The sequence below is a fragment of the Opisthocomus hoazin genome, chromosome 10 (assembly GCF_030867145.1).
Source record: "Opisthocomus hoazin isolate bOpiHoa1 chromosome 10, bOpiHoa1.hap1, whole genome shotgun sequence".
In the NCBI taxonomy this organism is placed as follows: domain Eukaryota; kingdom Metazoa; phylum Chordata; class Aves; order Opisthocomiformes; family Opisthocomidae; genus Opisthocomus; species Opisthocomus hoazin.
Genome location: NC_134423.1, coordinates 20,426,160 through 20,488,076, shown reverse-complemented (window position 1 = coordinate 20,488,076; position 61,917 = coordinate 20,426,160). Strand labels below are relative to the sequence as shown.

The following is a 61,917-nucleotide window of genomic DNA, read 5'->3' as shown; positions in this document are numbered from 1 at the left end:
CAAGTCTCCTTCTTCAGCTACCGGTTGTCAGCAGACAAGTGACACTGTTTGTGTCTGTTCAAGGTGTTATATTTTAAAATGGAAAAGTGATGGAATGACTAAATTTTTTCCTCTATTTCATTGCTTTTTCAGTTGAAAGTCACTAGTTTTGCTCTTGCACAGGAACAGTGATTTTTTTGTAAGGCAAATGGGATAGCAGTGTATATGTAGCTGTTCTGGATACATGGACAAATGGAGCATTCACTACTCTTCACTTTCCATTTCTTTATCAGGCTCCATCTTCTTTGTATTCAACAAAATGGTAACTATTACTTCCATCTGACTTCAATCATATTTGCCATTGATTTAATCCTTATTTTAGGTAGTGTTAAGTGTGTCCTCAAAGGAGAGCCCTTGAACAGAAATAGAGATTTTATAATCATCTAGTAATTTGGTACATTGACTTTGCAATGTCAGCTGGCCTCATTTAAGGTTGGGCAAGTGGCTTAAAGCCAAGTGGGTGCCAATGAGCGAAAGACAGTAGGGAACTCTTAGAGCTGTTAGCTAGTTAATACTTTTTGATGTTTAAGGATTATTTAAGTGGTATAAGTGTCAAGAAAATGTAACTATTTTGAGGGATAACTAACTGCATTGTAGCTTGCTTTTCGGCTTAGCTTTAAACAGCTCTTTGAGTGTTCCTTCACAAACAAACTCACTCTCCCTTCAGTTGCTAGACATTTAGAGTCGGCTGATTAGGGTAGAGTCTGTGGAGAACGTTGTGCACAGAAGAAACAGATCAAGTTGAAACTCCTAAGCATGCATCAGCAGCAGGCAGTAGTATATGGGACAGATAAAAGCAGTATCAGAGGGGGGGCACAATGAAAGAGGGAGGATTATGTATTAATTAATTGATCAGAGTTGCAAGCGGGAATTATTTTATGTAATTTAATTCAGGTTATTTAACATTTTAAAAAGGATAAACACCCCTGTTGACCATATTTTTTTCTGTAATCTTGAAAGATCTGAATCGTTCTTTGTGCTTGTCCAAAGGCCGTGCTTCTACTAGGTACTGCCTTCACCAGTGGCTTAAACGTGTGTTTGACAGTCCTGAGGGTCCATAGGGGGTCCCTCCTCTGGGGGCTGCCAGTAATGAGGTAGAAAAACAAGTTCTACAAAGCAGTCTCCTCATGTGAAATATCTGTATGGGCCCACTCTCCAAATAGGAAAAGGGTAGGGGTTCAGAAACTGAAGAACGTTGAAAATCCCGTTTGTTGAAGTCCAGCACACACCAGCGTTAGCGCTGGGGAAGGTGGAAAAGCTGTGCAAACTGACAGTGCCAGCTGGTGTAAGGGGGACAGGAGGACTGGTCCCTGAGGAGTGCAGGTGTCCCCAGGTGTGTCCCCAGCTCCTGCGCCTCGGGGTTTGGCAGTCCCCTGGGCCACAGGGAGGGGGCAGAGGGCTCCCCAGCCCCTGGGTGGACTGGCTTCTCTGTAGACCAGCAGGAGCTGGGGGGGTTTCCCACCTCTCTGTGGGAAGGGGAGCTGGGGGTACATTAGGGGCGCTTGGCCCGTCCATGTGTTGTGGAAGGGAGGGCCAAAACGCAAGCAGGTTGCTCAGTTTCTTTCTTTGATAACTTCAGCAGCCAGAGTCATGATTTGGGGGAAGAGAGGGTGATATGATTGCTTTTGATATAGCACCAGTAAAAGTGCTACCGAAAGTCCAGTGTTGTGCAGGCTTTTAGGAGTAAAAATATGTGATTAAGTTTTAGTCTCTTAAGCTGTGGTCGAGGCTTGCATAACACTGGGAGGGGAAAAAAAAAGGATTTTGATGAGAATTAGGGAGATTTAAGCCTTCAGTGAGGGGTAAACGCACTTGGATCCCTGCAGATCAAGTAGAGCAGGTGTCCTGTGTGATTGATCCCATGTTGTGGGCATAGGATGCTGCACAGTTTCTCTGGCTGTAAATACACAACGCGCAGAACAAAGCCTCGACACACGGTTGCGTTGCTGCAGCAGGCATCTGTGCGATCGTTTATCTGGGGAGGGTGTTCTGAGCCAGTTAGTGCTGTTGAAGTCTTACTCGGGATGGGGGAGGGAGGACAAGAAAGACAGAGGAGGCAACCTGGAAAGACGTCGGAAGGACGCGGGATCAATGGAGGACGCGACAGGCAGCCGCAGGTGCGAAGGTCTGCGCGCTCAGTGGGCGCTCGCTGCGAAATGGCTGTGCTGTGCTGCGGGGAGTCTGGGAGATGCCTGCCAGCAGACAGGCTGCTGCGGTTCGCAGTGTGCCCTCTGGAAGTGTAAAATGGTTTGTTTATCCAAAGTTGAAAAAACAACAACACTTCTCTCAGGCTGGAAAGATAATGTTTAATTGCAAAGAGAGCGTTTGGGGAAGACAGTATTTGCTTTACTTCAGGTCCACTATAGCTGTGCAAAAGAGGGTGTCAGCTGCAGAGCAGGGTTCATGTTTTTCAGCACAAAGTAAAGCAGCGTAGGTTGAGTGCAGCCTTAGGCAAGGCAGACTGGTTTGGAAATACTTGTGGCTGTGCAAAAAGAAATCTGTAAGCGAGCTGCAAAAGTCAAATGATTTACAAAGCAAATCTGTTCTTAAAGCAACCCTTCTCTGTCTGTACTCAGAGCTTTCTGGAGAAGGGACAGGGTCTAGAAAATGCCAAGCACGTTTAGGTGCCATAGCAAACAAAACAGGAAAAAATACATGCAGCACATTCTCCATGCAGGCATCGTACAGGTGAGAACAATGTCTGACTGAAAACAGTCATTTACAGAAAAAAGTCAATAGATTTAAAATGTATAAGGCTCAGAAGTCCCATTCTCTCGAGTTCCATACAAACTGACTATCAGGAACACAGAACTTTTTCACAAGTGCCACCTGATGAAAGTGGTGATGGACTGCTTTTGATCATGACTTAACTGGAAACAAAATTAAAAACAATATTGAGATAAACTAAAGCCAATTAAAATGATCCTTTCCAAAAGGATAATGATACATACATGGTCATTAGCAAGTTGAGAGCAATGACTTGTTTGCCAGTGAGGACTTCAGACTTGAGTTTACCAGAGACTTACTGTATTGAAGAGTGCTGATACTTAGAAGACATGTATTTAACTCCGTAACTACTACTTGTACAAGAGACTTCCAAGAGTAGTTCCTTTTCAGTTGCTTATATTTACATCTATATGCAAGAACACTATTAATATTCCATTATCCTCAACTCCCTGTGTAAATTAGTGCTGTCAGCTCTCTGCTTGCCAAGAATATACAGCCATAATGCCATACATCCTGTCCGTAACTGAGAAACGCTATTTACATTAGGGGGCGACGAGAGGAATTTGTTAGGACGGCAGATCAAGAACACTTCTAACAGTTTTGTACTAAATGAGGGATCCCCCTGCAAGAGGAACATTCCTAACAGACCACGTCTGTCTCGTGTCAGGACATGAACAGAGGCCAAAGAGGTTTTGGAAGCTCATGTATCAAAAGATAATTTTAAAATATTCTCAGGAGGGATCGGTAGTATGTAACAAAGGAGACTTTCTCAGCAGAAATACAAGCATAGAAAGGTGCTGTTTTTCCTTTTTTCACTTACTATGCCAAGTAGATTTTTAAAATCTTTATTTCAATCATTTCATAGGCTGAAATATTCCTAGGGAAAAACTTTTAAAAGGAAACTTTTTTCAACACTGTTTTGTAGACTAAAGAAATCCCACTTTTTAATCCCAATTTGCCCGTCACCTCCGTAACAGCTGTTTGTGGCATTGTTCTCCCTTTTTTATTATTCTTTGAAAACCGAAATACTGAGTGATTATGTGTGAGACTTCTAGAAACGGATGTAAGACTCCCACGAAAATGCTGAAACAGGCAATAAACAGAATGCTGCAAATAGGAGTCGTGGTATGAGGAGGACAGGGCAAAGCTAGTAGCGCTCCTCCAGGCTGTGAGCTAAGCTATGCCCCTGTGCAGCTCTAGTACAAAACACCTCTACATTTATGGATGTGTATCTCTGTATGGGTTGTACAGTTATCAGTATTTATTATAAAACACGTTGAGTGACAACTAATTTTACTGGTACAGAACTATGTGTATGCTGGGCCAAAAAGGCATACAGGCTTGAGAAGGTAGCAGTTGAAATAGCCAGGAGATTATTTGGAACAAGCAGGCAAACTGTGTGTAAGAAAGTCAATAATTCTTCCTGTTCCTAGCATCCACACGCCCATGGGCACAGGAATTCAGTGTCAGCTGCTCGGTGCCATAATACTGGGTGAGGGAGTACAGGATTCCAGCACCTGAGATGCTCTGTGCAAAGCACAATTGAACAGAGGTCTGGTAACACGGTTTAGTAACCTGGACATGCAAATTACGTAGAAGTGAGAGCTGTAAAATTTAATGACAGCAATTTCAAGTAAACGTTAACTCTTCCAGCAATGATTCTTATCGCAAATACCAAGTTATTTATCTAATTATGGTTAATATGTGAACAGAATTACACCTCATATCAGACCTCTAGGCATGCCTTTCTACCTTCATCTGGGATGTAGGTTATGAGGCTTTTTCATAGTATCTTTGAGCTTTCTCCAAAATCTCAGGCATTACCAACACCTGGTGTGACATTCATGAGGACAGGCAGGCAAAAGAGAGTCCCAGCAGCTCATGAGGAGTTTACTTCCAAAACCCACGATTGTCCACATCAGCTATTCCTCACTGTCTCTGGCCAGAAACACACTCCTTACAGAGATGTGGAGCCTCTGTACTGCTCGGCTTTTCTTAACCTTCATTTGTGGTTTTCTTAAAAGAAGTGCATGGACTCCTGTGGGTCAGCAACCAGAAGCTGCCGATCTAAATTCACTGCAGAGGACTGAATGGTTTTCCTTGTGTAATAGATGTTGATATACAATTTGGTGACCCCTTTAGAAATACTTTGGTACTTGTGGTTAGTGAAATGATCAAACTCTGTTCAAATGTTTGAAATTATTTTTTTGCTTTTAAAAATATTGCTTAAAACCTGTTTTTGTGATACAGAGAAACTGGGATTGAAGAAGCCAGGGGAGGCTGAGAGGAATCTGTCGCAGATTCTACCTCGTAAGTAAATTAGTATCTTCTAGGATGAGTGACAGAGAATGCAAGACGTTTAGTAGTGTGTGTGGCATGGACCTGTGTAATTTTGAAAGTTCATAGCAGAAATACAACTATTCATATTTAATTTTTGTTTATATTTAAGAATAAACCAAATGTGCATCTAGAAGCTTCGAATGCTCTATCATTGAACTTGCAGCTTAACCTGCCCTGTAGCATTATGAGTTTATAAATAATCGGACATCTGCAGTTGGAGGAGAATTTAGGTGCAAGCTGACAGCTTTTCAGACAATATAAGAAGCGTGTCCTAGCACCCCAAAGCAGGCTAGGTATTAGGGTTATCCCCAGATTTGGTCTGCGAGCTGTCTCAGCGCAGGTTAAGGGGTGATTTGGGTCCACAGAGCTCAGGAGCCTTTGTTTCCTCATCGCTGTGGGGCTTGTCTTAATGCTGGAGGTACTGAAATGGTTGGGAAAAGACCGTACATCTTCTAGGCAGGAGTACTTTTTGACTACACTGATCTTTGAAGGAACAGGGAGACTATAAACGTGGGAAAAATGCAAGGCAGATTTTACTTGAAGAGATCATGACTTCAGTTCGTTGAGCATTCCTAGCATGAGATTTGAAGGGTAGGTTACAGCCTGCCTTCCGCAGCAGAGAGAGAGCAGTGACCGCGGTGACTTGCTCTGGAACGCAGATGGTCCCCAAACACTGGGCGTGATGCCCCTCAACTACATTAAGGGTCAAGCAGCCGTTTGCCGGGGCGGTCGGTGTCATTAGAGACGTCAAGGTGAAGAGCTGCCAACCTGCAATAGCTCCTTTAGCTCTGCAGATATTCCTAAACTGGTGAGCGTGGCGTTACGCCTCCGGCGCTCGGCCGGGGCCGTCAGCCTGCAGGCGACCCGGGCGGGGGTCCGCAGGCGGCCGGTAGCGCCGGGCAGGCGGCCGGCCTGACCGGGGCGGGAGGTACCGAGCGCTCGGGGGCAGGCCCAAGGCCTGAGGCCCGGCCGCCGGGTCCGCTGGGCCGGGGGGAGCGGCCGCGGGACCAGCAGCGCGCCGCCGTCGCCACGGCAACCGCAAAGCCTCCCGGCGCGTCCCCTCCCCCCGCCGCCAGCCCCGTTCTCGCGAGACTTGGGCGGCCCGGCGCGGCAAGGCCGAGGCGCTCCGGGCCCTTTTCAAACCCGGCGGTAGCGGGGCCGTGGCCCGGCCACGAAATGGCGGAGAGCGACAAGGCGGAGGCTGCGGCCGCCGCCCCGCAGCGCGCGGCCGAGGAGCCCGCCGCCGCCAGCCAGCCGCCGCCACAACAGCGGCAGCCGCCGCAGCAACAACAACAACAGCCGCCGCAGGATGAGGAGGCGGCGGCGGCAGCGACCGCGGCAGCAAGAACCGAGAGCGGCGGGGGCAGCGCTAATGGCGTCAAAATGTGTGTGCGGGGCCGGGCCGGGGCGGGCGGAAGGGGGGGCAGCGCGGCCGGGCAAGCGCGGGGGTGCGGCGGGCCCGCCTAGGCCGCGGCGGGGGGACGGCGGCCGGCCCCCTCCTCCCCCACGGCCCGCACGGCTCTTCCCCCGCCGGGGCCGCTCCGCCGTGCCCCGGGGCTGAGGTGGTGGGGGGCGGCTCCCGCCCCGCTGACTCCCGTGGCCTGGGCGTGGGGGACGGTGAGATTTCCCGGTGAGCTCGCCGGGGGCCGGGCGCGGAGCCGCAGGTGTCGGCGGTGGGAAGCCGCGCTGGTGCGAGCCTCCGGGCTGCGGTGGCGGGCCCCGGTCGGGCCGGTTCCCTCGGGAGCCGTTTCTGGAAGTGTTCTGGAGCGTTTCTGGTGCAGCTTACCTCTCCGCTGCTTCCCGTCGTGGTGTGCTTTGTAAAGACTTTGAACTAAGCTTTGTTTACGGGAGAATGGCGAGAGAGCCGTGTAGGGATTTACTTCTTAGAAACAAACAAACAGAAAACCCCGCATGCACGCACAAACTTTTCTTGTAAGTAGTAACGTGATCATCACCTATGGAGTATCTACACTGTGCCGTGTGTAGCAGGTCTAAAAGGAGCGCGGTGTGAGGGAGCCAGAAGTACCAGGTCTCTAGAACATTACTGTGCACAACCCTTCATGTGCTTGGTGGTCCTTGAGGTCAGACTTCGAGGGTCGGCATTCTGTACGTGAACTGGGTTTTGGCCTCATCACACTGGCATTTCAATCTCTTTTCTAATCTCATTCACAGTTTGGAGGGAAAATGCAGTTGTAGTAGACCTGCTGTTGCAGTACCTCAAGGCTGCTGAGATCTGTGAAGTTTTAACATGTTCTAAGCAGCCCAGGTCTGATACCGTTGGGTTTAAAAATGCACATGGGATCAAGTTCAATATAAAGCTGGAGGAATAAAGGTGGACTTTGTGCCTTTACACTTGACTCCCTGTGAAACTCAAGTAGTTTACAAGTTACATATTTCACATTACCGTAAAACAGCCTTTTTTTTTTTTTCTTTCCTCATGAGCCTGGCCTGTAGCTTCCAAACTATGCAAGTTATAATTAAATTTTCACAGGAAGTTTGTGACCCTTGTGCATCTTTGAGGCATATAACACTTTATTGCCTTTTAGGGTTGCTACTGTTAAATTAATTAATTAATTTCTCTCGCTCTGTCAGCAGTTTTCTTCTTTTCCCTCCAAAACTAATCACAAGCAAATGAAAGCATGGTAGAAATCACAGCTTTAAGTTTTAAAATAATGCAAAGTTATTGGTAACAGAGTTTCAAATCTTACTCTTTCCCATACAGTTTCCAGTCTTCCTCAAAACATGTGTACAAAGGATTAAGCTGACAGTGTGCAGGTGAAATGTACTACTTTAAGTATTTCAGTAACCAGGTTTGCTTAGCGCTCAGATTAAATTGAAGAGAAATCCTGGCCTCAACTGACACGCTTCCCTAAATTTATTGTATTGAGCAGTGGAACTGTTCAGCGCAACAAAGCTAAACTGATCTGCGTGCTTTGGACTTGATGCATTTCTGTCTCTCCTGATCTTATTATTTGTGTGGACACTTGTGAGCAGAGGGATAGAAGTTTGTTTAAAAAAAATCAGCTTTTAAGGCTTTTTTGTTGATTTATCCTGTACTTGTTATTTTTTAGGCTTCTAGTTTTGTATTTATGTGTGGAAACCTTGTCTTTTGTTTCCATAACTTTACAGAAGTTCAAAGGCATTATTTTTCAGAAGGTAAAAATTGCTCTTTTTAATCAATGGGGACGTGCTTTTTTCCAAGAAATTAATGTAGACATCTCTTTTTTGACCCTAAAAATCTGCTAGTGATTTCACAGCCAAATATTAATTAAGTGTATAAAACGATTAGTTCATACAAAAGGCAAAGAGTAGAAATTACTATTGTTTTCCCCCCAGAAAATGTCAGTTCATAGTTTCTGTAACTGTCTTTTCTGTGGTCTGTAGGTAACTAACATGACATTACTTTGAATGCATTATTTGATTGAAATTATTTGTAATAGTGAAAGAGGAAGGCAAGAGCTACATCCACAGAAATCTCTGCCTCCGGTGTGTTCACTGGCCCGTTGGTTTTGACAGATGAGTTTTGCAAGAAGGATTATTGTTTTAATTAATCTTCTATTTCCAGGAGATTGGCTGTGATCCCCAGACTAAGTGAAGTGTCTTCTTGTTTCCCAGATTTAAGAGTTTATGCTAGACCCGTATCCTCTGTGGTCTCTACTGGTTTGTACAGCCAGCTCTTGTAGAGTCTGTGGATTCTATATTTGGAGACCTGGCTCTTCCTATGCACTACATTGAGTACCCAGGGGCTGTTTCATAATCCTTTAAATAGGAAAGAGCTTAAAAGGCTAAGGAGAATCCATTGCTCTAATCCTAAAACTTAAGAAAGAATTCAGATTTTACTGGGGCTCTCACTGGGCAAGAGTTTTGCATTTGTAAATGGGACTGCGTTGGAAGGAACAGATCTGACTGGAAAACCTGATATGCTGCTGTCTCCCTCTGGCTCCGTCCAGTTCTCTGCGTTGTTTCCCCCATTTCACTTCACTGCATAGCCACACAAGAACTATATTGCCACAACAGGCAGGATGATGTGGAGGAGGGACAATGCAGAGGGAAGCTGGAGGATGCTTAAACCGGATGACATGCTGTTGACTTTGAATGTTCTAAATTTTACAGACACTTAGCCCACAGGAGTGTCCGTGTGTTTCTTAGTTGCTAATCCTCATCTAATCCACTTGTAAACGCGAGGATGGTGAAGTTCATATCATACGAGTAATTCAACATTTGGGAGAAAGTCATGGGAGAAATATGGTTGTATTTTAATTTATTCCCCCCTGAGAAGTGCCCAAGCTTGAGTAGATGATACGTCTAGCTTCACGAAAGGCTACTTGCATGTGCTTTTGAGCGGAAGGCTGCCACTTACGCACTGTTTTGGTAATAACTATGCAGAGAGCAGAAAATACTCATTTCAATTAATCAAAATCAGTGATCTAGCCATATGATGTGGTTGTAAAACTGAAATGCATGTTTTGGATAATTTTACACCAGCAACCTTTCAAAGTGTCAAAACGATGTAAAAAATCAGCCTTCTGAAGCATGGGAAGAATTGTAAAGGTAGTGACGTAATTTAAGAAGGAGGGCTCACAGTCAGTCACTTCTGACAGTCCTGTAGGACATTTAGTTGCGGTTGGTCTAACTCGGGTGGCTAATGCTGGGTTTTTAAAATGAATGTTTGTGTAAAAGTACTTTTTGAGTTTCTCATTAGCTGCAGTGAGATTTGAGCTAGACATTCATGTGTATCTCCAAATAGCATCCATTTAGTGAGTCACATTTGTGTGGCTTTATCAGTGGATTCTTTCTGTTCAGTGATTCACCTTTTTGTGAAGTAACAGTTCAGGCACCTTCATCCTCTGTCAGCATGCTAAATCACGCTATCAAGACTGCTAAAGAGTATTGGATATTTCATCTAATTCTGTTCGAAGTGTATGGCTTTATCAAAGTTGAGATTTGGGCTGCTTTAAAGGAGAGGAAGCAAATTTTCCTGCATTTTCATCTAAAAATAAAAAGATTTTAAAAAGAGAACAGCTGCGATTGCTAAATATTTGAAAGACCGAGGGCCAGAAGTCTATTTTGTTATTGTCTAGTGGATAATACCTGGTGACTTAATTAGTCTTAGATGCAGAGCATGTCTCAATACACCTATTTCCTCTGCATTTAGCAAGTTTTCAAATTCTCATAGTGTTAAACAATGAAAGTGAAAGAGCATTTCTTGTTTCTAATTGAATTTTATTTTATGTCTAAAAGCATACTAGCACAAATTGTGAACAAAAATTATTTGTGATAAAAAAATGTAATTTGATTTACAACCTATTTTGAGTTGATTTTTATATATTGTGGTCACATTGAATTAAGTATACCAAGCTGTTCCATAAGTTAGACTGTTTCAACTCTCACTTCTGTGGTGAATATCATGTAACTTAGCCAAGTCTGATGTGAAAATTACTGAAGCACCGAAGCATGGATGCTGTAGCTTATTTTTCAGCTGAGTTGTCGTATTTTGATACTTGTAGTAGTTTCGTAGTACCATCTTGCTGAATCTTGACAGAGATAATGGAAATGGAACATAACTGCAGTAGCAAGATGTGCTTGCTTTACTTACAGTAGCGAATAAATCTATTATAATGTCATCTTTTGTTCTAGATAAAGCAGCATATTTTGGAGTTAATGTGGTAACATGGGTTTATTTTTCCCAATTTGAAAAACAGCATTTGACATCCTGGGAGCTCTAATAGCATAGGAGGTATAATAGTCTAATGATCCAACACAAGACTAATTTTTTTTTTTTTTTAATGTAGGGATAATGATGAGACAGCAAAAGAAGAGAAAGCACCTGTGAAAGAGAAGCATGTTGCAAAACTGAAGGCAATCCCTTCTCTTGGAAACAAGAATAGATTCCACCCCTATTCAAAGGACAAGAATGCAGGCGCTGGAGAGAAGAAGGCTATTAATCGTAATAGAGTTTTTATTAGCAACATCCCATATGACATGAAATGGCAAGCTATTAAAGATCTTATGAGGGAGAAAGGTAACTTATTCCTTATAATACACTTCACGTAGAAAGGGGTAGAACTTAAATACAATGTATATGTCCTTTGAGCCACACAGATTTGATCTGAATTTTTTTTTCTTTTTTTTTGGCCTTTACTTGGTACTGCTATCTCCCTTCCCCCTCTTTCATCTGAGACAATTGCATTGCAGGGTAGGATGGGTAAATGAAGTGCTTACAATCTTCTGCCATTCTAGTGTGACAGTAGAGAGTATATGCATGACCTCATGACTTCTGAAAGAGATTGTGTTTTGTCTGGTTGTAGTCTTTGTAGTTTTTTTTTTAAGGGCTATTGTATTTAAGCAACACATTTAGTGTGTTAACATGAATAATAAAGGATGTCTTTCAAAAGTTGTTTTGTATTTCTTTGGTGGAATCTGGCTGTGGAATTAACTTTGTCTGCATTGTCACTACTGCCATGACTGTTTGTCTGGAGATTTGTATTAAAAGCTTGTTACTATTGTTGCAGTTCTGATAGATAGAGTAATCTTACTACCCCAGACATTTTATTTTAAGTTTGGGGTACAATAATGCTAATGTATGAACTCAGTAAAAAGTTAGTTCTGTGTTTTCCTTGAAAAAAATGGATTCTTCAAAAGTAATGCAAAGCATACTTGGCTTTTAGGCTGTGAAAAATGCCCAAACCCCCCTTCTGTAACTGCAGGTTTATCTGTTGTAAGGTGACGTGACTATTTGATTGGTTTATTTACTGAAACTTCCTACTTTAGAAAGTGAGTGGCTTGCTGTGAAATATTTGATGTGTAAATTTGGTTATTAATGAAGGCAAACTTATGATTGAAGAATTCAGGTAGAAAGTCACCTTAAAACAGGTGTTGTGAGTAGGATGATAAATGTTAACACTTTCCAGTGAACGTTGACGTTTCATTGTTAGGTTAAGGGACTCTGTATATCTGAATTTGTTCACCAACTATATCATGCTGGCCAAAATATGATCTGTAGTATGAATTAGGTTAAATATGGTTGTTTGTTCTTAGCTTTTGAGAATGTGGCTGCTTCATATTTCTGAAAATTAGCTAAATTATATAGCCATTGACAGGAGGTACGTTGGTCTGGTTTTGATTGTTGGTGAATAATAGGTGCTTCTCTGTAGAGTTGTGCACAGGGGCACAGTAAAGAAAGATACTGGTGTTTAAATGCATTGTCTCTTGGTATTTTCCCTTTGTATGTCTTATGTAGTTGGTGAGGTTACATACGTGGAGCTGTTTAAGGATGCTGAAGGAAAATCAAGGGTAAGTGCCGTGGGCAACAATCTGCTAGAGGTTTAAAAGTTCCTCAGCAGTTTTATTTTTGTATAATACCTGTACCAGTTATTGGAAAGTAAGTTTCATTTTTGCACTGATTTTTCGTTAAGATAGCCTTGAGGATTTTGCATTAGAAGTAGTCTGACACTTTCATGCAACTCAAACTAGCTGGCTGTAAAGGACAAAATACTTCTGTAAAGGTTAACAAATGGCATTTAGTTAATTCTTCTTTTTAGTCAACATCTTTGTTTTGGTACAAACCTGTTTCATGTGAAGGACATTCAGTAAACCACTGATTTTATTTAAATTTTGTTAGTGTAGTTTTTTCTTGGGACTTACGAGTATAAAATGTTAGCTAGGAATTTACTGTTTGAAGTGCCTGATTTGGCAGCTTTGCAGGGTTGGTACTCTAAATACTGGATTAATGTATTTGCTTTCTTAAAACTAAATGGATGGAGATGGTTGGTAGCCAACAGAGTGCCAGCAATGAGGCACTAAGAGTGAAGATTGTTAAAGCTCTGTTGTCGTCTTAAAAATAGTCATAAGTTTGGCCAATAGTAGCTCCGAACCTGCAGCGAGAACATGAGAAATGCAGGTTTGAATCTGAACTGAGGTTGTATCAATTGTTGGAAATTACTTTCTTTAAGACTTGTTAAAACTAAAACATACTGTCAGCTTTGCTTTTCTTAAAGCAATTCTCAACTCTTTGCTTTATTAGAAGGATCCTGGTGCAGTCAATAAGGTTATTTTCTTCCAAAGTAATTTCTCAGTTATGCTAGTAATACTGGAGAGGTATGCAGACTCCTTGTTCATTGTACTGGTATACCTGATGTAGGCAGATTTGAATTTTGTAGTCAATGGGCAGCTTTTAATGACACGATGAGTGTCTTGGTTGGTTTTTGGTTATGTTTTTGGGTTGTGTTTTTTTTTTTCTTTCCACCCTTTTCCCCCCACCTCCTCTCCCCAGTTGTCCTTACATGGATCTGTGTGGCATTTTTCCAATTCTGGTTTGGCTCAAAGAGAATGAAAAATAATGTATTCTCTTGTATATGAAAGGTATGTATGTTGAGAAAGTAGGAGAAATTCAGACTGGCTACCAGTAAAGAGCATGTATTATGGATTTTGAAGCTGAAAATAACTTGAATAGTTATTTAACAGGGAGCTGGGATCTTTAACTGGAATCTTAAATGCTCTATCATATGCGCTGACGGACTTTTTTTTTTCTTCTCTTTTCATGTGATGACAAATCATCATGGATGTAGGGTTGTGGGTAAGTTTCTTTTTCTATATGTGTAAAAACACACTACTAATATTTTGGTGATTTTAACACTTTAAACTTAATACTCTAAATGTTTTGTTCCCTTTAAGTGTGGTTGAATTCAAAGATGAAGAATTTGTTAAGAAAGCATTAGACACTATGAACAAATACGATCTTAGTGGAAGACCCCTGAATATTAAAGAGGTATGGTTATTGCTGCTGTTTTTAATTTAGAATAGTGAAGATACTGTAACTACTGATATGACAATACAGTGTTTTGAGCATCTTAGCTGTGTAATTTCCAGTTTAATTTTTTAAGGACTTTTTCTTGAAGGGCTGAATTTCCTGTTTCCTTGCGGAAGGTATTGATACTATGCCAAGTGAATTGCCAATAAGTGTGTCCTAAAGTCAAAATAATCTAATACATTTTTCTTTAAAACAATTTTAACTTCGTATTCTTATCTTAGTGTCATCAGATCTCTTCCAGCCTAACTGATTCTATGTTTACATTGCTTACCTGCTTCAAAATGTGACGCAGGATGAGCTGAGTATCAGACTGCTACATATGTGCAAAAATGGGGCTGGAAGTAGAAAATTTTTGCTGACTGGAAAGTGAAATTCATGTCAACATTTCTACTGTAGTTTTGTAGCATATGACAGTGTCTGATGCAGTTTTTTGTCCTGTTACAACTTTAATAATGGTACTAAAAAAAACCAACAAACAAACCACACTATTAAATTAATTCAGTTCTTGGAAGAAGGTGCTAGACTGACAGTCCTTTAGATTATGAAATCTTTTCTACTTGTCCATAGGCTAGGTACAGCATGTGAAGTGGCAGTGCACACTTCCTCAACAAGTGCTTTGCCAATATGCCTCAACCCTCATCTGAAAGGACCCACCTCTAGAGGTGAGGGAATTAGGTCTCCATGCTAATTCAGTTCTTGATCCCTCTGACATGGACAAGGATATTAGTTGATAATTTTGATGGGTTTATGTACAATTTCAAATAGTACCTTTTTGTTTCTTACCAGTCCTCTTGTTGATGATTAAGTTGGCTTTATTTTTGTCCGTTTCAGGATCCTGAAGGTGAACATGCTCGTAGGGCATTACAGCGTGGAGGAGGACAGTTTCCAGGAGGACATGGACCTGATGTGGCACCTGGAATAATGAATTTACCACCTTCTATTCTCAATAATCCAAACATTCCTCCTGAGGTTATCAGTAACTTGCAGGCAGGCAGGCTTGGGTCCACTATTTTTGTTGCTAATGTAAGTTTAAAACTGTACTTTATAACTGCAATATTTGATCTTTGTTAAACAGCTTCTATTCCTGCATAGTTCAGTTTTAATATACAGAGGAAATTGGAAATCAGTTCACATTTAGTATACTCAACTAAAAATGCTGGATATGTATTGATATTTGGGACATGAAAGATGCGTTAAACTCTTGAGGTTGACATGCGCTTTTAATTTATTGCAAGTCATCTGTTGATTTGTAAAACACTTCCGTTTATCTTGCTTGTTACTTAAACTTATATTTGTTGGAACTTCATAAGTTCTTTATTGGCACAAAAGGCTACTGTGTCTGCAAGGGGACTTGTGGGAGTACAGTTGCTTATGCAAGAACCCATCCATTTCTCAGTGTTAGTATGTTAATTAAAGTATGTATATGTAGTATAAAATTGTTGCTTTTAGTTGACGTTTTTGCACTTGATTGCAGTGTGTGTATCTTACAAAATCCTGGCTATTTACTTATAACAAACATTTTGTTAAGCTGAAGAGTTACAGCAATGCAGAAAATCTCTTCCAAATGTAATGACAGAACAGAAATGTGCACTGAGATCACTAAGATCACTAATATATTTCTGTGTGTAAGCTTGACTTTAAAGTTGGCTGGAAAAAACTGAAGGAGGTATTCAGCATTGCTGGAACTGTAAAGCGTGCAGACATCAAAGAAGATAAAGATGGCAAGAGTCGAGGAATGGGAACAGTTACCTTTGAGCAAGCAATTGAAGCTGTTCAAGCAATATGTATCCTTGGTTTTGAAAAACAGTTGATCAAATACGGATTAGTTTTTAATGGCTTCTGATACCGTGCTTTTGCAAATGGTGATTTGCCTCATAGCTAGTATATAGGGACTAGAGTGTAATACTGTGCAGATTACATTTTTAATAGTGACCAGGTTTACTGCCAGAGTCTAAAAAGGTGTTCCTCATAATGTTGAACAAGGTTAAAATATGTGGGAATGTGACATGTGAAACTGGCTCTTATATACCTAACAGCTTATATAGTCTCTTCTGGCCTTTAAATTGTCGTTCTAAAGATTAGATAAGGAAAGATAAGGCTCCTGAAAATAGTACAGAAATAAAACAAGTTATTACAGTAATGCTTCTGAAATAGTTGAAGTGTGTTCTGTGGTTAGATTCCTTGACTTGTCTTGCTTCAGCTATGTTCAATGGACAATTTCTATTTGATAGACCCATGCATGTAAAAATGGTGAGTTGCTTACATTTCTACCTTACATATCTCTGCCAAAACACTGAAGGGATCATAGCGTAACATCTTTGTGTTTTTTATCAGGATGACAAATCAGTTCCTCATGAAGATTTCCGTGTTGCAGACAGTAAAGCTTCACAATTACCTCGTGAGTGCACACTCTGTTTTCTACTCCTTGCACTTAGATATAGAGTTTTGGAACAGTTTAGCAGTGCTTTGGCTTACTGTGGTCTCTTTATGATAAAGCAGAAAATCTTTCTTGTGGTGATACTTATTTTTTTTTCAAGGTGGTCTTGGTGGCATTGGTATGGGACTTGGACCAGGTGGACAGCCCATCAGTGCAACACAGTTGAGCATGGGTGGTGGAATGGGGAGCATGGGTCCAGGAGGTAAATCTGTGTTCTTCATTTTTACGTTTTACAGAGCTTTAAGTTTAGAATTGCCATTTCTGTGTGTTTGGAAGAATGACATACTCTTGACAAAGCAAGCCTTGTGTAGTGTGCTCTTGAGTTGTTAACTCTCTGTTTCTAAAATCCATTAGGATCTTACCTGTCTTGTCAACGGTGTTTGTCTTTTTGGTTTAAAGGTATGGGAATAGACGGTCCAGGATTTGGCGGAATGAATAGAATGGGAGGCGGTAGGTGCAGTGAAGTTCTTTGCATTAAGTATTTTTTCAATATTGTATAGAAAACACTCTTCCTTATGTCACAGGACTTGCTCGGTTTTGTGGAATGGAAGGCATGCCTAATATGGGAGGATTTGGAGTCAACCGAATGGGAGGTAGGTAAACACTGTTCCCGTATGCTTATTAGCTTACTAATAGTTATTTATTAAAAGCTATTCCTTTAGGGATGGGTGATGTAGAGGAGTTCAAAGAAAATAGTCAGTGGTGTGAGAGGAGGCATAGGAACTGGTGTGGGAGCGAAATATTTGATAGCTGCCTCTGACTTGTGCATGAAACTCACTTCTATATAAACAAGCAGCTGTGAAACAAGTGTTATATGAACATCAGCCTAGATGTATACAACATAATATTTCTGGTTTTTTGCTTTGTTCTCTACAGAAGTGTTCCGTGGTGGGATGGGAGGAAACATGGACAGAGATTTTGGTCGTGGTGACATGGCATTGAACCGTGGTTTTGGAGAATCTTTTGGAAGGATGGGTATGGTAACTATTTCATTTCCTGTGGCAAATTGCACCATAGTAATGGAAGAGTTTTACTAGAAGAAGAGGAGACCTGGTTTCCTTTGGTCATCTTCCTCTGTCCCCTCTCTCCTAGTCATTACTATAAGGATGTAATCTGAGTGTGTATTATAACCGTTGCTTAGGATGGAGTTTAAAGCATGGGGTGTGTTTTTTCCACCTGTAAAATATAAACAAAATAACGATTTGAGGAAAGCATTTAGCTTCATACTGTTAACTTTGTGAGATATTAAGTCTTTTGGGTATTAAAGTATATGTTTGTAGTAATCCTGAACTAGCTGCCCGTGTACCACCTTTGTAACTTCCAGAAGCCTGCTTTTCAAACGCATGCTGGAAAATTGTTTTTACTGCGATTCAGGTGGCAGTGGATAGGAGCGGGGAATTTTGGTGCCCTCAGTTTTCTTCCTGCCTTCTGACGTGGAGCAGCTTGCAGTGGGATTTATTGGCCCTTCTGTAACTGAGCCAGCTTTGTTTTGTCTGTAGATGATGTCTTGTTGACAGAGTTCATTTTGTTACTTTTGGGTTCCCTCAGGTGAGATTCTATTCTGTCTTAAGGGACCTGGATGTGCTTAACAGTAGAGCCTTCTTGCACTTTGTTATTATACTGTTACCTGGATGAATGCATTACAGGAGACAGGTTTTCTTCCCCTTCCTCCATGCTTTTCTGCCTTTCCTCTGCCTTTCCTCCTCCCTTAATTCCCCACTGTGAAAGAGGAGAGCTGTTAAGAGCATAAGGTTCATCTGCTCTGAAAGCTGAATATTTTTTTCTTTTCTTTTTTTTTTTCCAAATATGGGCAAGTCATAAGAAAGGGTAACCTTTGTGTTCTTCGAGCACTGGTAATTGTGTAGAAGTGACAAGAACATCATAAGCTTGTCAGTTGAGTTAGCCTTACTGTTTTGGAATTAATGTCTTAGAAATCAAGTGTATGCTTTCACTCTGTATACCTGCAACATAGGGTAAACATCTGTTTCCTGAGTGAAAATCTAAAGCCACTTCAGTTATAAGTGTTCATGCAAGTAATAGTCTTCCGAGTCTTCTGGTAACACACATTGGTTTTGAAACGCATGAATGTGGCCACTGTGAGAAACTGATATGGGAGTCACTCGTTCAGTAAATCCAGCCAGCTTCAACTTATAACCTGTCAGCAATCTTACATTTTAATACTGTTCTGAGAACCAAGATAGGAGTTTCCAAACTTGTCCTGAAATAACAAAAGGAAATTTTAGGGATTTGCAAATATAATAGTTAATAGAGACTGTGTTTAATCAGGGAAGACCCTACTGTACTCCTGTTACATAATTTAGGTTAGTGGTATCTTAATAGGAAATGCTGTGAGTGTATTTGGCTTTAGTACCCTGCTAGTTTCAAGGAGGGCAACTAAAGACAGTCTTTGATTGGCCTATGGCATCAATTAGTGAAAATGAGGATGTTTGATTTGCAGCAGAATCGTTGGAGTTGCCATTTAAATTGCCAAAATTTTGAAGAGTCGAAAAAATCAAAGGTTGTGTCATAGAGCATCTCCGAGCCTATATTTTTTTGGTGGTGAAAAGCCAGTGGGGAAAAAAGTACGGATAAAGGATGTCTCTAAGGTCAGAAAAAGCTGAAATCTTGCTTATTAGGATTATTTGAGCTTTCAGGTTGTTTTGGGTTTTTTGTTTGTTTTTCAAGTCCATCTTAGACTGTTGGGGAGACTTTTTTTACCTTTTAAAAGAGAGTGGGTGTAACTGGGATGCACTCACAAACAACTAAGGTTTTCTAACTCTGGAAAAGTGGGGATGTGTTTTTTTTTCTTCACAAATCATTTTAACGGCAAAAAACAGTGATGTTGACAGCAATCTCAAAATTTGACTTGGTATTTTTATTGCAAGGCCCTGTCTGGCCTAATGAAAAAGTATTAAGATCTTCCTCGTATGCAAACTGTTGGCTGAAGTACTGGGAGTAATCCCGCTGGTGTTGAGAATTGGTAGGTTTTTTAAACAGGCTAGTGAATCTTTTTTGGGGTCATGTTGTCCGAGAGGAGACAAATACTTCCCACAAGAGACTGGCAGGGAACAATTGTTGCGGTTTTGAACAGTGTGGAGAAAACAAATCTAAGACTCAGCAGTGACCTTTTTCAGATACTGAAACAATGGTGTCTAGCCTAAAGATGACAGTTAAAACTGAACTGTTTCTTTTAAGTATGAAAATAAAGCAAGAAAAATGCAGCTGACAGCTCCACTCTGTTCTGCAGTGACAGGAATGTAGTTCGTTTGAGTTCTGCAATTCTAGAGGCGCCCTTCCGATTACTTTCCCAAATACTAGCACTTCAATGAAAAGAATTCTTTTTACCCCGCTCTAGAATCAGTCTCTGATACCATTCTGGAGAGTCCATGGTTCTGCCAAATCGGTTTTATTAAGTATCAATTCCCTTCCTGTCTCCCTCTTTCCCACTAAATTCCATCAATTCGGTCTACATATGCAGTAAGGACAGACACTGGGAGAGCTGCTCCTAGCTTTTGCATTGGTTTCTTAAAAATGGGAGAAACTAGGGCATTTCTGTACTATGAAGTTCAAATAAGATGAGCCCTTCAGTTTTGAGGCGGTTCTTACCAATGTGGGAAATGGCTCTTTCAGTTTTAAGATGTTTGTGCTGCTGGCAGACTGTCAGAGGGGAGAAAAGCTAGAAAGAAGTTGGAGTACCTTAAATCGTGTAATGGAGAAGGAGGAGCTAATGTTACTTACTAGATGTTTCCTAATTAGTTTGAATAATAAAGCCACAGGCTAAAATGTTCTGTAGAAAAAAAAATGCCAGGTCGCTTTGAGAGCAGTGCACTTCATCCGCGTGTGCTTTGTTGCTGTCACTGACTGGTGGTTTCGGTGTGTGTCACTTTGTAATTTTTTTCCGTTTAGGTGGTGCAATGATTGGTGTTTTTGCAGGAGGCATGGGAGCGCCTAGCATGGGCCCCGTAAGATCCGGAATGAGTAGGTTGACCTGTTTCAACAGAATGTAAATGCATAGGCAATGTGATGATACAGTGTACATGTAATTGTATCAAAGGATTTTGTTGTAGTGTAGTGTCTTGCCAGTGCTGGAAGAAGTAGAATTGTGTTGCATGTGACTGCAAGTCTCATAGTTTTTAAAACTTTTGTTGAGGTAAAACTTCAGAGGAAAACCTGCTAATAAGTCTTTCCCTTAATCTTAGTTTTGAAATGGTTTTAACTTTTGGTTTGGAGGGAGAAGTGATTCAGGTAAACTTGTGTTCCAGAAAAAAGACAAATAGACACAGTTATTTGTGTGAGCTTCATGAAGCTGAACTTCAGTAATCTCTCATCGTTGAAATAAAAAATCAGCCTTGAATTTCAGATTATCACTCAGTTTAATTGTGCAAAGCTCCAATACTGCGTTTGCATTACAGCAGTCTGAGTTCCTCAGGCTAGAGCAGATGAGAAACTAAAGTCGTGCTAGTGGCAATCTTGAGAAGCATAAGGCTTAAAGAGAAGGTCCCTCATGAATAATCTTGATAGTTTTGATTTACATTAATTTTTAATTATGAATCCAGAAAGATTATAAGAAGATATTTGAATGTCATTGATCTTAGTTCTTTATGTAATATACATTATTATATAATTACTTGCAGTAACATCTGTTCTCTGCAAAATGTGCTGTCTCTAGAAGATATTGTCATTAAGTGTGGGTATGGCTGCATTAAATGAAGCTGAATGTGAATGCAGGAAGCAAAATATACAATAGTGTATGTGGTCAAATTGTCTGTATCCGAACATTGCCACAGTTATTTACTTGATTTCCTTTTGGTACTAGGTATCAGATTTTTATTAATTAAACTGGACAACCTTTAAATGTTAATTCTTTGCTTGCGTTCAACATTTTATCCATTAGATGGTGTGACTAATAGCTTGATGCAGTTTGGTTTTTACTTTTATTTTAGCACTGATACTTTGTATCTAATACTTTGCCTTAAGTATTAGCCATGCTACTAGATAAATCACTGTGCATGTATGAAGTTATGTTTTGTATTAAAGCAGTTTTATTAAAGTTATTTTTCTTCTGACACCAAAGAATTTTTTTTTTTCTTTTTACAAAATATTTGTGTGTTTATTATGAAAAATAGATTTTTATTCTATCCTACTTTTCTTTCTCAATGTAGGTGGTGGAATGGGTGGTATGAACAGTATGGCTGGAGGAATGGGAATGGGGATGGATCGGATGAGTTCTGGTTTTGAACGAATGGGACCAGCTATGGGTGGAGGCCTGGAGAGGAACATCGATATCGATCGAGGATTTGTGCCTGGCCCAATGGGAAGTGGCATGAGAGAAAGATTAGGCTCTAAAGGCAACCAGATATTTGTGAGAAATGTAAGCATTTGAATATATAGAAACCATGAGCTTATCTTGTGTGCGTGTTTGATTACATGCTTTTTTTCTCTTTGTAATATTCTGTTATTAATAATGCTTTTTTATTCTAGCTTCCTTTTGACTTGACCTGGCAGAAGCTAAAGGAGAAATTCAGTCAATGTGGTACGTGTATGAATCTTATCTTTGCTCAGCTCCATTGACTTCATGTTTTATATGGTGTTCGTTAGATAAAGAGAGGAAAACAAGGCTGTCGCCTTATCCTGAAGAAGAGCCTGGCTAGCCTAATCTTTCTTACTTCCCCCAGCTTTCTTGAGTCATATAAATAATTTTAGGCATGACATAACGCATGAGACCAAGGTACAGTATGGGCTATGTTGGCTCTCAGTACTCATCTGCTATGAACTTTAACCCGTTCCATTGATAAAATTACTCTTTGTGCTTTTTCTTTCTTGAAGCAGGTACTATGTATACCCTGGCCAACACAGAGTATATAATGTAGCATTTGTGTTGAGACAGATGCATGCAGGGGCCTGGGCTTGTCCAGGTTATGCATTACTTCCAGAAGTGGTGCTGCATCGAATCAGAGTTAGTAATTTTGCCAAGTGGCAGATTGTTTTTTTTATGCAAATAAATGATCCTGATTAACATATTTGCAGGCTGTAATGCTTCCCCTTTATGTTAAGAAATAAAGGCCCTTTTTATGTAAGATAAAGGATTGCTACAAATACCAAATAATTCTTTTTATGTAATTCAGAAAAGTTGTCGTTTCACAGAAGTGAATGAAAATGAAGCTTGGGTGTAGAAATATATGATTGTTTTGTTTTGAAAATGCACTTTCAGAATGGACAGCTTTAACTGAATTACAGGATGGCTTTTCTTATTTTAGAGAGATAGAATAAGACAAATCATTCAAAACATAGTATTGGTACCTAAGACAGTCTTCATCCAGCTATTTGCAGATTTGATACAAATTAGAACCTGCAGTTCAACTATAAAAAATTTTTTGGTGTTCACATTTCTTTTGGTATCTGGAAGATACAGTGAAACAGGTTCACTTTTTTTTTTTTTTTTTTTTTTTGTCTTAACTGCCTGGGCAACTTTCAGATAGTTCAGAATTATTTTTTTCATTATCTCCTCAGCAACGAACAGATGCAGTAATTATGTTGAGTTGTCTAATAAGCACAAATATAAGCAACAGATTGTATTCATGCTGGTATTGTAAAGAAATATAAAGACCATGTCTCCATATGCTCAGTTTGTTTCAGTGAAAGGCCAGTCTTCTATTATATGATATTTTAAAATAAAAAGCTACATATTTTAGGGAAAATGTTCTTGTTCCTAATGGCATTTGGGGGCTAACGAGTGGTGTGCTACAACATCCCATAAGTAAAAACTCATTAGCTCCAGGCATTGAACATTCTCTGAGGTACCAAGACACCTACATAAAAATGTTGCCTCGTGAGTTGAGTGTCCAAGCTCAAGGAAAGACTGCAGGAATTGAATAGTGCATGCTACTTTTCCACCACTCTTAACCTGGTAGCTGTGCCGTTTTAAAGGCTCTTAATTTTGTTCTGCAGCTTCTTTACAAAATTGCTTGATTGTTGTGATTGCTTGTTGTGTTGCTGTGATGAAAATGGTGGACTGGATTGAACTAGAATTCAGTTAATGCCTGTCAGTCACACTTCTGGGAATGTTAGGAAAGGAAACACAAAACTTTCCCTTAGCCGTATAGGGCGCTTTTCAAACTTGAGATCAAATACAGGCATACTTTGTCTTAAGCTGGTGTGAAGGAAAGATTTGAAACAGTGGATCTTAATTTGGATTCTTCATTGCTGTTTTGACCTGTATCACCTCCCCTGATTGAGTGCATCAGTCTGAAGTGCTAATTTCTTATGTCCCTCTAGATTATATTTAAAAATGCTTTTTTATCACTGATGATGAGTTCTTTAAGTTGTTAGTACACCGAAGACTTCAAATAATTGCTGTTTAACTTATTTATTCAGGTCATGTAATGTTTGCAGAAATAAAAATGGAGAATGGAAAATCAAAGGGCTGTGGAACAGTCAGATTTGACTCGCCAGAATCTGCTGAAAAGGCCTGTAGGATAATGAACGGCATAAAAATCAGTGGCAGAGAAATTGATGTACGCTTGGATCGCAATGCATAATTTAAAACTGTGTGTTGAGGAACATTCCTATGTCTGTTTAGCTTCTCTATCCGAGTAAGTCATTTTTAGTAACATTGTATGCTTACAGAAGCTGTAAAAAGGAACTTTTAAATCCCACCAGCCTTTAACAGTATAGTGTTTAATATACTGTGATACTTGTTAACTGAATCTTACTATGTTTGGTTTTTAAAGACAATTTGCCTGATTTTTGTTGTTTTTTTAGAGGCGCTGAGCACCTGCAGGTCCCTGTAGACCGTGGAAGCTTTGGATGCTCAGCGCCTTTGGAAAATTAGGCTAAGTGTCTCTATAGTCATTCAGTTTAAATGAATGGTTATACTGTTTTTAATAAAATAAGCCATTTTCTCTGTTAATCTTCAGATTGCATAGTGGGATTTGTTTAGCGTTTTCTGATTTTTATTTCCCCCTCCCCCCAGCTTGTATCAACATTGTTATGTAAAAATTAGATGTCTTTTTTTCAGCATTTTGGTTTTGTGTGTGCATTGTAGTCATACTGTAATTCTTGACTCTAAAAGAAAGGGCTCCAATTAGGCTGTGGTGTTTTCGTTCTACTTAATATTACTTTAATGACATAGTTCTGTAAATAAGATTTAGAGCCCAATGGGAGTTTGTTTTTTATTTTGACTAAATGAAGAAACTGATCTTTCTCCTTGTTTTTATTTTTTTCATCAGTATAATGACTGATTCAAACTAGTTACCACAGACCCTTGTAGGATTGTTTCCTATGATGCCAAGTTCGTATAAAATTGCTAATACAGTAAATACTAAGTACAGTACAAGACAAATTGCTCCCAATTTTTTATCTATTTTCCAGCCATTCAGGTGAACTGCCAGAAAAATAAAAACAACAGAACAGATAAGAGAAATGGCTGTGTATGTCAGACCACTGCTGTTCACTTCTATGGGTCCTGATGTATTTATGAAGGCAGTTTTTATAAACCAGGGTATTCCCAAACAGAGCATATCAAATACGTTGGATCCTACAATGTTAGACATAGCCATATCTCCATTTCCTGTAAAAGAAGAAATACAAATAAGTCTACTTAATTGTATTGTGTGAAATTGCCAAATTGTTTTGGAGGAACAGACTGTCAGCCATCAGTTTCTCACAGAGCACCCTTTTTGGACTTTTCATTGAAAGAACTGTAGTCATGATTCTACAGAACATGGTTTTGGGTAGCACGAGCATAAAACAAAAAAAAAGTCTCCCTAAATCACCAGCATCTGCATAGTTGCACTTATATTAAGCTAGACAGGCTATTCTAAAACCCAGTCATGTTTAAAATACCAAGACCTACAGTTGTGTTTTGCAGTAAAACTGTAACAATCAACAACAAATCAAACCAATCTAGAATACTTCTCTGAGATACCCTGAGAGGTTTTTAAATGTCTGAGCCACAGCTTCTTCAGGTAAGCTACATATTTATTATTAGTAAACTTAAGCTCTAGAATCTGAAGCAACAATTTTGAAGTTAGTCCTTGAATTTCTGGAAATGTTCACTGGAATTCTTTTTTTCATTTCTTTTAAACAAATCCATTGGAATGAGCCTGAAAACTAAAATCTTTACCTTTTCGAGCCACCAGCACACTTGCAACTGTATCTGGTACACTTGTTCCTGCTGCTAGTAATGTGAGACCCATTACTGACTCTGGAATTCCCAGTGTTTCACCTGCAGTTGATAAATAATGGTAGAAAATGCCAGTATGTTTTTAGTTTGTTTCATCCAAAGAAATTGTTTTGGACTTTGTTTGCTGGAGAAGGGATTAGTAATCATACAGTAATTTTGAAAGAAATCTGTCAGCTAACTTGACCAAATATGAAGTGACTGAACCATGAAGTAGTTAAAACCAAGAACAACAACAAAGAAATACATCCTGTCCTTGTTCGTCAGTCAAAAAAAAAAAAAAAAGGAATTGTAGTATAGTAACCATCCTGCTTAACAAGTTTCACAAAGACCTGAGTGGAATGTCTCCAGTGGTCAAGACAATACCAATTACAAATTTTTTCTTTCAGATACAGTAGAAGTTTAAGTATCTAACAATTTACTCCCCTTTTTTCGTCAACTTCTGGAAAATACGGTAGTCTTCTATGTTTTTGGGCATCTCATCTTTGGTGCTTAAAAGTCTCATGAAGCAGTAACTCTTGTAATCACCCACTCTTTAAAGGGGGGGGGGGGAGCACATGAATTTTCTTGGGGAGAAGGGTCATTAAGATCATTACTACAATCCTATCTCCAGTACGTAGCTTTACCATTTCACTTCTTTTGTTGGATTCGGAAGAATCAAAATGCAGAAATTTTATGACTTGTAAGTGCAAATAATCCTTTAGAAGTGTGAGTTTCTTTAGGTAAATACTAGTTTAAATTATGAAAAGTTTTAAATTGTTTGTAAGTTTTAAATTGTTGTAATTACTAAAACGGCAGCTTATTTTTCCCCACCATTTTTTTTGCCCTGTATGTTCTATAGCGTATTAATTTCTCAATGTACAGGGATTTAGATCTTCAAAATGGTTGTAGCAGTTGTACTATTCACAAGCATCAGTATGCTGAAGTATTTGATATCTGTATTCAAGCTATTACGTCATTAGTTTTTCGTAAACTTTTTTGTTCACTAAAAAGTATCTTTATTTTTTTTGTTGATATCTGAATTCTTACTTGCAATATTTGGACACTAACAAGAGCAGTTTCTTAAAATAAGAGGCAGTACTTTGTAAGCTAGGTCAGCAGTGCTTGCCTAGTACATACCAGTCAGCCCAGGACATTTTTTTGAAGCTATTTGTTGGTTGAGAGGAACTAATGTGATCCTGTTGCAGAATTTGTACTGGTATTTATTATTCTATTGCTCCTAATGTAAGAGATTTGTAGGATGAGGGACCAACAAGATCAGCTTTTATAAATCATCCAGGCTGGAAAGTAATGGTTCATGCCAAGCAAACCAAGGTGAAAGATGAATGAACCAGCCTTATGTACCCAACAGTAGTTTCCAGATCTCTGAAGGCTGTAAGATAGAATCTGAACTCAGGTGAATCTGTTTTTATTAGATAGATTTATCTTCTGTTTAATGTGAAGGAGGTTTTTCTGGCAACTGACCATAAAGAGAATGGTCTTGTTTTTCTAGCCTTTACTTAATTTTGTGTATCAGTAGCAATATCTTGCTATAAGTAGTCAAATTTTCTTTGCTAGCAACAGAAAGGTGTACTAAGTTAGGTTTGTTCTTGACCATCAAAATTTAGTCCCCAGCTATCATACCTCTGTGACATTCTGATAGGCTGTTTTTGCAACTATAGAATCTTTGAGTCACCCTTCATGAAAGAACCTGGACTTGAATATAACGTGTATGTAATTTTTAGCATTTTAACATGCAAATAGAACATTTTGACCTAGTAGTGGGCCAAATACCCACAATATTCCTTGTGATGACTCTTCAAAGTGGACTAGCGCTAATGAACTATTGGAATCTCCAGTGTACCTGCTTTCACATGAGTTAGCACTTTGTCTAGTAGAACAGCAATAACTTTCATTTGAATCTTGTTTGAAAGGCTTCTAGCATTCAGACAGTAAACCCTTGCTCTTTAAATACAAGTGGAAAATTATTTGACCAATGAGTGTACCTGGTGGGTGTTATATCCAGCGATTTACTAGTAATTTCTCAAAGGTTTACAAAATGTGTATAGGTCTATTTCTGCACTGAACAAGGAGTTATTCACTGAACTTCAGTTGTAAACAAGTTGAGGATTCTGAACTAGCAGAACACTTGATTAGGATTAGTGAGCTATAATGTGGAAATGGCAAGCTTTGTAACATTTCTTTCTCATTTAGATTTATTTTCTGCTTGTTCTTAAAATTGAAACTGGATTTTTAAGCCACTGGAGTAGCAGTGAAATGAGGAGACTTGTTTTAAGATAATATTCGTACACACAAGTGCACACCTCTTCTCTCGCTTAAATGCAATTTTTTTACTGCTTCACTTTATGATGCAGATTTGTAAGAGCTTTACATACACCCCCCCCCCCCCCAAGAATGTTTAAGAAACACATGACACTACAGTTGAAATAAAATAGTACAAAAATTTGGGAGTTTTTTTGGCAGTTAATTTAATGCTAAATCTCTTACTATAGTGTTCAAGAAAAATATAGGTATAGACATAATGGGTCTTTTACAGAATGCTGAGCCTTTAATTCTAGTCTTGGTGGATTCCATGTTTGTCAGACTTCAGATTGACAAGTTTATTGCTGTGTATCTAATTGTTTCACTTCATGAAGCAGTTTAATGAAACTGCCTCTTTTTAAATATAGGCTGGTTTTAGTAGCTAAACAAATTCTGGTTCGTGTGATGGTAAGCAGTCCCAAGCAGCTGAACTCTAAAGAGGTTTTCATTAGGTGGAAGAAGGTGGCAAACTAAGCAGTCAAACGTAAAGGTTTTTTGGGTTTGCTTGTTGGGTTTTTTACAGCAAAGTCTGTTTTGCTAAACTGATTGTTAATTGTGGAAAGGAAAACTTCACAGGAGAAAACTGTTTTTTCAGGGATTCTGAATTGGTTGATGCTGTATAGCAACAGCACTTTAGGTACCTACCTGCTATTGTTATCATCCATACAAGAACATAAGTTATTGCAGAAATCCATGCTGCTGAAATTAAAAATGTCACCATGAACCAGTTCCTCCAGAACTGTCTTCTGCAATCTGGTGTAGTCAGGTAGAGTAGAATAATAATAGGAAGGGATAACACCCACAAAATCCTCTTCATATCTGCTTCAGGCATGGTGAAGACACTTGGATGATCTGTTGAAGAAAAAGTAACTGTTTTAAGTTGTAGCATTAAGTCTGAATCCATAGCATACAGCCATGTTAACTTGTCTCTACTTGTGAGAATACTGAAAAAAGGTTAAAAAGTACTTCCTCAAGTTCTACATCACACTGGACAAAACTCTGAAATCAAATGTTCTTTATTACCATGTCACTAGGAGAGAACTAAGGTGGATGAAAAATGAACTTTTCTATAAAGGTTTACACAAAATGTTTACCACAGTAAGCACCAATGGCTCTTTTTTGCCTCAGTGAAGAGGAAGCTGATGATCTGTTGGCACATCGTAGCTATTCCTTTACTTCTGATATAATGCATATTTTGGGTTATGATCCTGCTGTTGTAAGAAAACAGTGTGTACTGGTGCAGTACTGGTGCATCTCTCAACTGATACTGTATTTTACAAGCAGTGTTGCTGGGAAGTTTCAAATGTGCACAGCAAAGACTGATGGAATTCTGCTGCTCTAATATGACACAAATAAGCAACTATCCTAGCATTCCTCTAGCAATTAACTTCATTTAAATACCACCACTCTGATTTTGCTTAATGTTACAGTCTAGGGAAGACTAATGATGTACTTAAATACTGTGCTGGAGGTGTTTTGTCAACAAAATCTTAATAATATCTGAGAATCTACTCTTTATTAGAACTGTTGCAGATAGGCAGACAGAGTGTTAGAGACAACTGTAATAATACTTGTACCTTCAGAGATTTCATCAAGTCCATGCAGGCTTGTTGAAAGTTGAGAGTAGTCCAGTGTATCTTGAAAAATTCCGCTATCTGTTCTTGACTGTTGATGAATTAGAGGTCCACTCTCTTCCCTCCATCCAACCAGTGGCTGCTGCTCGGCAGTCTCTTCCATAGCTTTTGTAAGACACGTACAGCAGGGACTGAACTTTTTCATGAGGTATTGGTTGATTTTAATGTCAAAACAAAGTACCAGGATGTAACATCCATATATCAATAACAAGGATGCGCTTTCGTACCTAGAATGGAAAACAGATTTTACAGAACGTGTAATGTTAAAAAACCCAACTCTTTGTTAAAATGGCTGGTATAAGGAGAGAGAGAGAGAGAAAGAGAGAGAGAAAATTTGCATGAGTAGCAAAAGAAAAACACACAAAAGCATTTATCTACGGTTGTATGGCCAGTGTCATGGAAGCTCATGAGTGTCCCCATGTCTCTCAGCAGGTTGATTAATTCGTGTCCCCTGCAGAATCTTGTTTGTGTATTGTATAGCTGCATGTTTTCCAGGGGATCTTACTGATTGAACATCTTAACTGATGTTTGCAAAATTGAGTCTTCACGTGACGGTTAAAGAGAGGGCTAGTATGTGCTATTTTGAGTTGGAATCTTCAGAGACTTAGTGCTGGACCTGGCTGGCTTGTTGAGGCAACAGGAGTTTGTGTTGACGGAAGAGAGTTAAAACAGCAGAAGCTCATGATCTGCTTCTAGCAGACAAATGTTTTTCTTAACAGTGATGCTATCAAAGGAAAGGCTCAAAAGGAGTAAACTATGAAGACGAATTGCTATGCCAAAACAGTTATGATAGAAATTGTGAAGTCTGTACAGACAAACCTATGCAGATCAAACTTCATAAATATGCAGGATTTGAATGCTTAGGTAATAATCTTTACAAGCATTGTAACTTTCTTGGTTTTTAAAGTCAACAGGATGTTTATTTCTGTTAGTGAATGGTGGTTCAGGCTACTTGAAGTTTGGGTTTGGGGTTGATTGGTTGGTTGGTTTGTTTTTCAAAACACTGTCTCGCTAATCTCCAGTCAACATGAATTCAACACTACTTGTGCTCTTACCAGTAAATTCTGTTGTCAGATATCATCGCAAGGACCGCCGCAGCACTAATTGTATATGCCAGACAGTCTCTAAACAGCGGCCAACAGGATAGCCTGGAAACCTGCAGATCACAGATTCATTTACTTTTCTTAAACTCGTCTGTAATACTTATGACTAAGTGCTGTAAATACTGCATCAATATGTTGTTTCTATATTATGTAAAAATTTAAGATTCTTGGGAATGACAAGTATGATATTTAACAAGTTAGTGTTTTTAAAAACTTTCATAGCAAGTTATCTTAAAACTGATTACATGCTGGTTTTGCTACTAAATAATAAACTTGACAGTTGTCATAGTAAGTCTCTCTTGGCTTTTGTTGGCAAATCAGAAAGGATAACCATTTGGCTCTTAGGAGCAGAACTGTCAAAGTTGATACATACCACGCTGGAAAACAGCCCACAAGCTGCAGAAATACCAAGAAGATTATAGATTGCTGATCCAAGGATGGTGCTGACGCCGATATCTCCCTTTGTCACGAAGACTCCTATAAGGAAAATGACTCTCTGGTATGTTTCAGTTTGGCATGCAAGGAAAAGAATTCTAGATTCTGAGGAATCTAGAAACATGTGTCTCTTACCTAGAAAAGCAGTGACAAGCTCTGGAGCAGAGCTTCCAGCAGCCATAAAAGTTGCTCCAGCAACATCCTGAGAGAGGCCAAGGCCTGAGGATAGAGCAAAAGAATTGCTTATAAAAAGAAATATGGCAGTAGTCTGTACCCTTTTCTTGTGTTAGTATATAATGTTAGAAGCTACTACAGTTTAATAGAATGAACTTTGCGTACTTTCATACAGCTAATGCATTTAGTTTAAATTGGTAAAAGAATATATTGAAAGCATAACCTCATTTATTGGGCTAATTTATTTCTAACTTTATTACAGAAATTATTTTAAATACCAGGAAAGTAGTACTGATAATACAAGACATTTGGGCATGATCTTAAAATGTAAAATAGGCATTTCATTTGTTTCATATGGGTAAATCGTGGGGAGATTCCTTGGACTCTAGTGTGATATTGCTACGCGATACATGTCAAGTCTGTCTATCTTCCAGGGAAATCCATGCTACTGTGTCTTCACATACCAGAAATACTAGTTAAATTCAAATCAGTGCTGCGATCTTAAAATCAAATTTTCACTTCATATGGACAGTGTAAGAACCTGTGCTTGCTTGAATGAAATGAGATTTTTGTCCTGGTAAGTTGACTGTTTCTGAACTGTAACTCACTCTGTGGATCAAGTTCTGCACACTAAGAACAGGGACATACAGCTAACTATGGGAAAAGTCTGACAAATGCTTATTTATCATCAATAAAAAAAATACCGGCTCTACAGCAACGTTTAAGCTTACATTTTCTGTAAGTGTTCTGGTCTGGAGAATGTTTTCCAGTGTTCAGGGAGGAGTTTCCCTAGGGGAATTTTTTTAATTCTTGGCAATGAAAAGCTGAACTCTTGGCCAAGACCATCTCTTTAATTCAGTGGTCTGCTGAAGCCAGGGGAATTACTACAGGTTGATTAGATTTCACAGAACTGTTGTGGCTGTGGTATTGCTTTCCCTCCTCTGTCATACCTTTAGTATGTAAACAGTAGCTCATCCTGATACTTGCTCACTACAAGGTACTTAATTCCCACATTTTAACATAGAGTTTTGGTTTCTTGCTTTGATCATCTGTCGTCCCCATCCCCACCGCCCCTTTTATTTTGCTCTTACTAGTAACCTGGACATATTACTGCTCACCCCACAGCTCCATTGTCAGTTTAATTAACACTGAGGAAGTTTTAAGATTTTCCTCCAGGCATGCAGTCATGGTTTGTCTGAGCCCAGGACACACAGGGAAAGCAAATCTTAAACGAATGTGTGTGCAGAGTGTAATCAGAGTATGATTTTTCAGCATAATATTGACGCATGGTATTGAGTTAAATATTATATTGATAAGTTGAACTGTGCACAGAGACTCTGAACTTTCTTGAGTTTTGTCTCCAGAGCACTCTGAAGCTTTTCTAAACAGAATGTTCTACACCCAGCTGCTCGGTCTGACATGGAAAAGATCAGGCTGTTCACTTACATTCACTGATGATCTCTAGAGAAGGCAGGAAGTAATCATCGCACACAATGGACACAGCCAAAAACATGTAAAGTGTAATTATGAAATAGATAACGATTCCTCCATCCTTTCTCTCCTGCGGTGTAAAAAATCCTTCGGGAAACTCCGATGAAGAAGAAAGGACGCAGCCGCTGCTGTTTTCTGAAAATGGAGTGCAAACGTGTTACCCCTCCGCCTCCCTTCCCCCTTTCCCGGCTGTAGGGCTCCGGGGCTCAGACCCCCCCCGCAGCCAGCCTCCAGGGACAGTTCCGTCTCTCAGGTTTGTTTTCCACTCTGGGACAAGGACAGCGGCAGCAACGCCCGGAGGGCTGCGGCGAAGCCCTCGGAGCGGCGCACCTGGGGACGGAGGGCGGCGGGAGGGGGGTGAGGCAGCTGGCGGAGGCGCTCCCCGCAGCTGCGGGGCAGAGCCGCCCGCCCCACAGCCTGCACAGCGGGGCCCCGGGCTCCCCGGGACGGCTCCTTACCTGCGCCTGCGGCCGGGCGCTGGGCCCGCGCTCCCCGCGGAGGCGGCCGCCAGCCCGCCAGCAGCAGCAGCAGCACCGGCACCGCCGCCCGCCGCATCCCGCCGGCTCTGAGGGAGGGAGAGCGGCCGGGCGGGCGGCAGCGGCGCTGGGGCGGGAAGGTCACGTGCGGGCCGTGCCGCCCCCGCCTGCTGCGCCCCGGCCGGGGCGTCCGCGGGGGGTCCCGGGCTACGGCTGAGGCGCTGGGGGCGGCGGGCAGGGCCCCGGCGGACGGGCCACGCTCCGCCCCCGCCGTCATCCGCCGCGTGTGCCGGGGCAGAACGCCGGGCCGCGGCGAGGGCGCTGCCGGCGCAAGCTGCTGGCCGCGGTACCCGGGTGCGGGGAGGGGCGGCAGGCGGCTTGGGGCCGGCTCTCCCGCGTCTGCTGCGACAATTTGTGCTCGTTCCCACCGATCTACCGCGGTTCCCGCCGGTGCGGTCGCTGGGCTCGCCCCTCGCTGGCGCTGCGTAGGTGAAGGGCTCGGCAGGAGCAAGGCTGAGACCTGCCACGCGATCCCCCCCCTCAGCCCCAGCTCACTGAACGCCTTTGTCTGGTGACCTTTCCACAGTGAAGTCATGTGTGTAATTGAGGATTAAACAGCAAAATACAGTCTTTTAGCAAAATGGCTTTGTAAAGCCGTTCCTCCTGCTCCTCCCCGGTCACCGGTTTCTCAGGAGGAGTTGTGTTCCCAGCGAGTCGCTTACAGACACGTCTCCATACACATTTTCATGCCACATGATGCCCTGAAGTGCCCCTGTTATCACTAGTCATTTGCTGGATGTGAAGCTGATGCTCACATTTGTGAGAAAGGAGTGCACACTGGAAAATATTGTTTTGCTTCATTGCATCTAATCCCTCTGAACTCTTCTTCTTCCCTGCATCCATGGTGTTTGGCTAATATGTGATCAGCCTCTCCCTAGGACACAGGAGATGAGATAACGTGAAAAAGTGGATATTTTTCTCCTGGATTGAATCAAAGCCACCACTAGAATATGAACGCTGGCTTTCAGAGAAAAATTTTCTGGCACAACAAATTCTGCAGCAATTGCTGTTGCCAATTTCTGACCCCTCTGTGGCCCAGAATGCTTTTTACCAGAGCAAGAATGACTTCAGTGCTCAAGATCTTCAGGGGTGACAACTTGCTTTCAGAAACGAGTCTCCACACTTGCTGAAAGGCAGACTGCAGCAGAGTTATGGCAGCTGCTCCTTCTGCTTTACAGGAGAAAATAAATCATTGTGGTCTTGAAAGATTTAAGGATTTTCTTCTGAATCCCACTTTTCACCAGTGTAAAACAGTAGAAACTTTCCTGTCTAAATTACTGGTGGCTCTTTCCTTACACAGGTCAACAGAAAGGGTTTCGTTATCAAGGTAAGAGGCTTCCTTGCTACTGCCTCTCTTCCCTACAGCTTATAATTTGCCTGCTCTTAAAACCTCAGCACAGTTTTCTAATATCAGCTGCTTCGTTTCAATTCTGATATTTTTTGATGGTATGCTCTTTTTTTATTGCTTTAAATTACTGACAAGCCTGCCGTTCAGATGGGAATGCGTTCTCTTGGTACAGCAACGCGCTTGCTGTGTAGTTAGGAAAGCTCAGTCATGTGATTTCAGGATTTGGAGGTTTTGCTATGCTCTGGTTCTGCTCTGTGTTCAAGCTCTAATTCCTTTCCATAGGCACCCCCTCTCTGTGCATAGCTGAAGCAAAGCCAGAGCTTTGATTTTAGTGAGGACTGAAGCCCATTTAGTTTGCTGAGAAGCTGCGAGTGAGGTTGCTGTGCTCGTGCCCTCCTTGCCAAGCACACCCCTGGAGAGAGAAACAAACCCAAAAGAAACCCCATAGCCTCCCAGCATGAGGAACCATGTGCTGCCTATCTGCACGCTTGACCCAGTGCAAAAACACTGACAGCCAGAGCGTGTTTTGGCCCCAGCATGGCTGGCTGCCTGGTCTGGGCTATTTTGCGCTGAGGGCCTTCTGCAAAGATGAGGTGGTCAACTAACAGTGCAGATTTAACGCATGCTGCTGCATTTTTTGGCTGCTGTTAAGATAATGCCCTACTCTCCTTAGCAGTAAAAATAATAGATAAATAAATTTTTCGGAGCTTGTGAAGGAGAGAGAAGGGCAGCTGTTTGCTGGTCAGGTTGCTAACACTAAGGCTCTGCCACCACGGGGATGTGCCGAAGGGCTCCTGTGGCTGCCAGAGCACAAACCTCTCCCAGGGTGAGGTAGCATCGAACTACAGCAGCTGCAGCTCCTTTCCCAGTGACCCTATTCTGGTGTGAACTGGCTACTATACCTGAATGCCCCTTTCAGCTGAGGACAGGAAGTTGTTTTGCCGCCCTTTAAAGCAAAGGGAGGTTGGGCTGTGGAGAGGTCTGACTCCAGCTGTGTGCTGTTTAGGGGGCAGGTGGGAGAAGATGTGCATTGGGCCCTGCTGTTGTGTCTCCACACAGCAGGTACTTGTTTTCTTGTGAGTGGGGTAAGACTTCAGTACTTCTGTATAAGTCCAAGAGGAGTTTTTCTCTAAGCAGTGAATTTGCTTAGTGTTGTTTGAGGTTTTTCTCTTGTGCTTTCTTTGTAATGTCAGCAGACATGGCATGGATACTGAGGAAAAAAGCAGGTGAGTTTATCAGAACTTACAGAATCACAGAATCACAGAATAGTAGGGGTTGGAAGGGACCTCTGTGGGTCATCTAGTCCAACCCCCCCTGCCGAAGCAGGGTCACCTACAGCAGGCTGCACAGGAGAGCATGAGTCCTTGTTGGTAGGATCCAGCCCTTAGATAGAAAGGGTATGGGGATGGCATGATGAATCCATTGCTAGCTTAAAACAACAAAAAAAGATTTTTGTGCAGGCTGGGCTCAGTCTTGCTGGGGGAAGAAAAAGGAGGTAGAGATCCTAGTAAGTGACCTACAGCTAGCTTGGTGTAGGTGATTGCATGTACCTGTACAGGAATGCTGAGTTTCTCTGGCTTCCTTAATTATAAATGCACTTGCAGTTTTTCTTCTGACTCAAGCTGTAACTGACTGTTTCAATCACAGTTCAGTATCTGTGTCATCCTTTCCCTGTGGTTTTGTTTTTTGGGGGTTTGGTTGGTTGGTTTGGGTTTGTTTTTTTTTGGTAGTGGTCTGTAGAAAATTAGCCAAATCTGGGTTTGGCTGAGCACGCTTGGACAGCCCCAGGGCTGATAGGATTGCAGCTTGGTGTTAGCTGTACCCTAGTGTTACAGCTCCTGTCCTAGTACGTGAGGCCCTGTGCACCGCTGTGCTCTTCTTGTGGGATGGTCTGCGCACGTATACACCATTCATGCTCCCAGTCACAAGACGTAACGTGCTGGGAAACAAAATAAGTGAAGATGTTTTCATCCTCAACTCCCCCCCCCCCCCCCCCAACATTCTTGTGTCAATTTGGTGTTAGCCGTATTTGGCAGAAAAGAAGCTGAGGATGAAAAGGGAGCTGACTACCTGCCCTGTTGCTGCGATGGGAGGCTGTGCTAGCGCTGTTCGGAAGGCTGGTTTGCACACTCCCTTTTCTCTGTTTGTGCTGCTCATGGGGCTTCTTTGGAGGCTAGAGTAACTGTCTGTGTAAAATGATAGTCTCTAAAAGAGCTAGAAGAATAAATTCTCTTACCCTGAGGTGCTCAGATACCACCCTAAGGTGATGAGATAGATACTTCACTGTTGCAAAGTTAAAATGAGTCTCTTCAGTGTAACTCCATTATTCTTCATTTAAAAGATAAATATACCGTCATTGTCAGACCAGATATTCCCCTTTGTCAGCATTTCATGGCTCACTTCCTGGATCTAGATAGATTGATGATAGCTGTTTAATATTCTTCCCTCCATAACCAGCGATTTGAGAGTTGCCAACTCTCATGATGGCTGCTGTTTTTCTTAAAGCATTAGCTTGATGTACATTAGCCACACACGAATCCTAACTTGCTCTCTCTTTCTTTCAAAGAAATAGCTGCAGAAAAAGCTTGAAAATGTGAATCTGAGCATCTAATGCTGGAGGCAAATAACCACATGACAATATTATTTTCAAGCTCATCTCATGACTTGAGGAAGGGGTGGTAGGTTAATTCATGGCTTTAGAACAATGCCAAAGGGATTTCCGACCCTTAGCTCCCTGAAGTACATGACAACCAAAAGCTCTTGCTGCGAATACTGCTGAAGATCACTGGAAGATACAACCCAACTGCAGTCCCTGGTGACAACCAGGGAAGCTGCTGAGCTGTGCAGCTATGGCGTTTGGTAGCCAGCACAAGCCTGCGTGAGTCATTTATTCTAGGACTCTTGGCCTGCATGTTATGACCTTGCACGTGTGGTGAATGGTTTTAATTGACTCTAAGCTGTGAAGTTGTGAACAGTGTATGTTTTTAGGGGGTCTGTAATTAGACTTCAGTGTCAATGCATCTGTGAGCTAAATGCAGGAAGCTTCCAGCTTTCAGTTGTGCTGTCTGGCTGCCTCCAGCTGCATTTCAGACACGAAGAGCGAGCAACGAGGTTATTTTTGGGAGGCAGATCATGGAAGCATTCACATCATGTAGTCAAGGGGAGGTGGGTGAGGGTGGGGAGTTCTTCTGAGGCCACTCTCTTCTGTGACGATTGCAGTTGTGGGATATTTTTCATTTAAGCTGTGGAGTAAAGTCACTCTCTGTGATAGTGTGGATGGTAGCCTGACAAAGGCATAGCTTGACTTAGGGCCACCCATAGTGTCAAAAAAGATAGAACCTCCTTGGCGGGATTTTTTTGCTTGCTTGTTCTCACGTGAATGCCTGCTGAAGGGAGGATGTACTATTGTTTGTTGGAGAAGATTGAATCTATTCATTTTGGTGCCTGGGGATTTCTACTTTCCCAGTAGTTCAAGCGCACAAAACTGCACCTCCCCATTTTTGGGCCCAAAGGCACCTCTCACTTCATCTGCTGTCTCTTTGGTGAAGCTCTACAGTAGTTCTTATGGAGTTAGGTTGCTCACTGGGTGGTTTGATCATCTGTTCAGGACATAGAAGAAAGCTTTTGGACTGAAAGTGAAACATGGAGAAGAGGAGGCTGAGAGGGGACCTTATTGCTCTCTACAACTACCTGGAAGGAGGTTGTAGTGAGGCAGGTGTTGGTCTCTTCTCCCAAGTAACTAGTGATAGGACGAGAGCTGATGGCCTCAAGCTGCATTAGGGGAAGTTCAGATTGGCTATTAGGAAAAAATTCTTTACTGAGAGAGTGGTCAGGCATTGGAACAGGCTGCCCGGGGCAGGTGGCTGAGTCACCATCCCTGGAGGTGTTCAAACCACATAGAGATGTGGCACTTTGGGACATGGTTTAGTAGGCATGGTGGTGTTGGGTTGATGGTTGGACCTGATGATCTGAGAGGTCTTTTCCAACCTATGATTCTATGTCCCAGATTAAAAATCTTAAGATTGAAGTCAGTAAGAACTTCTCCAGTAGTATTTGAATGCTCCTCCATGTTAACTGCTTTCCTTTGGTTAAAAGTCCTTATTAAGACAACTGGAATGTATCGTAAATGTGAGCGCTTGTGATATCATGAAACTGAATGTCTGATGGTAGTTGACTATCTAGACTGATCATTTCAGAAAATCTTGCCGCAAGACTAGATAGACCTATGTGTACTGCCTGTATACAAATACACTTGGATATACCAGGAGAGCAGGGCTGTCACTAGCCAGTAATAATGCCATATAGAAACTAATTTGTGTAGTTCTTATTTGGCGTCTCAATATACCCAGTGCCTTTAGAACATCTTGAGGCTGTGAAACTCAGAAGGCTGCACACAGTCTAAAAAGGATAGAAAATTGTGGATGCTCTGCAAATGGAGGCAGCATGTTTTGAGCATGTAAGTCAGGTGTTTGCATGTGGGATAGCCAAAGAATGGAGCAAAACGTTGAGGTCTGTGAGAGGAGTCCCATGGATAATAGTAATGTTGCACCATGATCACCCAAGGTTGCTCTATTCCATTCCTCCGCCAACTTGTGTATAGACCAAATATACATCCACCTCTTCTATTTCTGATACGCTGTTACGTCAGTGGGGCAGGTAAATACGTCACAAAACATACAGGAGATGCTGGCAGTGAGTGACTCGCCTATTTCTTTGATAAAAGCTTGGGGGGGGTTTGTTTTTTTTTTTGTATTTCCCTCCTTGCAACTATGCAAGGTCTTGTTTCTGTGGCCAAAGGAGAACCAAAGAGCAGAAAACTGCCTCCTTGCCCGCAATTTCTAAGCTTGTCTTTTCCTGCCAGTTCTGTGTACCGAGGGGTTCTGGTCCCTCTCAGTGACTTTTGCTTCCACTTGTTTTCTTCCCTCTTCCTGTTGCCACAGACACTTCAGCAAACACTTGTGCTCATACTTACACTGGAGTATAGGCTTGCTTCTCCCACACTCTCAAGTCTGTGTTTTCTATGGCTTTTTTACTTTAGCTCTCACTCTGGCCACCTTGAGGCTTGGCTTCGTCTGCTGCCTGCCTTCCTTTCGGTGCGCTTCTCTTGAACCGTTCTGGAGATCAAGCTGTGTGCTGAAGGCTGCGTGTCACAGCCTCGGCGGTTCCAGCGAGTCTGCCGCGTTTGTTGAAGATTTGCTGTTGTTTTTCGTTGTGTTGCTGATGAAACAGCCTCGCTGCTTTGGCGACTTTCAGCTGACCTTGAGTTTGCAAGTACTTAGGAATTTACATTCTACGTAAATAAAATGGAGATTATTATTCTTATGATTATAATATTACTCTTATGGTTATTACCTGCAAGTTCTGTAACCTTGGTGTTATCTCAGGAGATAAAACAAACTCTCAGTACGTAAGTGTCTGTATATACCCAACATCAAATCATGTTTTCTCCAATGCAATTGCTTCTTTTCATGTACTCCTGTAACTGAACAAGCATTAGAAAAACAATTATTATTGACATACTAGAGAAGAGACACATTTAATTCTATTCTATAGGCTACCAAGTTGTTTAGCCAGGTGAAGTCAGAATGTACTAACGTTATTTACAATGTAATCGTGTTGTTGATTTGAGGATGTTTCTCTGCTTCAGAAATTGGTTGCTAAAAGACAGTGTGTTGCAAAATACTACTTGTGTATATGTTACTGTGCATCAGCCTAGAGGAGACTCCTTGCATTTTAAAGTACCTTCAGGTTTTGGCGCGGTGTTTGTGATGCTAACCTTTTGTGGCCTCGTGCATGTTGTGATCTGCTCCTGGAAATCCTCGCTTCCTCCACTCGCCCCTGTGCAGCCTTAGGGGTGAGGGCAGCAGGGAAAAAAACAGCTTGGTTGCTTTTTGGCTGTGCTTTTGCTGAGGAAGGGAGAAGGGGGGAGTAGAGAAGGAGCAGGGGCCTTTGTGGCAGCCTGGCGAGACAGCGAAGCATCAGCCTGTTGTGTCTTCTGCGGTGAGGGGGGGAGGGCAACAAACTGAAGAGCAGAAACTTCTGGTGAAATGTAACTGAGTGGCTGCATGCCAGAAAGATGGTCTAGACAGATAGCTCTGTGAATCTGGAGTTTATGAAAACTGGCTGAAATTCAGCTGGAACTTTTTGATAAATTGGTTCTCCCAGTTTATTCTTTGGGTAGAGTTCATATAAATTATATCCAGACTAATAGTGCACATGATACATGGGTGCAGATGCCTGCCTTTCCTCTGGAAACACTGTAAGCTTTGCATGAGGATGAAGAAAAAAAATCAGCTCTGTGCTTCTGTTGAGGAGATGACGGAACTATTACTGCTCAAACTGAGCACTGCAGACAACTGAAGCATAAAATCTTGCCAACTCTGAGAATGTGTCTCTTTAGAGAGCTTTGGTGCACTCCCCCACTGCTTCCCCATGAGATATCTCATCACCAGAAATGCAGTTTGTGTTTCGCCAGAGGACTTTGCTTCTCCTAAGCTCGTGTAAACTGCTGGTGAGTTACTACTGGTTATTCCTTCACAACACTGACTTTGAAAAGCTCCACTGTGAAATGGAGAATATTTAGAACCCACACATTTAATAGTAATTCTGTCATGGCTGTATATGCTGGAACACAATGCTTTTAATATTCTAAGGCAACTCTTAAGTTTTTATCAGACCTTAAAAAAAGAACATATTGATGTCTTAATTGCTACCACAGAATATATAGATAATACTGTATCCTTCACAAGAAGCGTGTTGTGCTGACAGAGGAACTGATGTGATGGAGCTGAAACTTGTTTCCCTCAGGACAGAACAATTATTATATCCTTATGTCACTAAAACTGGATTCTCATATTTTTGCATATCATGAACTCTCTATGATTTAGGGTTTTCTCATCCATTTTAAAAGCTTCTAGCTTATGCATCTGTTCCCTGGCCACTAGAAGCATCATTTCATTGTGGTCAGTTGTCACTAATAAGCATGATCAGCAACCGTGGAGATGATGTACATAGTATATGGAAGTTTACATGACTTCTTCCATGGACCATTTGCCTTGTAAGCAGGGGATGGAAATGGCAGCCAGGTCTCCAGCTGCTGTCCTGTTCCTGCTTTCCAAGAATGCTGTTTCAGTACTGACTGGTTTACTGATAAACAGTTTTTGCAAACAATTCCCAGCTTACCTTTTCCTGGATCATTTCCAGACGTTCCCATTCATTGCCAAAGATTTCTTAGCTAAAGCTTGACTGAATAAATAGCTGATTCAGCATAAGAGGCTGGAAACCACCAGCAGGGATTAAAAAATGGTGGGGAAATAAGGATGCGGCTCAGCTAGAAATGGAATAGACACTCTGTTGGTGACAATGGGTAAATCCAGTATATGTGCTTTCAGATGCTTTGGCTCTAATCTGTTATGTCCACTTCCAACCCTCTGCACTCTCAACTTGAATGAGGATAGCTGGTTCAGAGGTCATTATAAAGGTAAAGCTAGTATTTTCCTTTCTCAAGTCTGTTGCTGCTGAAATTCATGTGCCACACTGACAAATTTGTAGTTAAATGGACAGGTTTTTTTCACCATATTTTCCCATCTGTTTAGGAGAAGCAGTGGTGACAGCTTCAGCCTCGTCAATTATCTCCACACTTTCCCCAACTATATGATTTCCATTAGCTGGGAATAATTTTTACTTGTTAGTGCTTGAAGAGCTTGGGCTGGGCTAAGACTCTGTGGAACTTCTCAATGTGCTTTTCTGGTGTTTACAGCCACTGAAGCCAAGGCAAAATCACTTGGAATCAAGGAGTGGCTTTAGGTGAGTTCTTGTGTTTTCCCTTGAAAACTCTGAGAGATCAAATACAATCCTCTGGTCAACATGAAGGAGTAAGCAGCATCTCCTAGAGAAGAGCTGAATGTATGTATCTGTGCTTCCTTGGAATTTAGGGACACTGATCTGAGTTCTGCTAATGAACAAAGTGTAGAAGAGTATTTGGCAATATTCAGCTGTCCCACAACTGGTCGTTTTCCAGGTAGTGGAAACTGCTACTTTTTTTTTTTTAATTCTCTATTATGCTTATTTTGATTCTGTGGGGATGTGGTGTATTTATGTATGTTTTATGTAAATAAAGTGTCCTTTTTTGTTGTTTTTTTTTTCCCCCTTTTCTCTTGAAGTGACTATTGAGGGTGCCCAGTCTGGTTCTTCTACTTGGTTTAGCAGTTCCTAGTTTTGAAGACCCCTCCAATTCAAGGTGAAGAACACTGTCCTTACAGCATGAACTGTGTATTCTTCGGTTCCTTTATGGGATCTGTTTAAAGCTGTCTCCTCCTGAAGGATTTCCTTGAACTTTTTCTCTAGTTTCATGTCCAGCCTGTCTCATGAGTTGATGCTCTTGGTAAGAGACCATGCACAATCCTTAACCTTCAAAATAGGACAAACAACTGGCAATATAAGACTCAAGCCTTTTAAAAGCCCTGCTCGGAAATGCTTTTTTTCATATGCTTTCTGATTTTAAATGTTTATTTCAATTTTACAGAAGCAATAAAGAAAATTATGCAAATTTAAACAGACTTTTAAAATGTTCATATAATTGTGCTTGAGATACTGAATGCTGGATTGACTTAATGGGATATCTGCTGTCCAAGAATTTGAATGTTGTAGACTCCAGTCCAGTTCCATAACTGTGGGTGTCTGACCTTTGGATACTCGAGGTATCCTACCTGCTTTCCATCTGCTGAGGGAAATAGATCCTGCTATGTCTGCCAGGCTCATATGAGTGTCTTGGGTACTCTAAGGATCCACTGCTCATCAAGATAACTAATGTTTAGGCATGCGAGTTGAGCACTTAACCAAAAACCCACCTCAAATAATGACAAGAATTTGTATTTTTAAAGATAATCTGTTTTTACTTTCCTCCCTGTTCTGATGAGCGAAACTGCGCTATGGATAGGCCCTTTTCTGCAGCAAAAAAATTGTCCTTGTGAACTGCTGTCATCTGTTGGAGCCATGAGCCCATTTCTGTTCAAATCGGCTTATTGCTGTGAAGTTGTGCCAGCTCTGACCAAACCACAAAGGGATTATTAAATATTATAAAAAGTCTCAGTGAATACCTGCATTCTTCTTTACTGTGCTCCCAGCTTCCCAGGTTCTAAACACTAAAAGCCAGGCACAGGTCAGATCCAGCAGCTCTAAACTACTTTGGCAGTTCTCTTGGAGCAGATGCAGAGCAGCAAAGCTTAGGGAAGAGAAAGAGGACTGTTGCAAACTTGCACCAAAAAAAATGTACTTGCTTTTTATGCTTTTTTACTTCCAGCTCAGTTTAGAAGGCTCCCCCCCCGCCTTGTTAAAGTTCTGCGTTTGGGGGATGTGACACATTTTTCTGACTGAACTAGAAAATAGAAATATGTTTGTGCCTGCACCCAAATCTAGGGCCAAGCAGACTGTGACTCTTGGCTGATTGAAATATAAATCCCGGTGTCTGGAAAATCCAGATCTAAATACAGCCCTAAAGACCTATCAGTGCAGGATTCGTAGCACCAGAGTGCTGTGGGGGGAGGGAGAAAAAATATCATTGTGGTTTCCCTAGTTGCTAAAAACTAATGGAAAATGCTGTAGAAAGAATTTTAAAGAACCTCAGACAATGCTTTTAGTAAGGTATTTCCTGAATCTATAGCGAAATGAAATAGTTTAAAGCTTAGTCTGTCAGCCTTCTTGTGCTGGCAGGACAATGAAGACATTAAAGTAAATCCGTATGCTTAGTATTTGTAATGAACAAGCAGGGGTACAAAAAAAATGTGGTGACCACTCACTGAGCTGCCATCTTGCATGCATTTGACTTTGTTCTTTAGTAAGAGCATGGCTGCCTCTTACTGTCTTGTTACATATCAAGAGGATATATTAGTGTTTCTATCTGCATCGCCTCTTGTGGCAAGATGACACCCTTTATTCACATGCTTACCTCTTCTTAGTGCCAGACTGACAGACTATAAATGCATCTCATGCATTTCAGTTTTGTGTTTATGTAGTGCTTTGCTTGGGCAGTATATTTAGCAAATTGTGTAGTCAAATGATTATGTTAGACTGAATGGTTGATGTCTAGTACACAAATAATTATGACACTAAACTTACTGTGTACGAGCTGGAGTCATAGCTGATTTCAGTGACAGATGGAAAACTCCACTGAACCTTTTATTGGCCATATGCCATTTCTGAGTGTTGGCCAACAACAAGATTTGTTGCTAATATATAATGATTTAAACAGTAAAAAGAGCAGCTGCACTTTGATTTTTGGTGCCTTTACTACAGGTTTTCCTGGAGCTTTTGAATATCTACTGCCGGTTACTAATGCAAAGCTGTCACTTCTAGTCTGTGAGAAGAGACTTTATCTTCCCAGCACTATCTGTGGTAGAATTTTATATTTTGATACTTATAACTAGAGCTCTCCTCTGCCTCTTATTGCATTATTAAGTTGACAGCATAAAAATCTCCCTGCAACATGGGGCTGGCAATAGCTTGTAAGAAGCTGGCTCTGTTGTGTAGTCCCGCAAAAGAGCTTTTTTTAGGCTGTCAGTAAGTCTTAAGTTTTATGGCCTGCCTGAGGACTGGGAGACCAGCATTCCTCCAGCTGTTCAGAGAAGACAACTTTCAACGCGTAGTTCATTGAAAGGAACCGCATGTGTTGTTCATCATATTACCAGGACAGTGTTTATAACTGTGAGTATGTGAATCTAAACGGTAATCATTATCTATGCAGAACATGTCATAGTGTTTCTACTACTGCTGGCGGAGCAGAAAACTTGCTGCCACAGAGCGCTGTGACCTTCATTCCTCCTAAAGAGGGTTTTCACTGCGTTGTCCTTTCTCAATCTGCTCACTCAAATGTTCATCCAGAGAAAAGCAAGATTGGAATCTTGAAAGCAGAATAGTTCTGGCCCTGGCCCAGCAGCAAAGAGTAAGGTAAGGGAGGTACGTGACAAGGAAGCACATTCCACTACAACTTCATATACATGTGTTCTGGAAAAAAACCCACTTAGTTTCATAAAATTTGTATTAGGCAAGTGTGCATACAAATAAAACTGGCTAAACGTTTGACTGATCTGTACTGTATTAAGCAGTACTCTAGAGGTTTCTAGGTTGTGTCTGCCTGATCCTGTTGGTCAGATAGCAGTCATCACATCGCTTCTGTGCCAAGGGAGGCTTGAACTGGTCATTGCACAAAGTGTTTTTATTGCAGAAGGCAAGCAGGTAGGGAAGAGAGCAGTTAATACCAGTATGCTTCTTGCACCTTCTTGGAAACGAGTAAAGAAATGAGACTGACGTTGCTCTCCCCTTTCTGTGACAGCTTGTATGGAGAGAGTTACAAGGACTCAGCTGGGTGCCTACGGCCATAATTTGGTTCCTGACAGGCTCGTGGGACGTGCTGTGGGTTGGACTGGCTTGCCCAGCCCAGCTTTGGTGCACGAGGGCAATATTTCACACCAGCTGGCTGCGGCTACGCTCTGCTCTGCGTGGCTGGGCTGCCTCTGGTCTCAAGCTGGTTAGGGGAGACCTTACTGCTCTCTAGAGCTACCTGGAAGGAGGTTGTAGTGAGGTGGGTGTTGGTCTCTTCTCTCAAGTGACTAGTGATAGGACAAGAGGAAATGGCCTCAAGTTGCATCAGGGGAGATTTAAATTGGATATTAGGAAAAATTTCTTTGCTGAAAGAGTGCTCAGGCATTGGAACAGGCTGCCCAGGGAAGTGGTGGAGTCACCATCCCTGGAGGTGTTAAAAAAAATGTGTAGATGTGGCACTTTGGGACATGGTTTAGTAGGTGTGGTGGTGTTGGGTTGATGGTTGGACCTGATGATCTGAGAGGTCTTTTCCAACCTTAATGGTTCTGTGATTCTAAGCCTGGTTGGTAACATTCTGTTATGATGCTGTTTATAAAGCTAACGTGCTCTCACGTTGTATCAAAGACCACCTTTCTCACCTGGCTGGGTGTGCTGCAGTCTGCTGCTAGAGCAAAGTGATTTATCCATGCAAAGCCTGAAACATTAATTTGCCGCTGCACCCAATAGTAAGAAGTAACCAAAGCGAGGCCCTCTCTGCATTTACTGCATCTTTGACCTTTCTTTGTGGTATTTGTGTGCCAGCTGACTCCAGCTCTTGCAGGCTGGATTGGTTGCTGACTGCCGCATGCTCTAAAAGTGTCAGGGTGTTGGCCGTGCTCATCCCTTCCTTTAACAGGCCAATGTTTTGTTATTTTTGTTTGTTTAACTATCATGTAGCTCTTCCTTTAGCTTTGGAAAAGCAGCCATGTAACTGCTGGCTGCAGGCAGGTTGTTTCTTCACAGTTAATAGCCTGTCTGTTGTATTTTGAATGTTTGTTGGGAAGCTCCTTATCTAGGTCATAGTTTTTCTTTACTGTCGGATTCCTTCTACACTGCTTTTTGATCTTACCTACAGCAAGCTATCTGTCTCAATCAGTCAAGCAGAACTATGCAAAATATTCGTAAAGTGATACAGATATTTCCCACTTTGTCATGTCTTGCAGAGCGTTGGACCCGTGTGAAACCCATATCAGTCATAGGGATAGAAAACAGGGTAATTTTTATTTGTATTGGAATTGAGAAGTAAAAGATAGATCTAATTTGGAGAGGTTTATAGCTGGCTGTGTTATCAATCTGAAATGGTACCTACTGGGGAATAATTTTCACAGTGACATGGGTGCCCTTAATGTATCATCTGTGAGCTGCACGCTCTTTCAGAGTGTCCTGTGTGTGTTTTTATCTTGCACAACTAGTGCATGACACCTTGTGTGCCCATGGAACACAGGCCAACCACCCTCTCCCATTTCTGCCTATGTTTTTTTCACATTTTTGAAGCCACCTTCCTCTGGTATCTTGTGATAAATCAAGCTGAGTCTAGTACATATGTAGAACAGCTGCCCTGTTTTTTGCTGGGGTTTTTTGGTGGTCTTTTTTTTTCCTGGGTTGAGAGAGTCTCTTATCCAGGTGTTTGTGGTTAGGTGCAAACTGTTGATCACAGAGCACTTGTGCTTTCCTTATGTTGTGCAATTCCCTAAAGCCTATTAATGTCACTGACTGTATCATCTGCCCTCTTTGTAGTATTTGTTGTCATCAGTGTATGCTGGTCTGAGAGCAGGTTAAATGAGGTAGTATTCTTTGCTAGAAGGAAATGCGTCCCAGCTTATATTTTGAGAGTTTAAAGGCTGCAGCTATTTTCAGATAACTTCTGTGCACATAGATTATCCAAAACTAAGGGAAAAGAGAGATATTTTAAAAGCTGTTGGGAAGATTAGTGAAGGTAGTTTCCCCCCCTCCTCAAGTTGCTGTCATGTACTTCTAGTTGATGTTTATAGGCATTGTGTGTGCAGTCAAACAGGAAAGAATCAGATAATGGAAAATGATTATGGAAGCAATAAAACTCTGCACTTTCATTTTTTATCAATAAATTTGTTCTTGCTTCATACAAAATATTGAAATGATTTTTCTGTCTGACAGGTGTACTGTGGGTAGTGTTTAGCCATGGTTAGCAACATCTCCTCATGACGTTATTGCATAGCAAGACCAGTGATTTCCAAGTTCAAGATAAAGGTCCTTGGCACCATCATTGCAGTGTATAAAGCAATTAAAAATGAGATGATTCTTGAGATGACATGTACAAAAAAACAAGCACTTTGCTAGAAAGCAGGACTTGCTGGTGTCGGCTGATGATTAGTATTTGCTGTCTTAAAGGCCCAAGGTCATTGCAGTCTTTTCTTTATCAATGCAGCAAGCTGTCTGTGCGATGGGCACGACTCCTGCTTGGCTGAGTGCTGTGGCTGCGATTTCTGTTCAGCTGGTACTCGTGCAGAATGAGCGTGATAAGATCTTCGGCCAGATCTTGTTGAGCAGTCATGCCAAGCATGTCTTTAAACCCCAGTGGTGGGAGTGGAGACTTACGACAGGTAAAGCAACAGTGTACAGTGACTGTTTCTGTAACCGTAATTAGTGTACTTTGACTTTCACAAGATGGGAAGAGTTTTCTGTATTGAAGATTTGTGATGAATGAAGGGGGTGAAATAATTCATACTATTTCTTGTGACTCTTCTGCATCTGCTGTGATTTCTAGGGTTTGTGCTAATAGCAGCTTTCGCTTGGCCAATGAACGGGGCACGTGGGTCACTGAAGCGGTGCTGTGTGATAGCCCTTTGGTGTTTGCTCCAGGCACGTTCCTATTATCTTGTTTGCTCCTTCCCTTTTGGCAGCTCACTCCACTGCTTCCTTGTGTGTTTTGTTACACAGCTGCTACAGAGATATGCGCTGTGTGAGTCTGTACGTGTGTGCAGGTGGATACTTCACCGCTGTCTGGAGACAGCGACCACGGAAAGCCCAGAGAGCAGCGGGATAAACAAATGCACCATTGCTGGGTGCGACCCAGGATCATAGTTAGTTGGCTCTGTTAATGCCCGGCCGGATGAGTTCAGCAATTCCCGCCCATGTCCATGGCCTTTAAAATGAGGGCAGTGTCAATGTTTTGTGCAGGGGTAAAAAATTGTAATGTCTAAAGATAAGTGTTATTTGAGAAGTCATTTTCTAGATTATGCTGTACATGGCAAACAAAACGATCAAGTGTTTTCTAATAGCTTTGACAGGAGATGGCATCTGTTGAAGTCCAGGTGGATTTATTAGTGGAGTAACCCTGTCTCCCTAGAGCTTGCTGCTGTCACGTGCTGCCTCATTCTGTGTTCCCTGCTGGAGTGCACACAAGTGCAGTGTGCAAATTATATTTAATTACTCGTAACAGTTTGAAGAAAAAAATCAAGTTCTTTGTTCCATACCAATGCTGATGATGGATACACCTATATAGATACAGACGCTCATATGTGTATATTTTTATAGAGATGGAATATACATGGTGAATAAAAAAGATGATCAGATTCATGCATTCAAGTACCTTACTTTGATTTTTTTTCTCCTGCACTGAATTTGGTACGCTGTATAATTAAAATATTTCAAGACAGAAAATTTTACAAGCCAAATCCTGGCAACGTTTAGCTCCTAATCTCGAAGTTGCCAATAGAGATCCAGATGCTTGGGAGCTGTATCCAACTGCAGACAAATCTCAGGTGTAAGTAGAGTTGTTATTAATCAGCAGCTGTGCTTATGACCTTTTGTAGATATTCCACTTTTTTTGGCTAAGTAGTAAAACCCCAGACTTTTTAACCACATTGGATTAATAGAGATAGCAAAGCATTCATTTCTGAGTTTGGACAATAATATGATTTGCAAGCTGACCAGTGTGGGAATACTGCTCCCCTCTGTTGCGTGGAATCTTATACTACAGGCGTATATCAAACTCTGACATTAGGAGAGCATCCACCTTTAACTGAAGTGATAGGTCCTGTGTGTTTGCAGCAGAAAGAACCATGCTCTGATGTCATATCAAGTTCTGGAGGGACATAAACTACTCTGGTAATAAAATGCTTAAGTTTCTACGTCATTGTGCATCTAGCAATTTATCTATGTGTGTACATGATACTTACTACATAATACTGTTTGAAAGAAACAATCACAGGCAGATACTCTTAAATCTTCTGTTCTCGGGTAGCCAGCTTGTTTGAATAGACAGTAAGGTTGTGCATGTGAAGCAGATGATGTTTTCCTGAGGTTTCTGTTTGCTCCAGGTATATCTCTACCGCTGCCTACCCAAAAACACGATGAGGACATTTGGGGAATTTAAGAGCTCTCAGAAAGCAAATGTTCCATCAAAACTAATGTTCTCCTCCTGCTGGTGACAATACCTCAGGATATCAAAATGAATGGCAGAAATTAAAGCAGAACAGAATTTATTTGACCAACAGTGTTGAGCATCAATGTGAAATATATCAGAGCTTGTGTCTGCTTAAGACTTTATATTTTTGATTTGTACAATTTTTTGATCCCTTTCCTCTGTTGACCTTGAAAGCACTGGTTATTTATTAGCGTAACATGATTACATACCTATCTACAGGGTTTAAAATGAAAATTGAAACCTTACAATAATTTGGCTAAAAACTACTAGAGCATTCAGCCAGCTGTCAATATTTTAAGAGAAATCATATTAAGCAAAACCAAGCTGTAGCTGTTTAACTGGTATCTAAACACAGTCAGCATAGCTACCTGGGTTGGTGGCACTCTGGCTGGCTTAATTTGCTGGCTACAGATATGAATTATTAGCAAAATGCACTTTGATGACAGCTTACACACTGTGGGCCATGGACTCTTCTCAGTCCACATGTGCACCTTGTATTATAGCCAGATTAGACGCATTTATAATTCATTCTCTCCCTCCTTCCCTTGCTCTCTCTCACACACTCTCACTCTATTCTGTACAATTTGTGTGTGTAACTTAGATGGACCAGGGCTCTGTGAATTACATGTCCAGGACAGTATCGCTTGCTATGGAAGTGGTTAAGAACTTATTAAAAGCTCATGGCACAAAGAGCAGCAGCTATACTGTTACCGAAAGTGTGACTGTAGTTTGTTTCAATGGTGGGCTTTACCTTTGGAAAAAATAAATATTCTCCTTTTGATGTGGATGATTAAGTGTTGCTAATTCCCAGTTGGCCAGCGCAGCAGACATGTGCCAAAACTTGCCTAATATCCTTTCTGGGACCTAAAGGTAATTCATTTTTAAGGCAGAAGCAGTCAGTAGTATTGGCAAGTCAGTCCTTTGTTTTATTTGCATTTCTTTTCCCTTGTAATATAAATTGTAATGGCTGTCAATATCTTTAGATCTATCAAAAACATTGTATTCTCAGAATCTTGCTTTAAAAGTGTGTGCAGCCTTGGTGAGTTGCATATGACAGAATTATCTTGTTTGGTTTCTGTTGCCTGCAGAATGTGCATCTTAGGCAAGTATTTACAGTGGACATATGGACAAATCTCATTCTTTTGTAAAGTTGAACTAAAAGCCAAAGTGCATGTATGCAATGACTATGTAGGTAACTATGTTTGAGGAAACAGTCTCACTCTATTAGAAGGTCTTACCTGAGTTTGAAAAACCCTGAACTGCTCTGTGGTCAGTGAGACTTCAGTATCCAAGCAGGAGAAAGTAGCTCTCAAGCTTTTGTGGTGTGTGGTGGTTGTTTGTTTGTTTTTGGTTTTTTTTTTAAATTTTGTGTCTCTAAATGGAAACCCCATGCATGCTTGGTATTGAGCTTAGTAGCTAGTAGTGTAAATGGTGGTCTGTTTTCTCTTGCATGTTTCAGATTGTCCCTCCAAAATGCTACATACTGAGTGCTATAAACACATAGTAATTTACTTAGAAGCACTTACTGTATTTTGTTTCAAAACACCAGCTGAATCTGCAATGATTCATAAACATCTTTGTCTTTTTCTCAAATAATCTCTAATGCTGTATCAAATATTTTAATATTTGGAAATTAATTCTGAACTAGACAGAAACTCTTGTAGAAATAGGGCATAAATGTCCTTTTTTCTGTTGCATGACATTTTAAGTTCTTGACACACCACTATTTGAATGTGATATGGAGAAAACAGCACTGAAGCCTGGTAAATGATTCGTTTGTGTCCTAGGAAGCCTAAATTTAAAAGAATGAGCGGGGAAACAAGGCAGGCAGCAAGAGATGAGCCATCAGGTCCCTTCCAACCCCTACCATTCTGTGATTCTGTGATCAGTGGCTAAGCAGTCTAGGGAACTAGTTGTTGTCATTGCTGGTGTCCATTTCTGAAACTAGCTCAGATGTCTTTAACCCTTCCAGACAGTGTGGAATGAGAAGCGGTTTGAAACCACACATGTGGATTCAAGTGTTGACTGTGAGATTACAATTCTAGAGCTCAGGGAGATACATATCGTGTTTTCAATTCATTCCACCATTAATGTGTAGCAATATATCTCATGTCTGAATGAGTAACTGACTCTTGCCTTTTTTTATGCCTAAAAAACTACTTGTACTATTCAAACTGAAATTTAGTTTCGTCTTGGTTCTGGTTGAGATTGTACTACAGGCTGTTTTGCTTAGAGTTTTTTAAAATAGGCCTTAATCCTGCAATGTGATGCAGAGGAGTTGGTGGTTGAGCTCATTCAGAGCTTTGTGAGGAGCTCTGAAGCTGTATATAGCACAGCCAGGTCTGTATTTTGTGTATTCCTTAGTTACATTAAGGTGCATTTTCTGTCAGGATTTCGTGCATATGCGTCTGCTTTTCTTATTTCTAAATTATCCCACATCAAAGACAGAGATTTGCCTACATATACGTATATGTTATTTATGTGTATATATATGAAGAAAATTGTTTTTATTTGATGGTGAGGTGACTTCTGAATAACATTTTATTATGTTCTTAAAAGGATGTTTAACAACAACAAATCATGTAATCCCATATCTTTTGCTTATTTTAAATTGTTTACTCAGTTGTGCTTTTACTGGGTTTCTTCCTCTTGTCTGTGGCTGGAAGATCAAGAATCTCATATTTTCATTGCTTCTGGACCTTCCACTCCAGATCAGTGAAAGTGGGCTCCTTGAGTGGTGGGTGGATGCCAGATGCTTCAGTTGTTGTTCAAGGTGTGTAGTGTTGATAGTGGTCATGCCTGGCTTGTCAGGGTTGAAGATGAGTCTCATCTTGCTTAGCTTGGCATCTCTATTGTGGTTTGTGCTTGGTGATTTTTGGCTTGATTTTTTTTGTTCCCCTTATTTCAGGGAGGATCTATATTTGCTAAGCCTTTTGCTCAGCTTTTGTCAACCTTGAATGTAGTTTTGAGGTGGAAAGGGGCTATTTTAACTCTAATCCTGACAGTTGAGAGTCACTGCGGTGACTGTTTTTTGTTGACTCTCCTTGACTACTTAAAACTTTTATTGCCCTGTCAGGAAGATAGTAGGGGCTTTCACTGCATTTGCAGTTTTATTAAGCAAGACTTTTTTGGAGGATGTTTCTGGCATGGGAAATATTTTTTTGTCTTTAGAAAGCAAAACTTCCTTTTCCTAGGAAGTTTGTATTTGTTCCCCTGACCCACCTGCTACCCTCTCATGGTAGGCAGCCAAAAGACCAGTACTGCCTTTCTCGTGTATTGCGTTCTTTCTTCCACCCACCTTCAAGCCTCCTCTCTGGCCGAGGATTTTGTTCAGCTTTTAACAAGATAGTCTTCATTAAGTTGCCTACAATTTCACCAGCAGTGAGAAAAGTATTGCAAACATCAATCTAAACTTTTACTCATTGGTTTGCTGCAAACAATTTTTTATTGACGTAACTTCTTTCTGGATTTATTTGACTAGTGTGCAATCAATTGCTGAGGTGCTATGTAATTAGCAAGAACTAAACTAAGTATATCAAGCTTATGCTAGACTGTCAAGTACTGTGTGAAAATGAATTCAGATAGATGGGGGAAAACATTCTGAAAGCTGTGGAAAATAAAGCTGGGAAATGGTCCATACGTCCCCAGCAGCAATCCTCTTCCATGTCCAAGAAGGCAGTCTTGGAAGATGTTTAAGTCCTTTCACTAATGGCAGACTTGCAGGTTACTGCCTTGGACTAAATCTCCTCCTCTCATCCAGGCTGCTTCTTGGACCCTAAATTTCCCTGATTTTGCTTAATACTTCTCTTTCTCGGGGTGGCGGGATTCAGTCTCCCTCTGTGGCCCACTGCTTTGCTGTTTGCTGACACAAGGCTGACTGCGGTGGCTTCTGTGTGCCTGAACAAAAGGCTGCAGCAATTTAGATGTCATTGCCCTGCAGTGATTTGCCACTGTCCCTCTGCTAGAGGTTGCCTTCCTGCAGCAGAGCTGACGTGAGGGAACGCAGCCGCTCCGTTTCACTGTCCAATACCTTAGAACAATTCACTCTGAGATGAAGCTAATTCACGTCCATGTGTTTCATGCAGGGGTGTATGTGGTCTGTGATCTATAGTGTGAGGACAAAGGGTTGGAACAGCTAGGTCCACCTTAGAGCAGCTCCAACCCATACCAAATCAAATGGTGCCCACAGGCTCTGTGCCTGTAGAGAAACAGGATCACTACCATAGTAAGGCACCTGGGAGGCACTGGTAGCACAGCTGTGCTGCTTTGGATACTTGCAAAGGTCATTTAGCACTTCGGGTACCCAAAGAAAGCACAGCTTAGCATTGCAGTCAAATTAGAGTCCTTTCTGCATGATATTCAAAGGATGCATCCAGAAATGAACACTGAAGTGTGTGACTGACAAAATCCTGGCTCCCCAGGAGCTTGTTGAGTTAACAGTAATCTCAGCCCCCATCCAGCGTGCATTGTGTGGTCCCTTGGCTTCTCTTTCCTGGCAGCATTTGAAATTCACAAGAATTCACCCATTTCTGGACCTTGTGAAAGCAGGTTTCAATACCTTACTCATTCATAAAAAGTGGACCTGGCAGGGAGATTTGAAGTTTGGTGGGAGATGCATACATGTGTCCGTGATTAAAACAGACTCGGTATTCTGGAAGTCATCCAGCCAGCAGGCTAGGATCTGGTGAGTTCTATAACTCCTCTCCTACAGCTCTGCACTCTCCCTCCAACAGCAGTCTGCTAACATGGTGCAATAGGCTGCATCCTAAACTAGTACAGCTAAAAGCATAGCTGCTGAATGAAGGTAGGGTTGCGCAGCATTATTTTTCAAGCCTTGCACCTTTGACAATGCTTTCAAGAGGGAGAGTTTCATAATTCAAGTCAGTTTTTCAAGGCAAAGGCTGCTTACCCACGGGCTGTGTGTGGTCTACCAGTGTAATTAATCTGGCCAGCTTCCCAGGATAATTTGGAAGAGGTCTGTAGGCAAAAGAAGTGTTTTTTTAGCTGTGGTAGCCTGCTCCTAGCTATCTCCTTACTGCTGTCCTTCTCCCTTATCATATTATTGTGTGTGAGCAGTGTATTTGTTTGTGATGCGGGAGGGAAGGCTGAAGCATATGGCCCTGCATTCAATTAGTGTCATGTAATGGCTGGGCAAAACAGGACTGGGTTACTCGGGAGACTTCTGATGTTCTGCTGACTACTTGCAAGCAACGGGGCTTAAACAGGATGTGCACCAAACCTTTACTGCTCTTCCAAAATTGCCGGAAAATAGTGAAAATATAACTGGGATAAATGCATTTTGTCTGCCAATGAGGAGCAGGAAATTTATTCAGATGAGTGCTATTTGCCTGCATGGGATGTGTTTTTTCTCTGACAGCAACACATCTGCTCCTTAGACGTGCAGAAACACCTTCTAGGTGTGGGCAGAATCTAAGCCTGACCCAGCAACGTCTTCCCACGGTATCTCTGCTGGTATTTCCCTAGGTGTGGCAGTTTTCAAGACAAAGAATAGTTTTACTTTATCCCCTTAATTTTTTTTAGACTCTCTAGGCAGCAAAGTCTGTTACCTTCCTGCTTGGGTAAGGTGTTAAGCTACTTGGCTCTCGGGAGCCAGAAAGACAAGCTGGGGTAGGAGCAGTGTAGATGATGTACTCCTGTTCAGCAGTGGGAGTCCAAGGGAAGTTTCGTCTCTCTTTTTCTCTCTAGTTCTTGGTATCATCAAGTATTCAGTGCAGTTTCTTCCTGTGTGCAGATAAGAGTGCAGGTTCCTTGATGCTGGTGAGACCTCATGCTTCCCCATGTATGGGTGTTCTGTCTTTCTGGAAAATGATAAACGCTTGAGATGGATGAAACAAACTCCAGCAAAGAAACTGGTCTACTGCATCAACAGAGAGGGAATTGTGCGACTGAGGAAAAGGTCACACTTAATCAGAGATCTGGTCTTAAATTACTTGTTCCTAACTGTCACGAAGCTCTGAAAACTCCCTCTCTTTTTACATCACCCAAAGTGGAGGCTACAGCCGGTTTGCGTGCCTTAAAGTTTGGGTCACAAATCTGTAGTGTCGGCTGGCTTAACCCATCTGATTTTTTTAATTTTCTTTCTCTCTCCCCCCCCCCCCCCCCCCCCCATACCTGGATGAAAAGATGCCTACTCCCTGTTTCAGCCCAAGCCACTGGCTACCAGGGTCTTAGGGGACATTTTGAAGTTGTGCTCTCTTCTCTCCAGAGGCACGTGGCTGTGATCCTAAAGCTGCCAGGTTCCTCTGGGCAGGCTCTGAGGGGTGCAGACCCCTTGCCTGTGGATCCATACCGTGTCTTAAACAAAGTCTCCCTCCCTGCATGTAGAGAAGCCTCACCCACTTCCTCTGGATGCCCTCTTGCCAGCTTGCCTACTTCTAGTTACGGTCTGTTCAGCTCATGCAAATCTAGTTAATTAGTCAGAATTAAAGTGGTTGTAATTTGATAGAGTTCCCTTCACATGTACGTTAATACTTTACTTTTGATTGAAAATATTTGCAGAGGGGGTCTGTTTAATGATTCAATTTTGAAAGCTAATTCAGGTTAATATTCTTCAGCACGTGTTGTGCCTCTCTTTTTGTCCTGTATACTTGCTCAGGATTTTAATTCTTCCAATACGGGAAAAGCCTGAAATCATGAACCTTAGCCTGGGATAGCAAAATCAAAAAAAAACTTAAAAGACTAGTGAGAAAATGGTTTTGCTAACCCCATATTCACCTCCTGATATCGGATAAATTGCATGTCTGTGGACCCATCTGGCACTGCAGGGGAGTAATATCCTTTATGACAAAGACATTTTACTTAAGGTTTTTTTCCAGCTCTGGTCCAGAAGGGGGAAATTGATTTAGCCTGTGATGTCAGAAACCAAAATCATGGAGTGTTAAGACAGAGGGCAAGCTGCACTGTGACACCTTCTGTGCATTCAGACTAGAGACAGGATCCTTTCCCTATTGCAGTGATCTCCTCTTCACATCTGTTGCTCCCTTCCTACTCAGACACATGCAAAGTCACATGTGCTGTGCTGACAGCACTGCAACTGTTCTTCTGGAGTCAAAGAACTCCTCATATGAGCTTCTCTACTCTTGCTGTAAATGCCAGCCCACAGGGGACAAAGCTCTGGACTTGTTTCATCCCAAGAGGGAGCCTTTAGAAGAAAAAGGCTTTTGCTGGGAGTGTTTGGGAACAATATCCTAAGGGGAAATATTTTTTTCTCCTGTTGATGCCAATCTGAGTGTTTTTCGTAGCCGGCAGCTGTTTCTATAAAGCTCATATATCGGAGTGAAAGGATGAGGACCTTTGTGAAGTTCATTTTAAACCCTTTGCCTCATGTGGGGAAGCGGGACACAGTAACCAGATTGTGCCCATTGTATATCTGATGTGTAAAATGATAACAGCTTGTTCATAAAGTGCCAGAGGCTGTAGTGCATTCCAAAATAGAAGATTAGGGCTTAAAACTACTAGGCTTTGAGGTTGCACTCAGCAGTTATTCCTTTAAGAGACACCCGCATGTTACAGCATTTGTGAATACTTCGTAGCTCTCTGGCCAACCACTTCTCTGTTCCTCGGATTTGGTGGTTGGAAGCTCCCTGTGGAGGAGAAGGGCTCCACAGCCAACGATCACGTCTGGTCTGAACTTCTAGATGAAGGGTCTCGTTTTAATTTCTTTTTGCTCATTTGGGTTTATGTAGCTCTTGTGGTTTCTTCTCTCTAGTAACCAACAGTCACCGTGTTCATTACAGCAGTGTATCAGCCTTTCTTTCTGGGGAGTAGTAGGCCTGCCAAAGCCAGTCCAAAACTCTGACAGAAGGATGTTTTCCTGGGGTGAGTGCTTCATATGAACCAAAATGTCTTGCCAAATTAGGTTGATTAGGGACATTGTTTTGGAAGAAAATTAGAAAATTCTGGTGATGTCTTTCCCATTCCACCTTTTGGGAATTCAAAGTTATTTTTGTTGGAGGTTTTTTTTTTTTCCCCTTTCTTCACCCTCCCCCCCCCTAAATTGGAAGCAGCTTTTCATTTTAAAGCTTTTTTTATGCATGAACAGCACATAACTGAAGTGAAAAACAGATGTTTAGTTTGAGTTGTAATAATTTTACAGGAAACTCTTTCATAAACCTCCACTCAGATTTGGCAGAAAGCCGAAGGCTTGAAAGCTCAGAACCTTTCATGAAACCAAACCTCTGTTCTTCACACAGCTTTCATGCTTGTCCCTGCAGTGGCTTCCACCTGGATTACTGCAGTAATCCTCTGCAATGAGGAATACGTGTGCAGATCAGCAAAGGCTTCAGCCTAGTGTGAAGTGTCTGGTCCTCTCCATATGAACACCTGTATTTTCACTCGTATGATGCTGAAGTTTGGCACTGACGATTAGCTGAGAAGACAATCCTGTTGCTTGCTGATGACTGTCAAAATTATTGACTGTCATGCTTGGAGTATGAATGAATTATTTAGTGATTATTTTGAGCAATCATATGAAATGAAGTTTGAGAAATCCCTCATCTCTATGATAAAGGCTCATTCAAATCATCTGTCAGTGCAGTGCTACAAGTGCACCACAGGAGAACTCCTCTAAAAGAGGAACTGAAGTTGGCTTTCTGTACTGTTAAGTCTGTGAAATTTTGTCTCTTGAAGCTTGGACTTAGCTTGTGAAAGTCGTTTCACACAGTACGCGAGTGGAACTCATTCCATGGCTATTATGGGAGCTGCATTGATGGGTAACTGTTAATACCTGTATTTCTCTTTTTATCTCAAGAAGAAATCTCACATTTTTTTCTTCATGTGTTGCAGCTTGTCCCAAAGTTTTGGGGGAACAAAATACACACAAAAGCAGATGTGATTCTTCATGCCTGCTGTCATGAATGCTCCCCTGAAAAATCATAACGGGAAAGATAGATAGGTGTATTCATTAGGAGAAGAAGCTCGCTAGCAGCAAAACATGATGTAGAACCTCCTCCTTCCTGAGGCTGATAGTTCGCATGCAATTGCACATACATACTCTCTGAGGGATTAAAAAAGGCTCTCGAAAGGCCAAGATACTCATTATGAAGCTATCAGGCTGCAAAGCTGCCATTTATTAGATTAATATAAGCCTGGCCAATTTTTCAAAACGTACATTATAAAAAGAACAATGCTTAGTGTTTTATATTTTCAAGGTGCTTTCAGCTGTTCATGAAATCATCCTCAGAGATACAAAAGATCTGCTTGAGCAGAATTTGGAAATCATTTAATTCACGATTTATATAGTCATTTTAAAACCCAGTAACACTGGTTCTCAAACATGTTAAATTTTCTTCCTTTCTCCTTGACCCCACTCTCATCCTTATTTGCGACTTGTAAAGGCAGTGTGAGTTGCCAGGCAGGTCCCCTGCTGCAGAGCCACTGAGGGCAGGTGACAGGGCACGGGGTGCTGTGGCTGACAAGGCTGGCTGGGAGGAAGGTACCCTGCAGAAGGGGGATGTTACGTGCTTGTCTGGAGTGTTGCTCCTCATCCAGCTTGGCCTGATTCCCCATCGCTGGGGGTTCTGGAGCGGCCTCCCAGTCTTGCCTGAGCCAAAAGTACTCTGCTGTCACTCTTGTTTCAGACTCACACACTTTCTTCGTTTTCCTCTTTTTCTTTCTTCTCGGACTAGGGAGCAGGGAGAGGTGGTGGGACAGGGAGCCACTCTGTCACACGAGGTCAGGAGGGACTCAAGGGTTACCCAGCCAGGAGCTGCATGGCTGGAAAAAGCAGTACAGGCACTTGAGGTGGTGCCTTCCACTCTCGATGTTCCTTGGGCTTCCCGCTGCCTTTCGCCTTCTTGGCTACCTTATCTCTGGCTTGGCTCTGCTGCCTCCTTCCAGATACAGGCCAGGTCTGCTGCTTCTGTTGTTTCAGCATAATGATTCGTGCTGGGAACAAAAATTGCACGTGAGCTGCGTTTTGTTCACAGCTGTGCAAGTGCAGGAGTGTCCAGCAGCGAGCAGAGCTGGAGAGAGGGGCTGACCTTCCATTGCACCTTCCATTGCAGTGCACGGGGGAATGCAGAATAACTCAACTACGCCAAATGGCATCTGGCACAAAACACACTTTGCTTTAACAATTGCCCTTATTTTGGCATTAATGGATTAGGAGAAAAACTGTCAGGGTATTGGAATAAGAAGTTAAAGACCTGAAAAGTGGAAAATGCTGCTTCAGGTGACAATAAGAAAGGGCATTCAAAGCCTTAACACAACTTTCAGACTGGTTGGTGAGTTGCTTCATTCTTTGTATTCGTTTCAGCTTATAAAATGATAGAGATTAAAGATTATCACACTCCTTTCTCAGTTTTAGCCATTTAATATAAACACTTTACAGATGAATTAGGAGTGTTGCTTTGCCTAAGAAAGTTGGCGACATGAGAAGTTTTTATAAAATTTCCCTGACATGTTTAGAATAGCAATAAGCATGCAATATTTCATCCTGCTTTAATGGTCTGGATGTGGCTGCCTGGAAATACAACCCCCTGGGAAAATCTCACACTGCTAAATGTGTTTTCATTCTATATCAGACCCTTCCTCTCTCCAGCCCTCCCCCCCAGTTCTAAGCTTTTTCATTGAATGGAAAGTAATTTTTGAGACATTCAGTATTTTCATTTTAGTAATGTAAAATCATAAATATAATCTTACAGCTTTTGTGCAACTGAAAATTGAATCACTGGAACAAAATAACATAAACATTTCTTGCTTCAGTACTCGTCAAGGGAGTTCAGTCATTGAACTATTCTTGCGAAATGTTTAGACTTTTGATAATGCTACATTTCCCACAGAGAATGGAGTTCTGGCTCACTTTGGCTTTCTAAGACTAGTGCTAGCCAGCAGCAATCCTATTGACTTTGTCTAAGATCTGGGATAGAGTTTAAAGCAAAAGCTTCGATGTGTTTACATGTTTGTGTATTTCTGAGAATGATGCTTTATATAACTTCAGGGACCATATCAGCAAGAAAGAATAGAGACACTGAAGCAAATTTGGGCTGCTGAGTGGAGTGATATATAGAACAACGACGACAACAAAATTACATATTGATAGTGTTAGCAAGTGTGGGGTTTTTTTATTTTATTGATATAGTAGCAAAAATTCATTTTTTATGCATCATGATAGTTGAAACTGGTTATTAATTTGGCACTCTGAGTGATAAGGAGAAAGAAAATTTATGTGTAATAGCAAAAATGAGCAGTCTTGGATCTTAGCTGGTGGTAGTTTTTTTTATCCCTGGTGCAGGTTACAAATTCCGGTCCATTCATTCTGAAAGCTTATTTTTTATTGCTAGCATATCTTCATGCCTTCTTTTTCTTTTAATTTGAAGACTTAGAGCAATATTTTTACTGTCTATAAATGAGCGTTTCTTTCAAATGTGCCCTGATGTAAACTGCTGAGAGGGTTAGCTTTGGCTTTTCTCTTTACCTACTGTATACTTTTTCTGACATGTTAGATTAACTTTCAGCCGCAGGCCAATCTGTCAAAGAAACAGGGAATGTCTCCTGCTATGACAGATTTGCCAGAGGCTGAGGTTTGAAACAAGCTGGGTATTGCTTCTTACACAAAAGTAATTTCTCCCTACTGAAG

General features: G+C 41.4%; 2 protein-coding genes across 2 annotated transcripts; one reads left to right on the top strand and one right to left on the bottom strand.

Annotated features, from left to right (window-relative positions):
- Positions 1–6,227: 6,227 nt before the first annotated feature.
- On the top strand, positions 6,228–23,890 carry MYEF2 (myelin expression factor 2). The gene is made up of 17 exons (XM_075432246.1): positions 6,228–6,491; positions 10,899–11,128; positions 12,347–12,399; positions 13,674–13,681; positions 13,780–13,873; positions 14,747–14,938; positions 15,546–15,699; positions 16,116–16,165; positions 16,250–16,313; positions 16,453–16,554; positions 16,752–16,802; positions 16,877–16,945; positions 17,229–17,327; positions 20,259–20,330; positions 21,515–21,723; positions 21,834–21,885; positions 23,727–23,890. The coding sequence occupies exons 1-17, from the start codon at positions 6,283–6,285 to the stop codon at positions 23,888–23,890; spliced, it is 1,872 nt and encodes a 623-aa protein (XP_075288361.1). The 5' UTR covers positions 6,228–6,282.
- A 708-nt stretch (positions 23,891–24,598) lies between these two features.
- On the bottom strand, positions 24,599–33,232 carry SLC24A5 (solute carrier family 24 member 5). The gene is made up of 9 exons (XM_075432244.1): positions 33,130–33,232; positions 32,627–32,806; positions 31,142–31,225; positions 30,945–31,048; positions 30,524–30,624; positions 29,412–29,695; positions 28,480–28,686; positions 25,477–25,578; positions 24,599–24,921 (listed from the first exon to the last, which is right to left on the bottom strand). The coding sequence occupies exons 1-9, from the start codon at positions 33,224–33,226 to the stop codon at positions 24,599–24,601; spliced, it is 1,482 nt and encodes a 493-aa protein (XP_075288359.1). The 5' UTR covers positions 33,227–33,232.
- Positions 33,233–61,917: the final 28,685 nt, after the last annotated feature.

Excerpts from the sequence above, each read along its gene's own strand:
- SLC24A5 (XM_075432244.1), bottom strand. The coding sequence starts at position 33,226 with ATGCGGCGGGCGGCGGTGCCGGTGCTGCTGCTGCTGCTGGCGGGCTGG. Across the intron at positions 31,226-32,626 it reads TCTAGAGATCATCAGTGAAT|GCCTTGGCCTCTCTCAGGAT; the intron begins GTAAGTGAACAG and ends CTCTATCCTCAG. Across the intron at positions 30,625-30,944 it reads GTGGGCTGTTTTCCAGCGTG|GTTTCCAGGCTATCCTGTTG; the intron begins GTATGTATCAAC and ends TGTGATCTGCAG.
- MYEF2 (XM_075432246.1), top strand. The coding sequence starts at position 6,283 with ATGGCGGAGAGCGACAAGGCGGAGGCTGCGGCCGCCGCCCCGCAGCGC. Across the intron at positions 16,803-16,876 it reads AATGAATAGAATGGGAGGCG|GACTTGCTCGGTTTTGTGGA; the intron begins GTAGGTGCAGTG and ends CTTATGTCACAG. Across the intron at positions 21,886-23,726 it reads GGAGAAATTCAGTCAATGTG|GTCATGTAATGTTTGCAGAA; the intron begins GTACGTGTATGA and ends TTATTTATTCAG.